The sequence below is a fragment of the Oncorhynchus clarkii genome, chromosome 33 (genome assembly GCF_045791955.1).
Source record: "Oncorhynchus clarkii lewisi isolate Uvic-CL-2024 chromosome 33, UVic_Ocla_1.0, whole genome shotgun sequence".
NCBI lineage: Eukaryota > Metazoa > Chordata > Actinopteri > Salmoniformes > Salmonidae > Oncorhynchus > Oncorhynchus clarkii.
In genome coordinates, this window is record NC_092179.1 from 36053195 (window position 1) to 36125283 (window position 72089).

The 72089-nt window shown below is 43.7% G+C and overlaps 1 protein-coding gene across 1 annotated transcript; it reads right to left on the reverse strand.

The window, feature by feature from the left end:
- Window positions 1-8875: 8875 nt before the first annotated feature.
- LOC139392849 (rho GTPase-activating protein 8-like) lies at window positions 8876-42229 on the reverse strand. The gene is made up of 13 exons (XM_071141156.1): window positions 42150-42229; window positions 37870-37942; window positions 28845-28988; window positions 25804-25891; window positions 23421-23552; window positions 23205-23291; window positions 22229-22327; window positions 18640-18750; window positions 18432-18505; window positions 17582-17659; window positions 15817-15945; window positions 13427-13530; window positions 8876-9122 (listed from the first exon to the last, which is right to left on the reverse strand). Exons 2-13 carry the CDS (start codon window positions 37907-37909, stop codon window positions 8925-8927), a joined length of 1284 nt encoding a protein of 427 aa, XP_070997257.1. The 5' UTR covers window positions 37910-37942; window positions 42150-42229; the 3' UTR covers window positions 8876-8924.
- Window positions 42230-72089: the final 29860 nt, after the last annotated feature.

Here is a 72089-nt window from a genome sequence, read left to right on the forward strand (position 1 = left end):
ATATTATATTTACATTTATATTTTATTTATATTTACATTATATTTATATTATATTTATATTTATATTATATTTATATTTATATTATATTTATATTATATTTATATTATATTTATATTATATTTATATTATATGTATATTATATTTATATTTATATTATATGTATATTATATTTATATTTATATTATATTTATATGTATATTATATTTATATTATATTTATATTTATATTATATTTATATTATATTTATATTTATATTATATTTATATGTATATTATATTTATATTTATATTTATTGTATATGTATATTATATTTTATTTATATTTATATTATATTTATATTATATGTATATTATATTTATATTTATATTTATATTTATATTATTTTTATATTTATATTTTATTTATATTTATATAAAGGACACATGGAGATCTACAGTAGACCCTAGGACACATGGAGATCTACAGTAGACCCTAGGACACATGGAGACCCACAGTAGACCCTAGGACACATGGACACATGGAGACCTACAGTAGACCCTAGGACACATGGAGACCTACAGTAGACCCTAGGACACATGGAGATCTACAGTAGACCCTAGGACACATGGAGACCCACAGTAGACCCTAGGACACATGGACACATGGAGACCTACAGTAAACCCTAGGACACATGGAGACCTACATTAGACCCTAGGACACGTGGAGACCTACAGTAGACCATAGGACACATGGAGACCTACAGTAGACCCTAGGACACATGGACACATGGAGACCTACAGTAAACTCTAGGACACATGGAGACCTACAGTAGACCCTAGGACACATGGAGACCTACAGTAGACCCTAGGACACATGGACACCTACAGTAGACCCTAGGACACATGGAGACCTACAGTAGTTGAGCCTGAACTAGTGTATCCAAACAGGACCGTGTCATTGTGCAGGGGAGATTTATTGCCTTACCTCCCTAATCTTACCTCATTTGCACACACTGTATATAGAGACTTTCTCTATTGTGTTATTGACTGTATGTTTGTTTATTCCATGTGTAAGTCTGTGTTGTTGTTTATTCTATGTGTAACTCTGTGTTGTTGTTTTTTGTGTCGAACTGCTTTGCTTTATCTTGGCCAGGTCGCAGTTGTAAATGAGAACTTGTTCTCAACTGGCCTAGCTGGTGAAATAAAGGTGAGAAAAAAAAAAATGAAGATAAATGTTACGTTGCTATGGCAACACCACGAAGGATGTTATTTTGAAGATGACAAACTGTTTTATTACTCCATTAGAGGACCAGAGGTGGTTTGTTTTGCCTCATAGTTTCCGCTCTTGGTACCAGCACGTGTTTTCAATAAGTAGTAATAAGACAATGGCATAATCAAGAAGCTGATTACTGATCATTACACAGGTGCACCTTGTGCTGGGGACATAAACAGCCCTCGGTGGGGTTATGGTATGGGCAGGTATGAGCTACGGACAACAAACACAATTGCATTTTATTGATGGTAATTTGAATGCACAGATCCTGAGGGCCATTGTTGTGTCATTCATCCTCCATCACCTCATGTTTCAGCATGATAATGCACGGCCCCAAGTCGCAAGGATCTGTACACAATTCCTGGAAGCTGAAAATGTCCCAGTTCTTCCATGGCCTGCATACTCACCAGACATGTCACCCCAATGAGCATGTTTGGGATGCTCTGGATCTACGTGTACGACAGCGTGTTCCTGTTTCCGCCAAATATCTAGCAACTTCGCACAGCCAATGAGAGGAGTGGGGACAACATTCCACAGGCCACAATCAAAAGCCTGATCAACTCTATGCGAAGGAGATGTGTCACGCTGCATGAGGCAAATGGCGGTCACACCAGATACTGACCGGGTTTTCTGATCCAAGCCCCTTCTTTTAAGTTGTGACCAACATATATAAAACATAAAACGCAACAATTAACGATTTTACTGAGTTACACTTCATATGAAGGAAATCAGTCCATTGAAATAAATTGATTAGGTCTTAATCTGTCGATTTCACATGACTGGGCAGGGGCACAAGCCATGGGTGGGCCTCGGGGGGGGGGGGGGGGGGGGGGCAAAGGACCACCCACTTGGCAGCCAGGGCCACCCACTGAAGAGCCCAGCCAATCAGAATGAGTTTTCCCCCCCACAAACATTACAGACAGAAATAATCAGTTTCATCAGCTGTCCGGTGGCTCATTAATTGCATTGTTGTTTCAAAATAATTAATCTTAAAAACTATAAATGTACTATATAAAAATACTATATAAAAATACTATATAAAAATACTATATAAAAATACTATATAAAAATACTATATAAATGTACTATATAAAAATACTATATAAATGTACTATATAAAAATACTATATAAATGTACTATATAAAAATACTATATAAAAATACTATATAAATGTACTATATAAAAATACTATATAAAAATACTATATAAATGTACTATATAAAAATACTATATAAAAATACTATATAAATGTACTATATAAAAATACTATATAAAAATACTATATAAAAATACTATATAAATGTACTATATAGAAATACTATATAGAAATACTATATAAAAATACTATATAAAAATACTATATAAAAATACTATATAAAAATACTTCATAACTGGAGTGTATTCATTTTGTGGGCTGCAAGGTGTCTACCGAGTTTATGTACCATGAAGTACTATGCTTCATTTAAACAGTAAAACATGATATTCCTGCTGAAGTTCAGATGTTATTTTATGTTATTTTATGAAATGTTAAAACATACAATCTACCTGCAGTGAAGCCGTTCAACATTTACATCACATTCAGCAAAAACCCTCCACTCCCCACCCCCTAACCACCACCACCCCACAACAAAATTAACAAATAGGGAAAAACAACAAATCTAAACAGCAAGGCGAGATGTTTTTTTCTTCTTTACCTTGTAAAGCTTTATGGACTTTTTCTAAGATAGAAATGAAAGAAAAATAAATCACTAGCTCAGATATAACGAGTATGAAATTGTAATTCCCCTAATGTAAGCCTTAAAAGCATCCCATATTACTGGGGGTTATCTTTTACCTCTATGTCTACATAATGGTAAAGTTGTTTTAGTTTTTAATACATGTAAGGGTCTTAAAGATGCCTTCTGTTCATTCTCCATATTCTGTCATTCTCCAAGTGTATTTTCTATTGGTGTAATTAAACATGATACTGGAGAATGATCTGATATCACCTGGAAATATATATTTTTTTGCCCAGTAAATTGTCGAATGCTTTTAAAATAAAAAATAAATTGTAAATTGTTGAATATATTTTATTTGAGAGAAATTGTAGTATTTTTGTAGTTGGGAATAGTCCATTTCTAGGTATCCTGTAGATTATTTGTAGAAATGAAAATATTTCACCTCTTTGGAGTTGCCTTGAATTTGCATTTTTTATTGCTACATCTGTCAATCTAACGTATGATGTGGCTCACCTGCCCTAATACTACTTCCTGTCTGGATTTCATCTAATGTATGATGTAGCTCACCTGCTGAAATACTACTTCCTGTCTGGATTTCATCTAATGTATGATGTGGCTCACCTGCCCTAATACTACTCCCTGTCTGGATTTCATCTAATGTATGATGTGGCTCACCTGCCCTAATACTACTTCCTGTCTGGATTTCATCTAATGTATGATGTGGCTCACCTGCCCTAATACTACTTCCTGTCTGGATTTCATCTAATGTATGATGTGGCTCACCTGCCCTAATACTACTTCCTGTCTGGATTTCATCTAATGTATGATGTGGCTCACCTGCCCTAATACTACTTCCTGTCTGGATTTCATCTAATGTATGATGTGGCTCACCTGCTGAAATACTACTTCCTGTCTGGATTTCATCTAATGTATGATGTGGCTCACCTGCCCTAATACTACTTCCTGTCTGGATTTCATCTAATGTATGATGTGGCTCACCTGCCCGAATACTACTTCCTGTCTGGATTTCATCTAATGTATGATGTGGCTCACCTGCCCTAATACTACTTCCTGTCTGGATTTCATCTAATGTATGATGTGGCTCACCTGCCCTAATACTACTTCCTGTCTGGATTTCATCTAATGTATGATGTGGCTCACCTGCTGAAATACTACTTCCTGTCTGGATTTCATCTAATGTATGATGTGGCTCACCTGCTGAAATACTACTTCCTGTCTGGATTTCATCTAATGTATGATGTGGCTCACCTGCCCTAATACTACTTCCTGTCTGTATTTCATCTAATGTATGATGTGGCTCACCTGCCCTAATACTACTTCCTGTCTGGATTTCATCTAATGTATGATGTGGCTCACCTGCCCTAATACTACTTCCTGTCTGGATTTCATCTAATGTATGATGTGGCTCACCTGCTGAAATACTACTTCCTGTCTGGATTTCATCTAATGTATGATGTGGCTCACCTGCCCTAATACTACTTCCTGTCTGGATTTCATCTAATGTATGATGTGGCTCACCTGCCCTAATACTACTTCCTGTCTGGATTTCATCTAATGTATGATGTGGCTCACCTGCCCTAATACTACTTCCTGTCTGGATTTCATCTAATGTATGATGTGGCTCACCTGCCCTAATACTACTTCCTGTCTGGATTTCATCTAATGTATGATGTGGCTCACCTGCTGAAATACTACTTCCTGTCTGGATTTCATCTAATGTATGATGTGGCTCACCTGCTGAAATACTACTTCCTGTCTGGATTTCATCTAATGTATGATGTGGCTCACCTGCCCTAATACTACTTCCTGTCTGTATTTCATCTAATGTATGATGTGGCTCACCTGCCCTAATACTACTTCCTGTCTGGATTTCATCTAATGTATGATGTGGCTCACCTGCCCTAATACTACTTCCTGTCTGGATTTCATCTAATGTATGATGTGGCTCACCTGCCCTAATACTACTTCCTGTCTGGATTTCATCTAATGTATGATGTGGCTCACCTGCTGAAATACTACTTCCTGTCTGGATTTCATCTAATGTATGATGTGGCTCACCTGCCCTAATACTACTTCATGTCTGGATTTCATCTAATGTATGATGTGGCTCACCTGCCCTAATACTACTTCCTGTCTGGATTTCATCTAATGTATGATGTGGCTCACCTGCCCTAATACTACTTCCTGTCTGGATTTCATCTAATGTATGATGTGGCTCACCTGCCCTAATACTACTTCCTGTCTGGATTTCATCTAATGTATGATGTGGCTCACCTGCCCTAATACTACTTCCTGTCTGGATTTCATCTAATGTATGATGTGGCTCACCTGCTGAAATACTACTTCCTGTCTGGATTTCATCTAATGTATGATGTGGCTCACCTGCCCTAATACTACTTCATGTCTGGATTTCATCTAATGTATGATGTGGCTCACCTGCCCTAATACTACTTCCTGTCTGGATTTCATCTAATGTATGATGTGGCTCACCTGCCCTAATACTACTTCCTGTCTGGATTTCATCTAATGTATGATGTGGCTCACCTGCCCTAATACTACTTCCTGTCTGGATTTCATCTAATGTATGATGTGGCTCACCTGCCCTAATACTACTTCCTGTCTGGATTTCATCTAATGTATGATGTGGCTCACCTGCCCTAATACTACTTCCTGTCTGGATTTCATCTAATGTATGATGTGGCTCACCTGCTGAAATACTACTTCCTGTCTGGATTTCATCTAATGTATGATGTGGCTCACCTGCCCTAATACTACTTCATGTCTGGATTTCATCTAATGTATGATGTGGCTCACCTGCCCTAATACTACTTCCTGTCTGGATTTAATCTAATGTATGATGTGGCTCACCTGCCCTAATACTACTTCCTGTCTGGATTTCATCTAATGTATGATGTGGCTCACCTGCCCTAATACTACTTCCTGTCTGGATTTCATCTAATGTATGATGTGGCTCACCTGCCCTAATACTACTTCCTGTCTGGATTTCATCTAATGTATGATGTGGCTCACCTGCTGAAATACTACTTCCTGTCTGGATTTCATCTAATGTATGATGTGGCTCACCTGCTGAAATACTACTTCCTGTCTGGATTTCATCTAATGTATGATGTGGCTCACCTGCCCTAATACTACTTCCTGTCTGGATTTCATCTAATGTATGATGTGGCTCACCTGCCCTAATACTACTTCCTGTCTGGATTTCATCTAATGTATGATGTGGCTCACCTGCTAAAATACTACTTCCTGTCTGGATTTCATCTAATGTATGATGTGGCTCACCTGCTGAAATACTACTTCCTGTCTGGATTTCATCTAATGTATGATGTAGCTCACCTGCTGAAATACTACTTCCTGTCTGGATTTCATCTAATGTATGATGTGGCTCACCTGCTGAAAGACTACTTCCTGTCTGGATTTAATCTAATATTGCTTGAATTCTAGCTAAAACCCACAGATCTGCCCCTGGTGTGATATATAATGAAATCAAGGTGTATTTTTCACCACGTAGGGTACAATTCAATATTAGAAAACATCCTTGGTCTGTGTGCTGGGATAAGGGAGTGCTATTATTTATCAGGATACCTACACCTCTGCTGTTCCTACAGTAGGGGGCAGTATAGACCTCTGCTGTTACTACAATAGGGGGCAGTATAGACCTCTGCTGTTACTACAATAGGGGGCAGTATAGACCTCTGCTGTTACTACAGTAGGGGGCACTATAGACCTCTGTTACTACAGTAGGGGGCAGTATAGACCTCTGCTGTTACTACAGTAGGGGGCAGTATAGACCGCTGCTGTTACTACAGTAGGGGGCAGTATAGACCTCTGTTACTACAGTAGGGGGCAGTATAGACCTGTTGTTACTACAGTATGGGGCAGTATAGACCTCTGTTACTACAGTAGGGGGCAGTATAGACCTCTGTTACTACAGTAGGGGGCAGTATAGACCTGTTGTTACTACAGTATGGGGCAGTATAGACCTCTGTTACTACAGTAGGGGGCAGTATAGACCTCTGCTGTTCCTACAGTAGGGGGCAGTATAGACCTCTGCTGTTACTACAGTAGGGGGCAGTATAGACATCTTACTACAGTAGGGGGCAGTATAGACTTCTGTTACTACAGTAGGGGGCAGTATAGACCTCTGTTACTACAGTAGGGGGCAGTATAGACCTCTGTTACTACAGTAGGGGGCAGTATAGACCTCTGTTACTACAGTAGGGGGCAGTATAGACCTCTGTTACTACCAGCAGGCTAATGTTCCTATAGACTCAGTAAGGCCAGCAGGCTAATGTTCCTATAGACTCAGTAAGGCCAGCAGGCTAATGTTCCTATAGACTCAGTAAGGCCAGCAGGCTAATGTTCCTATAGACTCAGTAAGGCCAGCAGGTTAATGTTCCTATAGACTCAGTAAGGCCAGCAGGCTAATGTTCCTATAGACTCAGTAAGGCCAGCAGGCTAATGTTCCTATAGACTCAGTAAGACCAGCAGGCTAATGTTCCTATAGACTCAGTAAGACCAGCAGGTTAATGTTCCTATAGACTCAGTAAGGTCAGCAGTCTAATGTTCCTATAGACTCAGTAAGACCAGCAGGCTAATGTTCCTATAGACTCAGTAAGACCAGCAGGCTAATGTTCCTATAGACTCAGTAAGGCCAGCAGTCTAATGTTCCTATAGACTCAGTAAGGCCAGCAGGCTAATGTTCCTATAGACTCAGTAAGGCCAGCAGGCTAATGTTCCTATAGACTCAGTAAGACCAGCAGGCTAATGTTCCTATAGACTCAGTAAGGCCAGCAGGCTAATGTTCCTATAGACTCAGTAAGGCCAGCAGGCTAATGTTCCTATAGACTCAGTAAGGCCAGCAGGTTAATGTTCCTATAGACTCAGTAAGACCAGCAGGCTAATGTTCCTATAGACTCAGTAAGGCCAGCAGGCTAATGTTCCTATAGACTCAGTAAGGCCAGCAGTCTAATGTTCCTATAGACTCAGTAAGGCGAGCAGGTTAATGTTCCTATCGACTCAGTAAGGCCAGCAGGTTAATGTTCCTATAGACCCAGTAAGGCCAGCAGGCTAATGTTCCTATAGACTCAGTAAGGCCAGCAGGCTAATGTTCCTATAGACTCAGTAAGACCAGCAGGTTAATGTTCCTATAGACCCAGTAAGGTCAGCAGTCTAATGTTCCTATAGACTCAGTAAGACCAGCAGGCTAATGTTCCTATAGACTCAGTAAGGCCAGCAGGCTAGTCTTTAAAAACATGTTTTTATTGGTATGTAACTGTTATGAAAGTTGTTTTGTCAATTTTGTTTTGTATTTAAACTTTAAATGTTTACATGACACTGTATCAACATGTCCCCATGGGGCCAATAAAGTCAGTAAGTTATGCACCAAAACAAACTGGATTATGTCACAGGAGAAAGAAAAGGAACAGATTCTGGGAGCCATCTTGTTTCAGCAGCAACAGGTGGTTGGGGACATTCTTCAAAAACAGGTCATCCCAGTAGACAATCACAGCGTGTCTGTTTTGTTGGGTTGAGTAGCTGGGTGTTGGGCTGTGCAGTGGAGCCTGTCCGTACGGTGGTGGGCTGGTATCGGGGCTGGTATCAGGTGGTACCGGGGCTGGTACCGGGGCTGGGACCGGGGCTGGTATCAGGTGGTACCGGGGCTGGTATCAGGTAGTACCGGGGCTGGTATCAGGTGGTACCGGGGCTGGTACCGGGGCTGGTATCAGGTGGTACCGGGGCTGGTACCGGGGCTGGTATCGGGGGCTGGTACCGGGAATGGTATCGGGTGGTACCGGGGCTGGTACCGGGGCTGGTATCGGGGCTGGTGTCGGGGCTGGTCCCGGGGCTGGTGTCGGGGCTGGTGTCGGGGCTGGTGTCGGGGCTGGTGTCGGGGCTGGTGTCGGGGCTGGTATCAGGGCAGTACCTCTGCTTGTGGGCAGCGGGAGCTGAAGACTGTATGGTAATGTTCTATAAGGATCTCAGTGAAGATGTTGAGCGGTGTTAGAGATGTCAGAGAGACAGAGCCCTGAGAAGGCCAGGACAGATTGACACCAAACACACAAGCCAGGTTGGAGGGAGACATCTTGTTGATGATACTCTGCTGAGAGACCTGGAGGAGGAGGAGGGAGGGGAAGAGGGAGAGAGAAAGTGTTTACACTTGATCCTGACTAAACAGACTGCCTGCTATTCAACCTGTCAGAGTACGATCCTGACTAAACAGACTGCCTGCTATTCAACCTGTCAGAGTACGATCCTGACTAAACAGACTGCCTGCTATTCAACCTGTCAGAGTACGATCCTGACTAAACAGACTGCCTGCTATTCAACCTGTCAGAGTACAATCCTGACTAAACAGACTGCCTGCTATTCAACCTGTCAGAGTACAATCCTGACCAAACAGACCGCCTGCTATTCAACCTGTCAGAGTACGATCCTGACCAAACAGACCGCCTGCTATTCAACCTGTCAGAAGGATCATAGAGTATGATCCTGACCTCGTCGGCCCGGTCCGATAACCCGTCGGCCCGGTCCGATAACCAGTCCCCCGGTCCGATAACCAGTCCCCCGGTCCGATAACCAGTCCCCCGGTCCGATAACCAGCCCCCTCTCGGCCCGGTCCGATAACCAGCCCCCTCTCGGCCCGGTCCGATAACCAGCCCCCTCTCGGCCCGGTCCGATAACCAGCCCCCTCTCGGCCCGGTCCGATAACCAGCCCCCTCTCGGCCCGGTCCGATAACCAGCCCCCTCTCGGCCCGGTCCGATAACCAGCCCACTCTCGGCCCGGTCCGATAACCAGCCCCCTCTCGGCCCGGTCCGATAACCAGCCCCCTCTCGGCCCGGTCCGATAACCAGCCCCCTCTCGGCCCGGTCCGATAACCAGCCCCCTCTCGGCCCGGTCCGATAACCAGCCCCCTCTCGGCCCGGTCCGATAACCAGCCCCCTCTCGGCCCGGTCCGATAACCAGCCCCCTCTCGGCCCGGTCCGATAACCAGTCCCCTCTCGGCCCGGTCTGATAACCAGTCCCCTCTTGGCTCGGTCTGATAACCAGTCCCCTGGTCTGATAACCAGTCCCCTCTCGGCCCAGTCTGATAACCAGTCCCCTGGTCTGATAACCAGTCCCCTCTCGGCCCAGTCTGATAACCAGTCCCCTCTCGGCCCGGTGTGATAATGTGTCTAACGGAACCCAGGAGAGATCGGACTAGATGATACAGTCTAATACAGTGTCACCATATGAACCTGCAACGTTCCAGACAAGCAGCATTATATTAACATCAGCATGGGAAGTGAATGTAAAGTCTCAGAGAGTGAAGCATTAGTCTGTCTCCTGGAGAACTTTAAACATAGCCCTGGGAGTCCTTACAATCTGGATCAGAGCAAGCCCTCATCCCAAATGGCTCCCCTATTCCCTATGGGGCCCTGGTCAAAGGCAGTGCACTATATAGGGGCCAGGGTTCTGTTAGGGACACATCTCCAGCCGTCCTGTCTGAGGCCTTGTGGGTTAGTTCTGGCTAAGGTTGGTTAGTTAAAGGTCAGTGTGAACGGAGAGAGAGGGGTTTTCTCTACATTGAAACCTATTGAAACCTCAGCATTTCACATGGGAGAAAAAGGGGGAAGTGGGTTTGATTTCTCTCAACAGTGGACTATTATTGTAGTGGTCTGTTTTTGTTGGTCAGGCCTTTTCTAAAATGTCTACACGGCATTCATATAGCTGTGCATTTGGTTTAACAGACAAAAACAAAACTGTCATTTTCAGCAATATTTATTCAGTGGGCTTTGAGATGTCTCATCTTAAGGACATTACATTGTGTAAAGAGTCTGTCTTCATATGAAGAACAAAGCCCTTTGAGATGTCTCATCTTAAGGACATTACATTGTGTAAAGAGTCTGTCTTCATATGAAGAACAAAGCCCTTTGAGATGTCTCATCTTACGGACATTACATTGTGTAAAGAGTCTGTCTTCATATGTAGAACAAAGCCATTTGAGAAGTTATTGTGTTGTGGTGTGGAGCCAGAACATCAGTTGTGTTGTGGTGTGGAGCCAGAACATCATTTGTGTTGTGGTGTGTTGTGGTGTAGAGCCAGAACATCAGTTGTGTTGTGGTGTGTTGTGGTGTAGAGCCAGAACATCAGTTGTGTTGTGGTGTGTTGTGGTGTAGAGCCAGAACATCAGTTGTGTTGTGGTGTGTTGTGGTGTGGAGCCAGAACATCAGTTGTGTTGTGGTGTTGTGGTGTAGAGCCAGAACATCAGTTGTGTTGTGGAGACAGAACATCAGCCGTACAGCCTGTTGAACATGATAGAAGGATAATGGTGTTTTAATGTGGTTCTGATCATGAGCAGGAAGCAGAGCGGTACTTCAGCACTATGTGGTTGTGTGTTGCCGTGCGGTGTTGTCGTGCGGTGTTGCGTCATGTTGTTGTGTGTTGCCGTGCGGTGTTCTGAGGGGTTGTGCGGTGTTGTGTCATGTGGTTGTGTGTTGCCGTGCGGTGTTGTCGTGCGTTGTTGCGTCATGTTGTTGTGTGTTGCCGTGCGGTGTTCTGAGGGGTTGTGCGGTGTTGTGTCATGTGGTTGTGTGTTGCCGTACGGTGTTGTATGTTGCCGTGCAGTGTTGTGTCATGTGGTTGTGTGTTGCCGTGCGGTGTTGCGTCATGTGGTTGTGTGTTGCCGTGCGGTGTTGTGTGTTGCCGTGCGGTGTTGTGTCATGTGGTTGTGTGTTGCCGTGCGGTGTTGTCGTGCGGTGTTGCGTCATGTTGTTGTGTGTTGCCGTGCGGTGTTCTGAGGGGTTGTGCGGTGTTGTGTCATGTGGTTGTGTGTTGCCGTGCGGTGTTGTCGTGCGGTGTTGCGTCATGTTGTTGTGTGTTGCCGTGCGGTGTTCTGAGGGGTTGTGCGGTGTTGTGTCATGTGGTTGTGTGTTGCCGTGCGGTGTTGTCGTGCGGTGTTGCGTCATGTTGTTGTGTGTTGCCGTGCGGTGTTCTGAGGGGTTGTGCGGTGTTGTGTCATGTGGTTGTGTGTTGCCGTGCGGTGTTGTATGTTGCCGTGCGGTGTTGTGTCATGTGGTTGTGTGTTGCCGTGCGGTGTTGCGTCATGTGGTTGTGTGTTGCCGTGCGGTGTTGTGTGTTGCCGTGCGGTGTTGTGTCATGTGGTTGTGTGTTGCCGTGCGGTGTTGTATGTTGTTGTGCGGTGTTGTGTCATGTTGTTGTGTGTTGCCGTGCGGTGTTGTGTGTTGCCGTGCGGTGTTGCGTCATGTGGTTGTGTGTTGCCGTGCGGTGTTGTGTGTTGCCGTGCGGTGTTGCGTCATGTGGTTGTGTGTTGCCGTGCGGTGTTGTGTGTTGCCGTGCGGTGTTGTGTGTTGCCGTGCGGTGTTGCGTCATGTTGTTGTGTGTTGCCGTGCGGTGTTGCGTCATGTTGTTGTGTGTTGCCGTGCGGTGTTGCGTCATGTGGTTGTGTGTTGCCGTGCGGTGTTGTCGTGCGGTGTTGCGTCATGTTGTTGTGTGTTGCCGTGCGGTGTTGTGTCATGTTCTTGTGTTTTGCCGTACGGTGTTGTCATGTTGTGTGTTGCCGTGCGGTGTTGCGTCATGTGGTTGTGTGTTGCCGTGCGGTGTTGTCGTGCGGTGTTGCGTCATGTTGTTGTGTGTTGCCGTGCGGTGTTGTGTCATGTTCTTGTGTTTTGCCGTACGGTGTTGTCATGTTGTTGTGTGTTGCCGTGCGGTGTTGTGTCATGTTGTTGTGTGTTGCCGTGCGGTGTTGTGTCATGTTGGTGTGTGTTGCCGTGCGGTGTGTTGCCGTGCGGTGTTGTGTCATGTTGTTGTGTGTTGCCGTGCGGTGTTGTGTCATGATGTTGTGTGTTGCCGTGCGGTGTTGTGTCATGTTGGTGTGAGTTGCCGTGCGGTGTTGTGTGTTGCCATGCGGTGTTGTGTCATGCTGGTGTGAGTTGCCGTGCGGTGTTGTGTGTTGCCGTGCGGTGTTGTGTCATGTTGTTGTGTGTTGCCGTGCGGTGTTGTGTGTTGCCGTGCGGTGTTGTGTCATGTTGTTGTGTGTTGCCGTGCGGTGTTGTGTCATGTTGTTGTGTGTTGCCGTGCGGTGTTGTGTCATGTTGGTGTGAGTTGATGTGCGGTGTTGTGTCATGTTGTTGTGTGTTGCCGTGCGGTGTTGTTTCATGTTGTTGTGTGTTGCCGTGCGGTGTTGTGTCATGTTGGTGTGAGTTGCCGTGCGGTGTTGTGTGTTGCCGTGCGGTGTTGTGTCATGTTGGTGTGAGTTGCCGTGCGGTGTTGTGTCATGTTGTTGTGTGTTGCCGTGCGGTGTTGTGTCATGTTGGTGTGAGTTGCCGTGCGGTGTTGTGTGTTGCCGTGCGGTGTTGTGTCATGTTGGTGTGTGTTGCCGTGTGGTGTTGTGTGTTGCCGTGCGGTGTTGTTACCATGTTCAGGAAGCAGAGCAGGTACTTCAACACCATGTAGTTGTGTTCTGGTAGTCTCTCTAGGATGTGTTTACAGGTGGTCACTCGTAGACTGCTCTCCACTCCTGGAACAACAAGCTGTACGTCACACATCACACGTTGAGGTTCTCTTTCTGATTCAGATACACCGGGTCACCACGGTCTGTTTCATATGTGACCCACTTCAGGAAGTTGGGCAATTGATACAGGTTCCTACTTCACAGTAGAGTCGTTAAATTAGTATATTGATACAGGTTCCTACTTCACAGTAGAGTCGTTAAATTAGTATATTGATACAGGTTCCTACTTCACAGTAGAGTCGTTAAATTAGTATATTGATACAGGTTCCTACTTCACAGTAGAGTCGTTAAATTAGTATATTGATGCAGGTTCCTACTTCACAGTAGAGCCGTTAAATGTGTATATTGATGCAGGTTCCTACTTCACAGTGGTCTTGGATCTGGAGATATGAATTCCAGTGTTACATAATGGAGCCCAGTTCAGCCAAGGAGACTGGTCTGGGATCTGGAGATATGAATTCCCGTGTTACATTATGGAGCCCAGTTCAGCCAAGGAGACTGGTCTGGGATCTGGAGATATGAATTCCAGTGTTACATAATGGAGCCCAGTTCAGCCAAGGAGACTGGTCTGGGATCTGGAGATATGAATTCCAGTGTTACATAATGGAGCCCAGTTCAGCCAAGGAGACTGGTCTGGGATCTGGAGATATGAATTCCAGTGTTACATAATGGAGCCCAGTTCAGCCAAGGAGACTGGTCTGGGATCTGGAGATATGAATTCCAGTGTTACATAATGGAGCCCAGTTCAGCCAAGGAGACTGGTCTGGGATCTGGAGATATGAATTCCAGTGTTACATAATGGAGCCCAGTTCAGCCAAGGAGACTGGTCTGGGATCTGGAGATATGAATTCCAGTGTTACATAATGGAGCCCAGTTCAGCCAAGGAGACTGGTCTGGGATCTGGAGATATGAATTCCAGTGTTACATAATGGAGCCCAGTTCAGCCAAGGAGACTGGTCTGGGATCTGGAGATATGAATTCCAGTGTTACATAATGGAGCCCAGTTCAGCCAAGGAGACTGGTCTGGGATCTGGAGATATGAATTCCAGTGTTACATAATGGAACCCAGTTCAGCCAAGGAGACTGGTCTGGGATCTGGAGATATGAATTCCAGTGTTACATAATGGAGCCCAGTTCAGCCAAGGAGACTGGTCTGGGATCTGGAGATATGAATTCCAGTGTTACATAATGGAGCCCAGTTCAGCCAAGGAGACTGGTCTGGGATCTGGAGATATGAATTCCAGTGTTACATAATGGAGCCCAGTTCAGCCAAGGAGAAAGCACTGAGTTATAAGGAAAAATACAGGATGCTCCATGGCTTTCCATGATTGGCTGAGATAAGGGATAATATGGGTACTGATGAACTGTTAACGTTCAAATGGTTGGAACCCCACGTCTCCATGGTTACATGGGGGAAGTCCATCTATAGACCCCCCTTTTCTATTATTCTATTGGTGCTGCTCTGTTTGAGGGAGGTGCTCTTGATTCAGCTGCCCTGCGTGCCGGCTAGACAGTGTTCCCATTTAGAACCATTTCACATGTCTGAAGGTACAAACTCCCGTCTACGACGAGAGAGCCGCCGCCGCCGCCGCCGAGAGAGAGCCGCCGCCGCCGACGACAGAGAGCCGCCGCCGCCGACGACAGAGAGCCGCCGCCGCCGACGACAGAGAGCCGCCGCCGACGACGAGAGAGAGCCGCCGACGACGACGAGAGAGAGCCGCCGACGACGACGAGAGAGAGCCGCCGACGACGACGAGAGAGAGCCGCCGACGACGACGAGAGAGAGCCGCCGACGACGACGAGAGAGAGCCGCCGACGACGACGAGAGAGAGCCGCCGACGACGACGAGAGAGAGCCGCCGACGACGACGAGAGAGAGCCGCCGACGACGACGAGAGAGAGCCGCCGACGACGACGAGAGAGAGCCGCCGACGACGACGAGAGAGAGCCGCCGACGACGACGAGAGAGAGCCGCCGACGACGACGAGAGAGAGCCGCCGACGACGACGAGAGAGAGCCGCCGACGACGACGAGAGAGAGCCGCCGACGACGACGAGAGAGAGCCGCCGACGACGACGAGAGAGAGCCGCCGACGACGAGAGAGAGCCGCCGACGACGAGAGAGAGCCGCCGTCATGTGACATTTTAAAGAGATGGGTGGAGCTAAGGCTTAAGAGGGCGTGTGAACGATGCCGACAGAGAACTCTGTAGGAAAAAGGCATTGTATTGGACCCGTGGCCTGTGTTTGGCCTGTGTTTAGCCTGCTGAGCTGAAGCCTCGGCACATGCACTTACGGACTACGTCCTGTATCTGGTGGTAGAGGGGGAAGGTGAGCAGAGGTTCAGGAAGCTCTCTGAGGAAGGTCTTCAGGATCACAGCAGGCACGTGGATGTCTCCGTACTGCTCGAACACCACTGGCTTCCCTGAGGAGGGGAGATAGACCTGATAACAGACTGAGCTTCCCTGAGGAGGAGGAGAGACAGAGACCTAAAAACCTGGACCACAGATTCATCCTCTGACTGATGGCGGCCATTGGACTTCTTTATCAATACTGAGCACAGCGGATGTCTGAGTCCAGAGTAAAACCATTCCGTGGACAACCCTGACGCAAACGCTACATTCAAACTATTGAAATGGAATCATAGATTGTTATAATTGTCATGTTTTCTACAAATCTCTCTCTGTACTGTATCTAGTGTGTGGTTGATTGATTCTACATGTTGTCAGACAGTACGTGGTTTGACTCATGGAAACTCAGTCTGTTGGCCTGCTGCAGTCAACAGACTCTACATGTTGTCAGACAGTACGTGGTTTGACTCATGGAAACTCAGTCTGCTGGCCTGCTGCAGTCAACAGACAGTACGTGGTTTAACTCATGGAAACTCAGTCTGCTGGCCTGCTGCAGTCAACAGATTCTACATGTTGTCAGACAGTACGTGGTTTGACTCAAGGAAACTCAGTCTGCTGGCCTGCTGCAGTCAACAGAAGTCTGGGGGGGACATGGGGCTGTGGTGTGATGTCATCTGAGACAGAGGAGATGGAGGTTGATCTGGATTATTATTGATCTCTGCTTCCTGGTAGTGAGAGATAAAAGCCCCGCCTCTGGCCCCGGGAGACCCCCGCCTCTGGCCCCGGGAGACCCGCGCCTCTGGCCCCGGGAGACCCCCGCCTCTGGCGGGGCTCAGAGTTCCAGCTCCTCTACCTCTGGTTAAAGGGCTTATAGGAGGTTATAGAGGTTATTATGGAGGTTATAGAGGTTCCATCTCAACCTGGTTGTAGAGCTTATAAAGGTTATTATGGAGGTTATAAAGGTTATTATGGAGGTTACAGGTTCCATCTCACCCTGGTTGTAGAGCTAAGAGGTTATAAAGGTTATTATGGAGGCTATAAAGGTTATTATGGAGGTTATAAAGGTTATTATGGAGGTTATAAAGGTTATTATGGCGGTTATAGAGGTTCCATCTCACCCTGGTTGTAGAGCTTATAAAGGTTATTATGGAGGTTATAAAGGTTGTTATGGAGGTTACAGGTTCCATCTCACCCTGGTTGTAGAGCTAAGAGGTTATAAAGGTTATTATGGAGGCTATAAAGGTTATTATGGAGGTTATAAAGGTTGTTATGGAGGTTACAGGTTCCATCTCACCCTGGTTGTAGAGCTAAGAGGTTATAAAGGTTATTATGGAGGCTATAAAGGTTATTATGGAGGTTATAAAGGTTATTATGGAGGTTATAGAGGTTCCATCTCACCCTGGTTGTAGAGCTTATACAGGTTATTATGGAGGTTATAAAGGTTATTATGGGGGTTATAGAGGTTCCATCTCACCCTGGTTGTAGAGCTAATAGGAGCTTATAAATGTTATTATGAAGAATATTATGGAGGTTATAAAAGTTAATAAGGAGGTTATAGAGGGTATTATGGAGGTTCTAAAGGTTATTATGGAGGTTATACAAGTTAATATGTAGGTTATAGAGGGTATTATGGAGGTTCTAAAGGTTATTATGGAGGTTATTATGGAGGTTATACAAGTTATTATGGAGGTTATAAAGGTTCCATCTCACCCTGGTTGTAGAGCTTCTGGACGTCCTTGATGAGCTGAACACGAGCGGACCTCCTGAAGATACCTTCTGTCTGGAGGCCTGAGGAGAGGTGGGAGGGAGTGAAAGGCTTCAACTACTATTACTGTAGAGGTCCTGTACCTGATCCAAGGTCCTTTCAGACAGCTCCTACCTCAACAACTATTACTGTAGAGGTCCTGTACCTGATCCAAGGTCCTATCAGACAGCTCCTACCTCAACAACTATTACTGTAGAGGTCCTGTACCTGATCCAAGGTCCTTTCAGACAGCTCCTACCTCAACAACTATTACTGTAGAGGTCCTGTACCTGATCCAAGGTCCTATCAGACAGCTCCTACCTCAACAACTATTACTGTAGAGGTCCTGTACCTGAGCCAAGGTCCTATCAGACAGCTCCTACCTCAACTATTACTGTAGAGGTCCTGTACCTGAGCCAAGGTCCTATCAGACAGCTCCTACCTCAACTACTATTACTGTAGAGGTCCTGTACCTGATCCAAGGTCCTATCAGACAGCTCCTACCTCAACTATTACTGTAGAGGTCCTGTACCTGAGCCAAGGTCCTATCAGACAGCTCCTACCTCAACAACTATGACTGTAGAGGTCTGGCACCTGATCCAAGGTCCTATCAGACAGCTCCTACCTCAACAACTATTACTGTAGAGGTCCTGTACCTGATCCAAGGTCCTATCAGACAGCTCCTACCTCAACTATTACTGTAGAGGTCCTGTACCTGATCTAAGGTCCTATCAGACAGCTCCTACCTCAACAACTATTACTGTAGAGGTCCTGTACCTGATCCAAGGTCCTATCAGACAGCTCCTATCTTCTTACCTTTGTCTTTGAGATAAGCCACAGTCTGGGACATCACAGGAGGGATCATAACTCCCTGGTTCTTCTCAGCAATACTGGGAAAAGAACACGTCTAGTTCAGTAGGCTTGCAGTATGGAACATCATATTAGTTGGCATAACCATGGTGGAAATATGGAGCGGCTAAGGGGGGGGGGGGACGATTAAAGGGGACTCAGTTAAAATACTCACTATTGCAGGCTGACTCCAAACTGCTGAGTGGGCAGAGGAGGTCTGGGGGGAGGAGTCTTAGATGAGGGGTGCAGACCTCCCTTCTGGGCCGCCTGCAGCCTCTCATCATGCCTGTAGTAAATACATGGTCATGTACAGTTGAAGTCAGAAGTTTACATACTCTTAGATTGGAGTCATTAACTCGTTTTTCAAACGCTCCACAAAGTTCTTGTTAACAAACTATAGTTTTGGCAAGTCTGTTAGGACATCTACCTTGTGCATGACAGAAGTAATTATTCCAACAATTGTTTACAGATTATATCACTTATAATTCACTGTATCACAAATCCAGTGGATCAGACATTTACATACACTAAGTTGATTGTGCCTTTTAAACAGCTTGGAAAATTCCAGAAAGTGATGTCATGGCTTTAGAAGCTTCTGATAGGCTAATTGACATTATTTGAGTCAATTGGAGGTGTACCTGTGGATGTATTTCAAGACCTACCTTCAAACTCTTTGCTTGACATCACGGGAAAATCAAAAGAAAATCAGCCAAGACCTCTGGAAAAAATGTTTTGCCCTCCACAAGTCTGGAAAATCCTTGGGAGCAATTTCCAAACGCCTGAAGGTACTGCGTTCATCTGTACATACAATAGTATGCAAGTATAAACACCATGGGACCATGCAGCCGTCATACCGCTCAGGAAGGAGATGCGTTCTGTCTCCAAGAGATGAACGTACTTTGGTGCGAAAAGTGCAAATCAATCCCAGAACAACAGCAAAGGACCTTGTGAAGATGCTGGAGGAAACAGGTACAAAATTATCTCCATCCACAGTAAAACGAGTCCTATATCGACATAACCTGAAAGGCCTCTCAGCAAGGAAGAAGCCACTGCTCCAAAACCTCTAGAAAAAAAAGCCAGACTACAGTTTGCAACTGCACATGGGGACAAAGACCGTACTTTTTGGAGAAATGTCCTCTGGTCTGATGAAACAAAAATAGAATGGTTTGGCCATAATGACCATCGTTATGTTTGGAGGAAAAGGGGGAGGCTTGCAAGCCGAAGAACACCATCCCAACCATGAAGCACGGGGATGGAAGCATCATGTTGTGGGGGAGCTTTGCTGCAGGAGAGACTGGTGCCCCTGACAAAATAGATGGCATCATGAGAGAGGAAAGTTATGTGGATATATTGAAGCAACATCTCAAGACATCAGTCGGGACGTTAAAGCTTGGTCGCAAATGGGTCTTCCAAATGACCCCAAGCATACTTCCAAAGTTGTGGCAAAATGGCTTACGGAAAACTAAGTCAAGGTATTGGAGTGGCCATCACAAAGCTCTGACCTCAATCCTGTGGAACATTTGTAGGAAGAACTGTAAAAGCATGTGCTAGCAAGGAGGCCTACAAACCTGACTCAGTTACACCAGCTCTGTCAAGAGGAACGGGCCAAAATTCACCCAACTTTTTGTGGGAAGCTTGTGGAAGGCTACCCAAAACATTTGACCCATGTTTAACAATTTAAAGGCAATGCAACCAAATACTAATTGAGTGTATGTAAACCACTAGGAATGTGATGAAAGAAATAAAAGCTGAAATAAAATCACTCCTATTTTTCTGTTATTTTCACATTCTTAAAATAAAGTGGTGATCCTATCCTAATTTTTACTAGGATTAAATGTTAGAATTTGTGAAAAACTGAGTTTAAATATATCAGCCACCTCCGGGGCTGGTTGGACACACCACCTCCGGGGCTGGTTGGACACAACACCTCCGGGGCTGGTTGGACACAACACCTCCGGGGCTGGTTGGACACAACACCTCCGGGGCTGGTTGGACACAACACCTCCGGGGCTGGTTGGACACAACACCTCCGGGGCTGGTTGGACACAACACCTCCGGGGCTGGTTGGACACACCACCTCCGGGGCTGGTTGGACACACCACCTCCGGGGCTGGTTAGACACACCACCTCCGGGGCTGGTTAGACACAACACCTCCGGGGCTGGTTAGACACAACACCTCCGGGGCTGGTTAGACACAACACCTCCGGGGCTGGTTAGACACAACACCTCCGGGGCTGGTTAGACACAACACCTCCGGGGCTGGTTAGACACAACACCTCCGGGGCTGGTTAGACACAACACCTCCGGGGCTGGTTAGACACAACACCTCCGGGGCTGGTTAGACACAACACCTCCGGGGCTGGTTAGACACAACACCTCCGGGGCTGGTTAGACACAACACCTCCGGGGCTGGTTAGACACAACACCTCCGGGGCTGGTTAGACACAACACCTCCGGGGCTGGTTGGACACAACACCTCCGGGGCTGGTTGGACACACCACCTCCGGGGCTGGTTGGACACACCACCTCCGGGGCTGGTTAGACACACCACCTCCGGGGCTGGTTAGACACAACACCTCCGGGGCTGGTTAGACACAACACCTCCGGGGCTGGTTAGACACAACACCTCCGGGGCTGGTTAGACACAACACCTCCGGGGCTGGTTAGACACAACACCTCCGGGGCTGGATGGACACAACACCTCCGGGGCTGGTTAGACACAACACCTCCGGGGCTGGTTAGACACAACACCTCCGGGGCTGGTTAGACACACCACCTCCGGGGCTGGTTAGACACACCACCTCCGGGGCTGGTTAGACACACCACCTCCGGGGCTGGTTAGACACACCACCTCCGGGGCTGGTTAGACACAACACCTCCGGGGCTGGTTAGACACAACACCTCCGGGGCTGGTTAGACACAACACCTCCGGGGCTGGTTGGACACAACACCTCCGGGGCTGGTTGGACACAACACCTCCGGGGCTGGTTAGACACACCACCTCTGGGGCTGGTTGGACACAACACCTCCGGGGCTGGTTAGACACAACACCTCCGGGGCTGGATGGACACAACACCTCCGGGGCTGGTTGGACACAACACCTCCGGGGCTGGATGGACACAACACCTCCGGGGCTGGTTGGATACATGAATACACTACCTCCGTGATTGGTTGGGTACATGAATACACTACCTCCGTGATTGGTTGGGTACATGAATACAGTACCTCCGTGATTGGTTGGGTACATGAATGCACTACCTCCGTGATTGGTTGGATACATGAATACAGTACCTCCGTGATTGGTTGGATACATGAATGCACTACCTCCGTGATTGGTTGGGTACATGAATACACTACCTCCATGATTGGTTGGATACATGAATACACTACCCCCGTGATTGGTTGGATACATGAATACACTACCTCCGTGATTGGTTGGATACATGAATACACTACCTCCGTGATTGGTTGGGTACATGAATACACTACCTCCGTGATTGGTTGGGTACATGAATACACTACCTCCGTGATTGGTTGGGTACATGAATACACTACCTCCATGATTGGTTGGATACATGAATACATGAAACTCTGCTGATATCAAGCTAATGAGCAGCTACAGGTCAGGGGTCAGTGTTAAGGTCAGGGAGTGGTATAGAGGTGTAACCTACCTGAAGACATCAGGTGGTCTCTGAGCTCAGCCAGGTAGTTAGGGTTAAGGTCAGGGGTCAGGGTAAGGTAGTGGTGTAGAGGTATAACCTACCTGAGGACATCAGGTGGGATGATGAGCTGATCCCAGCTCAGGTGATCTCTGAGCTCAGACAGGTAGTTTACATAGGTCAGCTTCTTACCAAACTTGTGACTAAACAGGAAGAACCGAGTGTTAGAAAGGTCAGTCAATATGCCAAAGGTCTTTCATAGTCATGAATACTGTTGTGGAGACCAGACTTAAACATGTACAGTACAGGCCTGGAATGGCATCTTTACTGTAGAAAGATGACTGGGCACCATACCTGATGAATGGTTGGAATATACTGTATTCTAGATTATTACTGTAGAAAGATGACTGGGCACCATACCTGATGAGTGGTTGGAATATACTGTATTCTAGATTATTACTGTAGAAAGATGACTGGGCACCATACCTGATGAGTGGTTGGAATATACTGTATTCTAGATTATTACTGTAGAAAGATGACTGGGCACCATACCTGATGAGTGGTTGGAATATACTGTATTCTAGATTATTACTGTAGAAAGATGACTGGGCACCATACCTGATGAATGGTTGGAATATACTGTATTCTAGATTATTACTGTAGAAAGATGACTGGGCACCATACCTGATGAGTGGTTGGAATATACTGTATTCTAGATTATTACTGTAGAAAGATGACTGGGCACCATACCTGATGAGTGGTTGGAATATACTGTATTCTAGATTATTACTGTAGAAAGATGACTGGGCACCATACCTGATGAGTGGTTGGAATATACTGTATTCTAGATTATTACTGTAGAAAGATGACTGGGCACCATACCTGATGAGTGGTTGGAATATACTGTATTCTAGATTATTACTGTAGAAAGATGACTGGGCACCATACCTGATGAGTGGTTGGAATATACTGTATTCTAGATTATTACTGTAGAAAGATGACTGGGCACCATACCTGATGAGTGGTTGGAATATACTGTATTCTAGATTATTACTGTAGAAAGATGACTGGGCACCATACCTGATGAGTGGTTGGAATATATTCCAGATGATTCTGATAAAGTTAGTAGGATGGACGACATAGAGGGCTTTCAGGTTCTTCTTGTACCTATCAGGAAATACATTGACACACACACACACACACACTAAACATTATTCTGGAAAAACTGGCTCATCGAGTTATATTTTGATTGAGAGGGCTTGAAAAGTCGTAGGTTAGAGGTCAGGGGGGACTTACTTCCTGTCAAATTCTCTGTAGGCGTTTCGTAGCCAGTGTAGCGAGGGCTTGTTGCAGCTGCGGAGACCATGGTGGAAGTACACTACCGTATAGTCACTCTCTACATACTGGTCCAGCGTATACATCAGATACCTACAGCCAGGGAGAGGAGAGAACAGAGCCAGGGTATACATCAGATACCTACAGCCAGGGAGAGGAGAGAACAGAGCCAGGGTATACATCAGATACCTGCAGCCAGGGAGAGGAGAGAACAGAGCACTCGGGTAACAGTCCAAACATAATGGAAAAACTCTTGACTAAATGAGGGGATAACAAAGTAGAGTGAAAGCATGTGCTTCCACACAGGTGTGATTCCTGAGTTCATTAAGCAATTAACATTCCATCATGCTTTAGGGTCTTGTATAAAAATGCAGGGCAGGCCATTATTTTGGGTACCATGGATATGGCCCCATAAGATGACAATGCCCCCATCCACAAGGCAGGAGGAGGGGTCACGGAATGGTCTGATGAGCAGGAAAACCCATTCCATGGCCGTCTCAGTCACCAGATCTCAACTCTTACGGGAGGTTCTGGAGCGGCGACAAATTGATTCAATATGTTTTTAGATTTACTTTTTACAAATGAATAAAAAAATGCTAAACTGAAATGTATTGAGTCAATAGGTATTCATCCTCTTTGTTATGGTAAGAAGCCTAAATAAGTTCAGGAGTAAAAATGTGCTTAACAAGTCACAATAATAAACTGTATGGACTCACTCTGTGTGCAATAATAGTGTTCAACATGATTTATGAATGACTACCTCATCTCTGTACCCCCACACATACAGATAATTGTAAGGTCCCTCAGTCGACGGTTCAACCACAAAGACCAGGGAGGTTTTCCAATGCACCGAGTGGTAGATGTTTTTGTTTTTTAAAGCAGACATTGAATATCCCTTTGAGCATGGTGAAGTTATTAAACACACTTTGGATGGACTATCATAACACCCAGTCACTACAAAGATACAGGCTTCCTCCCGAACTCAGTTGCCGGAGAGGAAGGAAACCACTCCGCGATTTCACCACGAGGCCAATGTTGACTTTAAAACAGTTACAGAGTTTAATGTCTGTGATAGGAGAAAACTGAGGATGGATCAACAACATTGTAGTTACTCCACAATACTAACCTAAATGACAGAGTGAAAAGTAGGAAGCCTGCACAAAATACACATTTTCCAAAACATGCTTCCTGTTTACAACAAGACACTAAAGTAGAACTGCAAAACATGTGTCAAAGCAGTTCACTTTATGTCTTGAATACAAAGTGTTATGTTTGGGGCAAATCCAACACAACACATGACTGAGTACCACTCTCCATATTTTCAAGCATAGCGGTGGCTGCATCATGTTATGGGTATGCTTGTAATCGTTAAAGGACTGGGGAGTTTTTCAGGATCAAAAAGAAACAACAGAGCTAAGCACAGGGAAAAAGAGAAGGAAAGCCTGGTTCAGTCTGCTTTCCAACAGACTCTGGGAGACAAATGTTCCCTACAGCAGGACAATAACCTAAAACACAAGGCCAAATATACACTGGAGGTGCTTACCAAGAAGACATTGAATGTTCCTGAGGGGCCTAGTTACAGTTTTGACTTAAATCGTCTTGAAAATCTAGGGCAAGACTTGGAAATGTCTGTCTAGCAAATGATCAACAACCAAGTTGACAGAGCCTGAAGATTTTTTTTTAACTACGCAAAAATATTGTATAAAAGGTGAACAAAGCTCTTAAAGAGCGACTGCCTTTAAAAAGAAACGAATCCCATTGAAAATGGCCTGTGTGACATTAATATGATTCAGAAACAGTTAATCTAGTCTACAGTTGTGGCCAAAGGTTTTTTAGAATTACACAAATATTAATTTTCACAGTCTGCTGTCTCAGTTTGTGTGATGGCAATTTGCATATACTCCAGAATGTTATGAAGAGTGATCAGATGAATTGCAATTAACTGCCAAGTCCCTCTTTGCCATGCAGATGAATGGAATCCCCCAAAAAACATTTCCACTGCATTTCAGCCCTGCCACAAAAGGACCAGCTGACGTCATGTCAGTGATTCTCTCGTTAACACAGGTGTGAGTGTTGACGAGGACAAGGTTGGCGATCACTCTGTCATGCTGATTGAGTTGAGGACGTTCCACAGTGGTAGATATGGACTACATAGAGCAGAACAGACCATAGAGGTAGATATGGACTACATAGAGCAGAACAGACCATAGAGGGAGATATGGACTACATAGAGCAGAACAGACCATAGAGGACGTTCCACAGAGGTAGATATGGACTACATAGAGCTACATAGGGTCAAGTGTACATAAACAACACATATCGTATGATGGTTGTCCTGACTCACTGCAGTAGGTGGTGGTGGTTGAGCTGATGGGAGGGGGGCATCAGGCAGCTACTGAAGATCACTAGCTTCCTGCCATAGTTATCATCACCTGGAGAGAACAGGAGGAGAGAACAGAGAGAACAGGAGGAGAGAACAGAGAACAGGAGGAGAGAGAGAACAGGAGGAGAGAGAGCACATTAATCTGCTTTAAAAACGGTGTAGAGCCTAACTGGAATACATATACATTGTGTCAGTTTACAGTTTTTTGGGAAGATCATTTTTCACCTTTATAAGACAGCATTACACGCAGGATCACTTTTGAGAATGGTGTTTTCCCCGCTAATTAATTGCATTTTGGAACATTGGTGCTCATAGCCTCCTGCCGGGGGCATTGCTGCCATTTAGGAACATCGTGCTCATAGCCTCCTGCCAGGGGCATGGCTGCCATTTAGGAACATCGTGCTCATAGCCTCCTGCCAGGGGCATGGCTGCCATTTAGGAACATCGTGCTCATAGCCTCCTGCCAGGGGCATGGCTGCCATTTAGGAACATCGTGCTCATAGCCTCCTGCCAGGGGCATGGCTGCCATTTAGGAACATCGTGCTCATAGCCTCCTGCCGGGGGCATGGCTGCCATTTAGGAACATCGTGCTCATAGCCTCCTGCCAGGGGCATTGCTGCCATTTAGGAACATCATGCTCATAGCCTCCTGCCAGGGGCATTGCTGCCATTTAGGAACATCATGCTCATAGCCTCCTGCCAGGGGCATTGCTGCCATTTAGGAACATCGTGCTCATAGCCTCCTGCCAGGGGCATTGCTGCCATTTAGGAACATCATGCTCATAGCCTCCTGCCAGGGGCATTGCTGCCATTTAGGAACATCGTGCTCATAGCCTCCTGCCAGGGGCATGGCTGCCATTTAGGAACATCGTGCTCATAGCCTCCTGCCGGGGGCATTGCTGCCATTTAGGAACATCGTGCTCATAGCCTCCTGCCAGGGGCATGGCTGCCATTTAGGAACATTGGTGCTCATAGCCTCCTGCCAGGGGCATGGCTGCCATTTAGGAACATCGTGCTCATAGCCTCCTGCCAGGGGCATGGCTGCCATTTAGGAACATCGTGCTCATAGCCTCCTGCCAGGTGCATTGCTGCCATTTAGGAACATTGGTGCTCATAGCCTCCTGCCGGGGGCATTGCTGCCATTTAGGAACATCGTGCTCATAGCCTCCTGCCGGGGGCATTGCTGCCATTTAGGAACATCGTGCTCATAGCCTCCTGCCGGGGGCATTGCTGCCATTTAGGAACATCGTGCTCATAGCCTCCTGCCGGGGGCATTGCTGCCATTTAGGAACATCGTGCTCATAGCCTCCTGCCAGGGGCATTGCTGCCATTTAGGAACATTGGTGCTCATAGCCTCCTGCCAGGGGCATTGCTGCCATTTAGGAACATCGTGCTCATAGCCTCCTGCCAGGGGCATTGCTGCCATTTAGGAACATCGTGCTCATAGCCTCCTGCCAGGTGCATTGCTGCCATTTAGGAACATCGTGCTCATAGCCTCCTGCCAGGGGCATGGCTGCCATTCTGATCTGGTGCATCAGCTTCATTGATTTTAATAGGGGTTTTGATTGGAGTGGTTGTGTTCATTTGGGATCGCATCCCACAACTGTCCCAGACGATGTCTGGAATATTTCTCTCGCACCTTTAGGACAAGTTGGCCCAACAGGATACAGGGCATTCAGGAAGTATTCAGACCCTTTCACCTTTTCCCACATGTTGTTACGTTACAGCCTTTTTCTAAAATCAATTAAATACATATTTTCCTCACCATAAAATGCCAAATCAAAAATAGATTTTTTTGAAAATCTATAAAAATAAAGAACACACATACCTTATTTACAGAAGTATTCAGACCCTTTTCTATGAGACTGTAAGTTGATCTCAGGTGCATCCTGTTTCCATTGATCATCCTTGAGATGTTTCTACAACTTGATTGGAGTCCACTTGTGGTAAATTCAATTGATTGGACATGATTTGGAAAGGCACACACCTGTCTATATAAGGTCCCACAGTTGACAGTGCATGTCAGAGCAAAAACCAAACCATGAGGTCGAAATAATTGTGTGGAGGCACAGATCTGGGGAAGGGTACCAACAAAATGTCTGCAGCATTGAATGGCAACAAGAACACAGTGGCCTCCATCATTGTTAAATGGAAGAAGTCTGGAACCACCAAGACTCTTCCTAGTTCTGGTCGCCCAGCCAAACTGAGCAATCTGGGGAGAAGGGCAAGACAACGCAGGAGTGGCTTCGGGACAAGTCTCTGAATGTCCTTGAGTGGCCCAGCCAGAGCCCGGACTTGAAACCGATCAAACATGTCTGGAGAGACCTGAAAATAGCTGTGCAGCAACGCTCCCCATCCAACCTGACAGAGCTTGAGGATCTGCAGAGAAGAACTGGAGAAACTCCCCAAATACAGGTATGTCAAGGGTTAGGAGGCGTGACCTGTCGGATCCCCGTGACCTGGCGTATCCCCGTGACCTGTCGGATCCCCGTGACCTGTCGGATCCCCGTGACCTGTCGGATCCCCGTGACCTGTCGGATCCCCGTGACCTGTCGGATCCCCGTGATCTGTAGGATCCCTGTGACCTGTGATCCCGTGTCGAGCCACATTGTAGTAGGAGGTGAGAGGAGTCCTGGTTACCTGTAGGATCCCGTGTCGAGCCACATCGTAGTAGGAGGTGAGAGGAGTCTTGGTTACCTGTAGGATCCCGTGTCGAGCCACATTGTAGTAGGAGGTGAGAGGTGTCCTGGTTACCTGTGACCTGTAGGATCCCGTGTCGAGCCACATCGTAGTAGGAGGTGAGAGGTGTCCTGGTTACCTGTAGGATCCCGTGTCGAGCCACATTGTAGTAGGAGGTGAGAGGTGTCCTGGTTACCTGTGACCTGTAGGATCCCGTGTCGAGCCACATCGTAGTAGGAGGTGAGAGGTGTCCTGGTTACCTGTGACCTGTAGGATCCCGTGTCGAGCCACATCGTAGTAGGAGGTGAGAGGTGTCCTGGTTACCTGTGACCTGTAGGATCCCGTGTCGAGCCACATCGTAGTAGGGGTGAGAGGTGTCCTGGCTGAAGCTGACTCTACGTGGGGCTGGAGGGCGATCCGGACGGTACCCATGACGACCCTGTTCCTCATCTTCCTCCTTCTGCAGCTCTGAAGAGACAAATAGAGGGTCGCCATGTTACACCAAAACTGTTAATGTTGCAGTTCCAGTGTCAGGCCCGCCCGCTCGCCCCCGGTGTCTGTCAGGCCCGCCCGCTCGCCCCCGGTGTCTGTCAGGCCCGCCCGCTCGCCCCCGGTGTCTGTCAGGCCCGCCCGCTCGCCCCCGGTGTCTGTCAGGCCCGCCCGCTCGACCCCGGTGTCTGTCAGGCCCGCCCGCTCGACCCCGGTGTCTGTCAGGCCCGTCCGCTCGCCCCCAGTGTCAGGCACCCTCCCCCCCAGTGTCAGGCCCACTCGCCCCCAGTGTCAGGCCCACTCGCCCCCAGTGTCAGGCCCACTCGCCCCCAGTGTCAGGCCCACCCCAGTGTCAGGCCCACCCCAGTGTCAGGCCCACCCCAGTGTCAGGCCCACCCCAGTGTCAGGCCCACCCCAGTGTCAGGCCCACTCGCCCCCAGTGTCAGGCCCACTCGCCCCCAGTGTCAGGCCCACTCGCCCCCAGTGTCAGGCCCACTCGCCCCCAGTGTTAGGCCTACTCTGTAGACTACTGCGGTTGATGGGATCCTACTGAGGTGCTGACTTGCTGCACCCTCAACAACCACTGTGATCATTATTATTTGACCATGCTGGTCATCTATGAACATTTGAACATCTTGGCCATGTTCTGTTATAATCTCCACACGGCACGCCAGAAGAGGACTGGCCACCCCACATAGCCTGGTTCCTCTCTAGGTTTATAATCTCAACCCGGCACAGCCAGAAGAGGACTGGCCACCCCTCATAGCCTGGTTCCTCTCTAGGTTTATAATCTCCACCCGGCACAGCCAGAAGAGGACTGGTCCACCCCTCATAGCCTGGTTCCTCTCTAGGTTTATAATCTCAACCCGGCACAGCCAGAAGAGGACTGGCCACCCCTCATAGCCTGGTTCCTCTCTAGGTTTATAATCTCCACCCGGCACAGCCAGAAGAGGACTGGCCACCCCTCATAGCCTGGTTCCTCTCTAGGTTTATAATCTCAACCCGGCACAGCCAGAAGAGGACTGGCCACCCCTCATAGCCTGGTTCCTCTCTAGGTTTATAATCTCCACCCGGCACAGCCAGAAGAGGACTGGCCACCCCTCATAGCCTGGTTCCTCTCTAGGTTTATAATCTCAACCCGGCACAGCCAGAAGAGGACTGGCCACCCCTCATAGCCTGGTTCCTCTCTAGGTTTATAATCTCCACCCGGCACAGCCAGAAGAGGACTGGCCATCCCTCATAGCCTGGTTCCTCAGTAGTTCTGTAACAGACTACTACTACTACTGACTAGGTTATGTGCCCATAACTAGTCCTGTAACAGACTACTACTACTGACTAGGTTATGACACATAACTAGTCCTGTAACAGACTACTACTACTGACTAGGTTATGGGCCCATAACTAGTCCTGTAACAGACTACTACTACTGACTAGGTTATGGGCCCATTCCCTTCTAAACATGTTGATAATTGAGAATAACTGAACATCTCCTCTATAAATTCACATCCATTTCCTGGTTCGTGTCGGGACTTCCTGTCCGTTGCTGTTTCCGCCCCAAAAACCTGATAATCCACAGAAAACAACAGGGATAAAAAACAGGGACTGGAAACTGTGTCCTAATCTAGATCAGTATTTACCCTGCTCTGCCCTGTCCAGAGGGAAGGAAACCAGAAATACTGTGTCCCAAATGACTCCCTATTCCCTATAGAGTAGACTACTTAGAGCCTTAACAGCCCTTGTCAAGTGTAGTGCACTATATAGGGAGCCGGTTGGGAGGAACCCAGACATAGTGGAGAAACAAAAGCTACCCAGAGGAATCTGTTGTTTATTCTGGGGGACAATGAGAACATTTACCCTTCTAGTTTCTACTGCCTCTCTCATAATGTCTACTGGGATAGTTCCAACACTACTGCCTCTCTCATAATGTCTACTGGGATAGTTCCAACACTACTGCCTCTCTCAGTCAAACTCATGGACTAACTGTGGAATGGGGACACTACTGCTCAGTCAGACTAATGGACTAACTGTGGAATGGGGACACTACTGCTCAGTCAAACTAATGGACTAACTGTGGAATGGGGACACTACCGCTCAGTCAAACTAATGGACTAACTGTGGAATGGGGACACTACCGCTCAGTCAAACTAATGGACTAACTGTGGAATGGGGACACTACTGCTCAGTCAAACTAATGGACTAACTGTGGAATGGGGACACTACTGCTCAGTCACACTAATGGACTAACTGTGGAATGGGGACACTACTGCTCAGTCAGACTAATGGACTAACTGTGGAATGGGGACACTACTGCTCAGTCACACTAATGGACTAACTGTGGAATGGGGACACTACTGCTCAGTCACACTAATGGACTAACTGTGGAATGGGGACACTACTGCTCAGTCACACTAATGGACTAACAGTGGAATGGGGACACTACCGCTCAGTCACACTAATGGACTAACTGTGGAATGGGGACACTACTGGTCAGTCACACTAATGGACTAACTGTGGAATGGGGACACTACTGCTCAGTCAGACTAATGGACTAACTGTGGAATGGGGACACTACTGCTCAGTCACACTAATGGACTAACTGTGGAATGGGGACACTACTGCTCAGTCAAACTAATGGACTAACTGTGGAATGGGGACACTACTGCTCAGTCACACTAATGGACTAACTGTGGAATGGGGACACTACTGCTCAGTCAAACTAATGGACTAACTGTGGAATGGGGACACTACTGCTCAGTCACACTAATGGACTAACTGTGGAATGGGGACACTACCGCTCAGTCAAACTAATGGACTAACTGTGGAATGGGGACACTACTGCTCAGTCAAACTAATGGACTAACTGTGGAATGGGGACACTACCGCTCAGTCAAACCAATGGACTAAATGTGGAATGGGGACACTACCGCTCAGTCAGACTAATGGACTAACTGTGGAATGGGGACACTACTGCTCAGTCACACTAATGGACTAACTGTGGAATGGGGACACTACTGCTCAGTCAAACTAATGGACTAACTGTGGAATGGGGACACTACTGGTCAGTCACACTAATGGACTAACTGTGGAATGGGGACACTACTGCTCAGTCACACTAATGGACTAACTGTGGAATGGGGACACTACTGCTGTGTGTGGAATGAGGAAGGATATTTTTACGATCCTCCTTCCAGGAAAAGCCATTGGAAGGAGAACACAGTCAGCTGTGGTCACAAAAACAAAGACCTGTTGATATTCTAGGTACTTTCCAGCTGCGTGGTTTTCCTTGAAGTGGTGTGACGGAAGGTTGAGCGGATGACCTCCCAGTCCTTGGCTTGTCAGAGAGGAGGATGAAGGCAGAGAGGAGGATGAAGGGAGAGAGGATGTAGAGAGGAGGATGAAGGCAGAGAGGAGGATGAAGGCAGAGAGGAGGATGAAGGCAGAGAGGAGGTAGAAGGGAGAGAGGAGGATGAAGGGAGAGAGGAGGTAGAAGGGAGAGAGGAGGTAGAAGGGAGAGAGGAGGTAGAAGGGAGAGAGGAGGTAGAAGGGAGAGAGGAGGTAGAAGGGAGAGAGGAGGTAGAAGGGAGAGAGGAGGTAGAAGGGAGAGAGGAGAAGGGAGAGAGGAGGATGAAGGGAGAGAGGAGGATGAAGGCAGAGAGGAGGATGAAGGCAGAGAGGAGGTAGAAGGGAGAGAGGAGCTGGCACTAAGACTGACTCAGAGCAGAGGGAATGTGGGCCCTGCCCAGATATGTTAATTTCTAGCTCCCCTCCCTCCCCAAGCCCCTCCAGATATAATTATGAGCTGGGCCTCTTATCAGCAAGATGACCCGTCCTCCTCCTCCACATCCCTCTCCTCCTTCTTCTAAGATTGCATACAAAGCTATTTTTAGAACGGGCAACGTGTAATCTAACATGTGGTTGGGAGGAAACTAAGCCTGTTTGTGTTTGGGTCCCCTGACTGAATCATATCCTCTGTTCTGAGACCAGTCAGTAGGAGGGGGGAGGGGGGGGGGGGGCAGATCTTAGCTACATGGTCAATGACAGCCTGAGTGTTTGTGGGCAGTCATGGTGAGAGATTAGTCACTCTTCTGTCAGATCTAGGGCATTGATCATTTCCAGTACGCTTTAGAGAGAACATCACTGACCCAGTATGCTTTAGAGAGAACATCACTGACCCAGTACGCTTTAGAGAGAACATCACTGACCCAGTACGCTTTAGAGAGATCACTGAACCAGTATGCTTTAGAGAAAACATCACTGACCCAGTACGCTTTAGAGAGAACATCTAACACCACTGACCCAGTACGCTTTAGAGAGAACATCACTGACCCAGTATGCTTTAGAGAGAACATCACTGACCCAGTACGCTTTAGAGAGAACATCTAAAACCACTGACCAAGTACGCTTTAGAGAGAACATCACTGACCCAGTACGCTTTAGAGAGAACATCACTGAACCAGTATGCTTTAGAGAGAACACCACTGACCCAGTACGCTTTAGAGAGAACATTAACATCACTGACCCAGTACAATTTAGAGAACATTAACACCACTGACCCAGTACTCTTTAGAGAGAACATCTAACACCACTGACCCAGTACGCTTTAGAGAGAACACCACTGGCCCAGTATGCTTTAGAGAGAACATCCCTGACCCAGTATGCTTTAGAGAGAACATCTAACACCACTGACCCAGTACGCTTTAGAGAGAACATCACTGACCCAGTACGCTTTAGAGAGAACATCTAAAACCACTGACCCAGTACGCTTTAGAGAGAACATCACTGACCCAGTACGCTTTAGAGAGAACATCACTGAACCAGTATGCTTTAGAGAGAACACCACTGACCCAGTACGCTTTAGATAGAACATTAACATCACTGACCCAGTACAATTTAGAGAGAACATCTAACACCACTGACCCAGTACGCTTTAGAGAGAACACCACTGGCCCAGTATGCTTTAGAGAGAACATCCCTGACCCAGTATGCTTTAGAGAGAACATCTAACACCACTGACCCAGTACGCTTTAGAGAGAACACCACTGACCCAGTACGCTTTAGAGAGAACACCACTGACCCAGTACGCTTTAGAGAGAACATCACTGACCCAGTACGCTTTAGAGAGAACATCACTGACCCAGTACGCTTTAGAGAGAACATCTAAAACCACTGACCCAGTACACTTTAGAGAGAACATCTAAAACCACTGACCCAGTACGCTTTAGAGAGAACATCTAAAACCACTGACCCAGTACTCTTTAGAGAAAACATCTAACACCACTGACCCAGTACGTTTTAGAGAGAACATCTAACACCACTGACCCAGTACTCTTTAGAGAGAACACCACTGACCCAGTATGCTTTAGAGAGAACACCACTGACCCAGTACTCTTTAGAGAGAACACCACTGACCCAGTACGCTTTAGAGAGAACACCACTGACCCAGTACGCTTTAGAGAGAACACCACTGACCCAGTACGCTTTAGAGAGAACACCACTCACCCAGTACGCTTTAGAGAGAACACCACTGACCCAGTACGCTTTAGAGAGAACACCACTGACCCAGTACACTTTAGAGAGAACATCTAAAACCACTGACCCAGTACTCTTTAGAGAAAACATCTAACACCACTGACCCAGTACGCTTTAGAGAGAACATCTAAAACCACTGACCCAGTACTCTTTAGAGAAAACATCTAACACCACTGACCCAGTACGTTTTAGAGAGAACATCTAACACCACTGACCCAGTACTCTTTAGAGAGAACACCACTGACCCAGTACACTTTAGAGAGAACACCACTGACCCAGTACACTTTAGAGAGAACACCACTGACCCAGTATGCTTTAGAGAGAACATCTAACACCACTGACCCAGTACGCTTTAGAGAGAACATCTAAAACCACTGACCCAGTACTCTTTAGAGAAAACATCTAACACCACTGACCCAGTACGTTTTAGAGAGAACATCTAACACCACTGACCCAGTACGCTTTAGAGAGAACATCTAACACCACTAACCCAGTACGCTTTAGAGAGAACATCTAAAACCACTGACCCAGTACTCTTTAGAGAAAACATCTAACACCACTGACCCAGTACTCTTTAGAGAGAACACCACTGACCCAGTACGCTTTAGAGAGAACACCACTGACCCAGTACTCTTTAGAGAGAACACCACTGACCCAGTACGCTTTAGAGAGGACACCACTGACCCAGTACTCTTTAGAGAGAACATCTAAAACCACTGACCCAGTACTCTTTAGAGAGAACACCACTGACCCAGTACTCTTTAGAGAGAACACCACTGACCCAGTATGCTTTAGAGAGAACACCACTGACCCAGTACTCTTTAGAGAGAACACCACTGACCCAGTACGCTTTAGAGAGAACACCACTGACCCAGTACGCTTTAGAGAGAACACCACTGACCCAGTACGCTTTAGAGAGAACACCACTGACCCAGTACGCTTTAGAGAGAACACCACTGACCCAGTATGCTTTAGAGAGAACACCACTGACCCAGTACGCTTTAGAGAGAACACCACTGACCCAGTACGCTTTAGAGAGAACACCACTGACCCAGTACTCTTTAGAGAGAACACCACTGACCCAGTACTCTTTAGAGAGAACACCACTGACCCAGTATGCTTTAGAGAGAACACCACTGACCCAGTACTCTTTAGAGAGAACACCACTGACCCAGTACGCTTTAGAGAGAACACCACTGACCCAGTACTCTTTAGAGAGAACACCACTGACCCAGTACTCTTTAGAGAGAACACCACTGACCCAGTACTCTTTAGAGAGAACACCACTGACCCAGTACTCTTTAGAGAGAACACCACTGACCCAGTACTCTTTAGAGAGAACACCACTGACCCAGTACTCTTTAGAGAGAACACCACTGACCCAGTACGCTTTAGAGAGAACACCACTGACCCAGTACTCTTTAGAGAGAACACCACTGACCCAGTATGCTTTAGAGAGAACACCACTGACCCAGTATGCTTTAGAGAGAACACCACTGACCCAGTACTCTTTAGAGAGAACACCACTGACCCAGTACGCTTTAGAGAGAACACCACTGACCCAGTACGCTTTAGAGAGAACACCACTGACCCAGTACGCTTTAGAGAGAACACCACTGACCCAGTACGCTTTAGAGAGAACACCACTGACCCAGTACGCTTTAGAGAGAACACCACTGACCCAGTACGCTTTAGAGAGAACACCACTGACCCAGTACTCTTTAGAGAGAACACCACTGACCCAGTATGCTTTAGAGAGAACACCACTGACCCAGTACTCTTTAGAGAGAACACCACTGACCCAGTATGCTTTAGAGAGAACACCACTGACCCAGTACGCTTTAGAGAGAACACCACTGACCCAGTACTCTTTAGAGAGAACAACACTGACCCAGTACTCTTTAGAGAGAACACCACTGACCCAGTACGCTTTAGAGAGAACACCACTGACCCAGTACTCTTTAGAGAGAACACCACTGACCCAGTACGCTTTAGAGAGAACACCACTGACCCAGTACTCTTTAGAGAGAACACCACTGACCCAGTACTCTTTAGAGAGAACACCACTGACCCAGTACTCTTTAGAGAGAACACCACTGACCCAGTACTCTTTAGAGAGAACACCACTGACCCAGTATGCTTTAGAGAGAACACCACTGACCCAGTACTCTTTAGAGAGAACACCACTGACCCAGTACTCTTTAGAGAGAACACCACTGACCCAGTACGCTTTAGAGAGAACACCACTGACCCAGTACTCTTTAGAGAGAACACCACTGACCCAGTACTCTTTAGAGAGAACACCACTGACCCAGTACTCTTTAGAGAGAACACCACTGACCCAGTACTCTTTAGAGAGAACACCACTGACCCAGTACGCTTTAGAGAGAACACCACTGACCCAGTACTCTTTAGAGAGAACACCACTGACCCAGTACTCTTTAGAGAGAACACCACTGACCCAGTACTCTTTAGAGAGAACACCACTGACCCAGTACGCTTTAGAGAGAACACCACTGACCCAGTACTCTTTAGAGAGAACACCACTGACCCAGTACTCTTTAGAGAGAACACCACTGACCCAGTACTCTTTAGAGAGAACACCACTGACCCAGTATGCTTTAGAGAGAACACCACTGACCCAGTACTCTTTAGAGAGAACACCACTGACCCAGTACGCTTTAGAGAGAACACCACTGACCCAGTACTCTTTAGAGAGAACACCACTGACCCAGTACTCTTTAGAGAGAACACCACTGACCCAGTACTCTTTAGAGAGAACACCACTGACCCAGTACTCTTTAGAGAGAACACCACTGACCCAGTACGCTTTAGAGGAAGAGAAGGGAGAAAGACCATGTACATTTCATGTGTTTCATGGATGAATAGTGTTACAATCTCACCTATTAAATAGTAGTGTGTGTGTGTGTGTGTGTGTGTGTCTCACTTATTAAATAGTAGTGTGTGTGTGTGTGTCTCACCTATTAAATAGTAGTGTGTGTGTGTGTGTGTGTCACTTATTAAATAGTAGTGTGTGTGTGTGTGTCTCACTTATTAAATAGTAGTGTGTGTGTGTGTGTCTCACCTATTAAATAGTAGTGTGTGTGTGTGTGTCACCTATTAAATAGTAGTGTGTGTGTGTGTGTCTCACTTATTAAATAGTAGTGTGTGTGTGTGTGTCTCACTTATTAAATAGTAGTGTGTGTGTGTGTGTGTGTCTCACCTATTAAATAGTAGTGTGTGTGTGTGTGTGTCTCACCTATTATATAGTTGTGTGTGTGTGTGTCTCACCTATTATATAGTTGTGTGTGTGTGTGTGTGTGTGTCTCACCTATTTCAGCCAGCTGCTCCAGATCAGTAGATGAGATCATCGCTGTTTTCACTTTCAACTTCCACTGTCAACACTGAAAACACAGATTACGTTATTATGTAAACACTGGCTCTGAACCACTGTTCACCCTGTCCCGTTACCACTAGCTCTGAAACCCTGTCTCGTTACCACTAGCTCTGAACCACTGTCTCATTACCACTAGCTCTGAAACCCTGTCCCGTTACTACTAGCTCTGAAACCCTGTCTCATTACCACTAGCTCTGAACCCCTGTCTCATTACCACTAGCTCTGAACCCCTGTCTCATTACCACTAGCTCTGAACCACTGTTCACCCTGTCCCGTTACCACTAGCTCTGCAACCCTGTCCCGTTACCACTAGCTCTGCAACCCTGTCCCGTTACCACTAGCTCTGAAACCCTGTCCCGTTACCACTAGCTCTGAAACACTGTAGACCCTGTCTCATTACCACTAGCTCTGAAACACTGTCTCGTTACCACTAGCTCTGAACCCCTGTCTCATTACCACTAGCTCTGAAACCCTGTCCCGTTACCACTAGCTCTGAAACCCTGTCTCATTACCACTAGCTCTGAACCCCTGTCTCATTACCACTAGCTCTGAACCCCTGTCTCATTACCACTAGCTCTGAACCACTGTTCACCCTGTCCCGTTACCACTAGCTCTGAAACCCTGTCCCGTTACCACTAGCTCTGAAACCCTGTCCCGTTACCACTAGCTCTGAAACACTGTAGACCCTGTCTCATTACCACTAGCTCTGAAACACTGTCTCGTTACCACTAGCTCTGAAACCCTGTCTCATTACCACTAGCTCTGAAACACTGTCTCGTTACCACTAGCTCTGAACCCCTGTCTCATTACCACTAGCTCTGAAACCCTGTCCCGTTACCACTAGCTCTGAAACCCTGTCTCATTACCACTAGCTCTGAAACCCTGTCTCATTACCACTAGCTCTGAAACCCTGTCTCGTTACCACTAGCTCTGAAACCCTGTCTCGTTACCACTAGCTCTGAAACCCTGTCCCGTTACCACTAGCTCTGAACCCCTGTCTCGTTACCACTAGCTCTGAAACCCTGTCTCGTTACCACTAGCTCTGAACCCCTGTCTCATTACCACTAGCTCTGAAACCCTGTCTCGTTACCACTAGCTCTGAACCCCTGTCTCATTACCACTAGCTCTGAAACACTGTAGACCCTGTCTCATTACCACTAGCTCTGAAACACTGTCTCATTACCACTAGCTCTGAAACACTGTAGACCCTGTCTCATTACCACTAGCTCTGAAACACTGTAGACCCTGTCTCATTACCACTAGCTCTGAAACACTGTAGACCCTGTCTCGTTACCACTAGCTCTGAACCCCTGTCTCGTTACCACTAGCTCTGAAACCCTGTCTCGTTACCACTAGCTCTGAAACCCTGTCTCGTTACCACTAGCTCTGAAACCCTGTCTCGTTACCACTAGCTCTGAAACCCTGTCTCGTTACCACTAGCTCTGAAACCCTGTCTCGTTACCACTAGCTCTGAAACCCTGTCTCGTTACCACTAGCTCTGAAACCCTGTCTCGTTACCACTAGCTCTGAAACCCTGTCTCGTTACCACTAGCTCTGAAACCCTGTCTCGTTACCACTAGCTCTGAAACCCTGTCTCGTTACCACTAGCTCTGAAACCCTGTCTCGTTACCACTAGCTCTGAAACACTGTAGACCCTGTCTCATTACCACTAGCTCTGAAACACTGTCTGATTACCACTAGCTCTGAAACACTGTCTGATTACCACTAGCTCTGAAACACTGTAGACCCTGTCTCATTACCACTAGCTCTGAAACACTGTAGACCCTGTCTCATTACCACTAGCTCTGAAACACTGTAGACCCTGTCTCATTACCACTAGCTCTGAAACACTGTAGACCCTGTCTCATTACCACTAGCTCTGAAACACTGTAGACCCTGTCTCATTACCACTAGCTCTGAAACACTGTAGACCCTGTCTCATTACCAGTTAACACATTAGTGATGCTATATTGTACCTTTTCTGAAGTACAGACCAATAGAACACCTGGTTGATGGAAACAATTTCCCCGTATGAAATTAAGAATATGGCCAGGAGGGGAATTCAGTTTTCCATAACAATACCAATACCAATAATCATTAATACCAAAGCATACCAATAATCATTAATACCAAAGCATACCAATAATCATTAATACCAAAGCAGAACAATACCAATAATCATTAATACCAAAGCAGAACAATACCAATAATCATTAATACCGAAGCAGAACAATACCAATAATCATTAATACCAAAGCAGAACAATACCAATAATCATTAATACCAAAGCAGAACAATACCAATAATCATTAATACCGAAGCATAACAATTAAAGCATACTGATTAGCCAATGAAAACAATGCACATATACACCCTGCCCTATAGGAGGGTATCTCTCCAGGGACAGGGTTGAGGAGCCCTGCCCTTTAGGAGGGTATCTCTCCAGGAACAGGGTTGGAGTTAAAAACCTCCACGAGGGTATCTCTCCAGGAACAGGGTTGAGGAGCCCTGCCCTATAGGAGGGTATCTCTCCAGGAACAGGGTTGGAGTTAAAAACCTCAAGGAGGGTATCTCTCCAGGAACAGGGTTGAGGAGCCCTGCCCTACAGGAGGGTATCTCTCCAGGAACAGGGTTGAGGAGCCCTGCCCTATAGGATGGTATCTCTACAGGAACAGGGTTGGAGTTAAAACCTACAGGAGGGTATCTCTCCAGGAACAGGGTTGGAGTTAAAACCTACAGGAGGGTATCTCTCCGGGAACAGGGTTGGAGTTAAAACCTGCAGGAGGGTATCTCTCCAGGAACAGGGTTCGAGTTAAAACCTGCAGGAGGGTATCTCTCCAGGAACAGGGTTGAGGAGCCCTGCCCTATAGGAGGGTATCTCTCCAGGAACAGGGTTGAGGAGCCCTGCCCTATAGGAGGGTATCTCTCCAGGAAGAGGGTTGAGGAGCCCTGCCCTATAGGAGGGTATCTCTCCAGGAACAGGTTTGAGGAGCCATGCCCTATAGGAGGGTATCTCTCCAGGAACAGGTTTGAGGAGCCATGCCCTATAGGAGGGTGTCTCTCCAGGAACAGGGCTGGAGTTAAAACCTCCAGGAGGGTGTCTCTCCGGGAACAGGGCTGGAGTTAAAACCTCCAGGAGGGTGTCTCTCCGGGAACAGGGCTGGAGTTAAAACCTCCAGGAGGGTGTCTCTCCGGGAACAGGGCTGGAGTTAAAACTTCCAGGAGGGTGTCTCTCCGGGAACAGGGTTAAAACCTGCATTTATTTGCAATAGCTTTAAAACTAATGTTCATTTCAAGTGCAATTTGTTCTATAGGAAATTAGACAATGTTTACATAAAATTGTACAACGTTTACCATCTTAAATTGTATGCCAAATCAATGCTTGTATTTTTAGTGCAACAGTTCTGCATTTTAAAGTAGTTACAAGGCACAACGATAATGTATTTATAAGTCTCTAATTTAACAGCAAAGAGGCCCCTTTCCCAATCATTTTCTATGTTGGCTTTGTTTGAAGTCCTTCGTTGTCATCCGCAGCTAAATGGAACCATCTCTGTGACAAACAGCCAATTAGTTATTGATTTATACCGCTTTAAAATGGCATTTTATAGATTGATTTTCTATCAAGTCAAAACTGGAATTTCTACTTAGAACAAAAAAAAGTTATAAAAGTATGCTAGACATTTATCAAATAAATCCTATCTAGCTTGATGATTCTGTGACTAAAGGTGAATTAGTTATTGATTTTTACATTTTGAAATGAAATGGCTTTTCGGCGAATGTCTGATGAATGTGAGAATAGAAAACCAACTTTACCTCGGTGCCAAAGTCTTCCAATGTTTTCTCATAACACAGAATAACTACACGTGACCTAAGCAGCACACGCAGATCATATTTTACCTCTGCTACTGTTCTTTCAGTTTAGTTTAACACCCCCAGTCTACTACAGGTTGTTAATCATTTAGAAAACTACACGGGTCCAGGACTGGAACTGAAGCGTCCTTTAGTAAATCCGGTCAAACGGACGAGACGACGGACAGGCGTGAAGGACGGCAACATTCCGCGCGATTGATTCTCAACTCACCTGGACACAATTCCTTGATAGCTGATAAAATAACGTTCGTTTGAGTTAGAGACTGTTTTATAACTTATTTTGACCGAAACACAACACGAACAATGACATGATCCTACTACGAACAATGAAATATGAACCTTACCATGTGTAGAAACGTTCCCGTAGTGGTTTGAATAAGAGACCATTTACGCTCAGGTGCCTCTGGCACAAAACTTCCTCAACTCCATGCTGACAGGGTACTGCGCATGCTCAAACAGAGTCCTCCTGCGGCATTCAATCAAATCAGTAGTCCGACATGAAAAAAAAATGTAGGAATTAAAATAGTAAGAAAACGAAAGTAAGTGCTCTGTCATATCCTTCTTCTCCCCTGATTACAAGGAAGTGAATGTGTAAAAGACAGAACATATTTCAATCTATACTTGGGAACAAGAAGTGGTCATTTAGATGGCTATCTGAAATCTCCATGTGTTGCAGTTATATGCTGTCTCAAGGGACAACTTGCTCAGCATGACTTCAGGTTTCCTGAATGATTATATTTGTGCTAAAAGAGGTTGGTGATGAAAGCAGGAAGTGTTCTATGACTAATGATGAGTAGGCCCTCAATAGGCTGCACTCCAGTGCATTTCATGATGACATTTTTTTTTCTTTTTTTTTCTCTATTGTGACTGTACGTCTGTTTATGTGTAACTCTGTGTTGATGTTTGTGTCACACTGCTTTGCTTTATCTTGGCCAGGTCACAGTTGTCAATGAGAACCTGTTCTCAACTAGCCTACCTGGTTAAATAAAGGTGTTCTCAACTGGCCTACCTGGTTAAATAAAGGTGTTCTCAACTAGCCTACCTGGTTAAATAAAGGTGTTCTCAACTGGCCTACCTGGTTAAATAAAGGTGTTCTCAACTGGCCTACCTGGTTAAATAAAGGTGTTCTCAACTGGTCTACCTGGTTAAATAAAGGTGAAATAAATGAATAAAAATGACATGATGATCACTCAAGGAGATGGAGCCTCATTCAGCATATACCATTAATTGCCCTGTAGCCTATAGATACATACTGGTCCTGTAGCCTATAGATACATACTGGTCCTGTAGTCTATAGATACATACTGGTCCTGTAGCCTATAGATACATACTGGTCCTGTAGTCTATAGATACATACTGGTCCTGTAGCCTATAGATACATACTGGTCCTGTAGTCTATAGATACATACTGGTCCTGTAGTCTATAGATACATACTGGTCCTGTAGTCTATAGATACATACTGGTCCTGTAGTCTATATATACATACTGGTCCTGTAGTCTATAGATACATACTGGTCCTGTAGTCTATAGATACATACTGGTCCTGTAGTCTATATATACATACTGGTCCTGTAGTCTATAGATACATACTGGTCCTGTAGTCTATAGATACATACTGGTCCTGTAGTCTATATATACATACTGGTCCTGTAGTCTATAGATACATACTGGTCCTGTAGTCTATAGATACATACTGGTCCTGTAGCTGGTCCTGTAGCCTATAGATACATACTGGTCCTGTAGTCTATATATACATACTGGTCCTATAGTCTATATATACATACTGGTCCTGTAGTCTATAGATACATACTGGTCCTGTAGTCTATATATACATACTGGTCCTGTAGTCTATAGATACATACTGGTCCTGTAGTCTATATATACATACTGGTCCTGTAGTCTATAGATACATACTGGTCCTGTAGTCTATAGATACATACTGGTCCTGTAGCCTATAGATACATACTGGTCCTGTAGTCTATAGATACATACTGGTCCTGTAGTCTATAGATACATACTGGTCCTGTAGTCTATAGATACATACTGGTCCTGTAGCCTATAGATACATACTGGTCCTGTAGTCTATAGATACATACTGGTCCTGTAGTCTATAGATACATACTGGTCCTGTAGCCTATATATACATACTGGTCCTGTAGTCTATAGATACATACTGGTCCTGTAGTCTATAGATACATACTGGTCCTGTAGTCTATAGATACATACTGGTCCTGTAGTCTATAGATACATACTGGTCCTGTAGCCTATAGATACATACTGGTCCTGTAGCCTATAGATACATACTGGTCCTGTAGTCTATAGATACATACTGGTCCTGTAGTCTATAGATACATACTGGTCCTGTAGTCTATAGATACATACTGGTCCTGTGGTCTATATAAACATACTGGTCCTGTAGCCTATAGATACATACTGGTCCTGTAGCCTATAGAAACATACTGGTCCTGTAGTCTATAGATACATACTGGTCCTGTAGCTGGTCCTGTAGTCTATATATACATACTGGTCCTGTAGTCTATATATACATACTGGTCCTGTAGTCTATAGATACATACTGGTCCTGTAGCTGGTCCTGTAGCCTATAGATACATACTGGTCCTGTAGTCTATATATACATACTGGTCCTGTAGTCTATAGATACATACTGGTCCTGTAGCCTATAGAAACATACTGGTCCTGTAGTCTATAGATACATACTGGTCCTGTAGCCTATAGAACATACTGGTCCTGTAGTCTATATATACATACTGGTCCTGTAGTCTATAGATACATACTGGTCCTGTAGTCTATAGATACATACTGGTCCTGTAGTCTATAGATACATACTGGTCCTGTAGTCTATAGAAACATACTGGTCCTGTAGCTGGTCCTGTAGCCTATAGATACATACTGGTCCTGTAGCCTATAGATACATACTGGTCCTGTAGTCTATAGATACATACTGGTCCTGTAGCCTATAGAAACATACTGGTCCTGTAGCCTAGAGAAACATACTGGTCCTGTAGTCTATAGATACATACTGGTCCTGTAGTCTATATATACATACTGGTCCTGTAGCCTATAGATACATACTGGTCCTGTAGCCTATAGATACATACTGGTCCTGTAGTCTATAGATACATACTGGTCCTGTAGTCTATATATACATACTGGTCCTGTAGCCTATAGATACATACTGGTCCTGTAGCCTATAGATACATACTGGTCCTGTAGTCTATATATACATACTGGTCCTGTAGTCTATAGATACATACTGGTCCTGTAGTCTATATATACATACTGGTCCTGTAGTCTATAGATACATACTGGTCCTGTAGTCTATATATACATACTGGTCCTGTAGTCTATAGATACATACTGGTCCTGTAGTCTATAGATACATACTGGTCCTGTAGTCTATATATACATACTGGTCCTGTAGTCTATAGATACATACTGGTCCTGTAGTTTATATATACATACTGGTCCTGTAGTCTATATATACATACTGGTCCTGTAGTCTATATATACATACTGGTCCTGTAGTCTATAGATACATACTGGTCCTGTAGTCTATATATACATACTGGTCCTGTAGTCTATAGATACATACTGGTCCTGTAGTCTATATATACATACTGGTCCTGTAGTCTATAGATACATACTGGTCCTGTAGTCTATAGATACATACTGGTCCTGTAGCCTATAGATACATACTGGTCCTGTAGTCTATAGATACATACTGGTCCTGTAGTCTATAGATACATACTGGTCCTGTAGTCTATAGATACATACTGGTCCTGTAGTCTATAGATACATACTGGTCCTGTAGTCTATAGATACATACTGGTCCTGTAGTCTATAGATACATACTGGTCCTGTAGCTGGTCCTGTAGCCTATAGAGACATACTGGTCCTGTAGTCTATATATACATACTGGTCCTGTAGTCTATAGATACATACTGGTCCTGTAGTCTATAGATACATACTGGTCCTGTAGCTGGTCCTGTAGTCTATAGATACATACTGGTCCTGTAGTCTATAGATACATACTGGTCCTGTAGCCTATAGATACATACTGGTCCTGTAGTCTATAGATACATACTGGTCCTGTAGTCTATAGATACATACTGGTCCTGTAGTCTATAGATACATACTGGTCCTGTAGTCTATAGATACATACTGGTCCTGTAGCCTATAGATACATACTGGTCCTGTAGCTGGTCCTGTAGTCTATAGATATATACTGGTCCTGTAGTCTATAGATACATACTGGTCCTGTAGTCTATAGATACATACTGGTCCTGTAGTCTATAGATACATACTGGTCCTGTAGTCTATAGATACATACTGGTCCTGTAGCCTATAGATACATACTGGTCCTGTAGTCTATAGATACATACTGGTCCTGTAGCCTATAGATACATACTGGTCCTGTAGTCTATAGATACATACTGGTCCTGTAGTCTATAGATACATACTAGTCCTGTAGTCTATAGATACATACTGGTCCTGTAGTCTATAGATACATACTGGTCCTGTAGTCTATAGATACATACTGGTCCTGTAGCCTATAGATACATACTGGTCCTGTAGTCTATATATACATACTGGTCCTGTAGTCTATAAATACATACTGGTCCTGTAGCCTATAGATACATACTGGTCCTGTAGTCTATAGATACATACTGGTCCTGTAGTCTGTAGATACATACTGGTCCTGTAGCCTATAGATACATACTGGTCCTGTAGTCTATAGATACATACTGGTCCTGTAGTCTATAGATACATACTGGTCCTGTAGCCTATAGATACATACTGGTCCTGTAGTCTATAGATACATACTGGTCCTGTAGCTGGTCCTGTAGTCTATAGATACATACTGGTCCTGTAGCCTATATATACATACTGGTCCTGTAGCCTATAGATACATACTGGTCCTGTAGTCTATAGATACATACTGGTCCTGTAGTCTATAGATACATACTGGTCCTGTAGTCTATAGATACATACTGGTCCTGTAGCTGGTCCTGTAGTCTATAGATACATACTGGTCCTGTAGTCTATAGATACATACTGGTCCTGTAGCCTATAGATACATACTGGTCCTGTAGTCTATAGATACATACTGGTCCTGTAGTCTATAGATACATACTGGTCCTGTAGTCTATAGATACATACTGGTCCTGTAGTCTATAGATACATACTGGTCCTGTAGCCTATAGATACATACTGGTCCTGTAGCTGGTCCTGTAGTCTATAGATATATACTGGTCCTGTAGTCTATAGATACATACTGGTCCTGTAGTCTATAGATACATACTGGTCCTGTAGTCTATAGATACATACTGGTCCTGTAGTCTATAGATACATACTGGTCCTGTAGCCTATAGATACATACTGGTCCTGTAGTCTATAGATACATACTGGTCCTGTAGCCTATAGATACATACTGGTCCTGTAGTCTATAGATACATACTGGTCCTGTAGTCTATAGATACATACTAGTCCTGTAGTCTATAGATACATACTGGTCCTGTAGTCTATAGATACATACTGGTCCTGTAGTCTATAGATACATACTGGTCCTGTAGCCTATAGATACATACTGGTCCTGTAGTCTATATATACATACTGGTCCTGTAGTCTATAAATACATACTGGTCCTGTAGCCTATAGATTCATACTGGTCCTGTAGTCTATAGATACATACTGGTCCTGTAGTCTGTAGATACATACTGGTCCTGTAGCCTATAGATACATACTGGTCCTGTAGTCTATAGATACATACTGGTCCTGTAGTCTATAGATACATACTGGTCCTGTAGCCTATAGATACATACTGGTCCTGTAGTCTATAGATACATACTGGTCCTGTAGCTGGTCCTGTAGTCTATAGATACATACTGGTCCTGTAGCCTATATATACATACTGGTCCTGTAGCCTATAGATACATACTGGTCCTGTAGTCTATAGATACATACTGGTCCTGTAGTCTATAGATACATACTGGTCCTGTAGTCTATAGATACATACTGGTCCTGTAGTTGGTCCTGTAGTCTATAGATACATACTGGTCCTGTAGCTGGTCCTGTAGTCTATAGATACATACTGGTCCTGTAGTCTATAGATACATACTGGTCCTGTAGTCTATAGATACATACTGGTCCTGTAGTCTATAGATACATACTGGTCCTGTAGTCTATAGATACATACTGGTCCTGTAGTCTATATATACATACTGGTCCTGTAGCCTATAGATACATACTGGTCCTGTAGCCTATAGATACATACTGGTCCTGTAGCCTATAGAAACATACTGGTCCTGTAGTCTATAGATACATACTGGTCCTGTAGCCTATAGATACATACTGGTCCTGTAGTCTATAGATACATACTGGTCCTGTAGCCTATAGATACATACTGGTCCTGTGGTCTATAGATACATACTGGTCCTGTAGTCTATAGATATATACTGGTCCTGTAGTCTATAGATACATACTGGTCCTGTAGTCTATAGATACATACTGGTCCTGTAGCCTATAGATACATACTGGTCCTGTAGCCTATAGATACATACTGGTCCTGTGGTCTATAGATACATACTGGTCCTGTAGTCTATAGATATATACTGGTCCTGTAGCCTATAGATACATACTGGTCCTGTAGCCTATAGATACATACTGGTCCTGTAGCCTATAGATACATACTGGTCCTGTAGTCTATAGATACATACTGGTCCTGTAGTCTATAGATACATACTGGTCCTGTAGTCTATAGATACATACTGGTCCTGTAGCTGGTCCTGTAGCCTATAGATACATACTGGTCCTGTAGCCTATAGATACATACTGGTCCTGTAGCCTATAGAAACATACTGGTCCTGTAGCCTATAGATACATACTGGTCCTGTAGTCTATAGATACATACTGGTCCTGTAGTCTATAGATACATACTGGTCCTGTAGCCTATAGATACATACTGGTCCTGTAGTCTATAGATACATACTGGTCCTGTAGCTGGTCCTGTAGTCTATATATACATACTGGTCCTGTAGCCTATATATACATACTGGTCCTGTAGCCTATAGATACATACTGGTCCTGTAGCTGGTCCTGTAGTCTATAGATACATACTGGTCCTGTAGTCTATAGAAACATACTGGTCCTGTAGTCTATAGATACATACTGGTCCTGTAGCCTATAGATACATACTGGTCCTGTAGTCTATAGATACATACTGGTCCTGTAGCTGGTCCTGTAATCTATAGATACATACTGGTCCTGTAGTCTATAGATACATACTGGTCCTGTAGTGTATAGATACATACTGGTCCTGTAGTCTATAGATACATACTGGTCCTGTAGCCTATAGAAACATACTGGTCCTGTAGTCTATAGATACATACTGGTCCTGTAGCTGGTCCTGTAGTCTATAGATACATACTGGTCCTGTAGCCTATAGAAACATACTTTTCCTGTAGTCTATAGATACATACTGGTCCTGTAGTCTATAGATACATACTGGTCCTGTAGCCTATAGAAACATACTTTTCCTGTAGCCTATAGAAACATACTGGTCCTGTAGCCTATAGATACATACTGGTCCTGTAGCCTATAGATACATACTGGTCCTGTAGCCTATAGATACATACTGGTCCTGTAGTCTATAGATATATACTGGTCCTGTAGCTGGTCCTGTAGCCTATAGATACATACTGGTCCTGTAGCTGGTCCTGTAGCCTATAGATACATACTGGTCCTGTAGCCTATAGATACATACTGGTCCTGTAGTCTATAGATACATACTGGTCCTGTAGTCTATAGATACATACTGGTCCTGTAGCCTTTAGAAACATACTTTTCCTGTAGTCTATAGATACATACTGGTCCTGTAGCCTATAGATACATACTGGTCCTGTAGTCTATAGATACATACTGGTCCTGTAGTCTATAGATACATACTGGTCCTGTAGTCTATAGATACTTACTGGTCCTGTAGCCTATAGAAACATACTGGTCCTGTAGCCTATAGATACATATTGGTCCTGTAGCCTATAGATACATACTGGTCCTGTAGCCTATAGATACATACTGGTCCTGTAGCCTATAGATACATACTGGTCCTGTAGTCTATAGATATATACTGGTCCTGTAGCTGGTCCTGTAGCCTATAGATACATACTGGTCCTGTAGCTGGTCCTGTAGCCTATAGATACATACTGGTCCTGTAGTCTATAGATACATACTGGTCCTGTAGTCTATAGATACATACTGGTCCTGTAGCTGGTCCTGTAGCCTATAGATACATACTGGTCCTGTAGTCTATAGACACATACTGGTCCTGTAGTCTATAGATACATACTGGTCCTGTAGTCTATAGATACATGCTGGTCCTGTAGCCTATAGATACATACTGGTCCTGTAGTCTATAGATACATACTGGTCCTGTAGTCTATAGATACATACTGGTCCTGTAGTCTATAGATTCATACTGGTCCTGTAGCCTATAGATACATACTGGTCCTGTAGTCTATAGATACATACTGGTCCTGTAGTCTATAGATACATACTGGTCCTGTAGTCTATAGATACATACTGGTCCTGTAGTCTATATATACATACTGGTCCTGTAGTCTATAGATACATACTGGTCCTGTAGTCTATAGATACATACTGGTCCTGTAGTCTATAGATACATACTGGTCCTGTAGTCTATAGATACATACTGGTCCTGTAGTCTATAGATACATACTGGTCCTGTAGTCTATAGATACATACTGGTCCTGTAGTCTATAGATACATACTGGTCCTGTAGTCTATAGATACATACTGGTCCTGTAGTCTATAGATACATACTGGTCCTGTAGTCTATAGATACATACTGGTCCTGTAGTCTATAGATACATACTGGTCCTGTAGTCTATAGATACATACTGGTCCTGTAGCCTATAGATACATACTGGTCCTGTAGTCTATAGATACATACTGGTCCTGTAGTCTATAGATACATACTGGTCCTGTAGCCTATAGAAACATACTGGTCCTGTAGTCTATAGATACATACTGGTCCTGTAGTCTATATATACATACTGGTCCTGTAGCCTATAGATACATACTGGTCCTGTAGCTGGTCCTGTAGCCTATAGATACATACTGGTCCTGTAGTCTATAGATACATACTGGTCCTGTAGTCTATAGATACATACTGGTCCTGTAGTCTATAGATACATACTGGTCCTGTAGTCTATAGATACATACTGGTCCTGTAGTCTATAGATACATACTGGTCCTGTAGTCTATAGATACATACTGGTCCTGTAGTCTATAGATACATACTGGTCCTGTAGTCTATAGATACATACTGGTCCTGTAGTCTATAGATACATACTGGTCCTGTAGTCTATAGATACATACTGGTCCTGTAGTCTATAGATACATACTGGTCCTGTAGCCTATAGATACATACTGGTCCTGTAGTCTATAGATACATACTGGTCCTGTAGTCTATAGATACATACTGGTCCTGTAGCCTATAGAAACATACTGGTCCTGTAGTCTATAGATACATACTGGTCCTGTAGTCTATATATACATACTGGTCCTGTAGCCTATAGATACATACTGGTCCTGTAGCTGGTCCTGTAGCCTATAGATACATACTGGTCCTGTAGCCTATATATACATACTGGTCCTGTAGTCTATAGATACATACTGGTCCTGTAGTCTATATATACATACTGGTCCTGTAGCCTATAGATACATACTGGTCCTGTAGCCTATATATACATACTGGTCCTGTAGTCTATAGATACATACTGGTCCTGTAGTCTATAGATACATACTGGTCCTGTAGTCTATAGATACATACTGGTCCTGTAGTCTATAGATACATACTGGTCCTGTAGTCTATAGATACATACTGGTCCTGTAGCCTATAGATACATACTGGTCCTGTAGCCTATAGATACATACTGGTCCTGTAGTCTATATATACATACTGGTCCTGTAGTCTATATATACATACTGGTCCTGTAGTCTATATATACATACTGGTCCTGTAGTCTATAGATACATACTGGTCCTGTAGTCTATAGATACATACTGGTCCTGTAGCCTATAGATACATACTGGTCCTGTAGTCTATATATACATACTGGTCCTGTAGCCTATAGATACATACTGGTCCTATAGTCTATATATACATACTGGTCCTGTAGTCTATATATACATACTGGTCCTGTAGTCTATAGATACATACTGGTCCTGTAGTCTATAGATACATACTGGTCCTGTAGTCTATATATACATACTGGTCCTGTAGTCTATAGATACATACTGGTCCTGTAGCCTATAGATACATACTGGTCCTGTAGTCTATAGATACATACTGGTCCTGTAGCTGGTCCTGTAGTCTATATATACATACTGGTCCTGTAGCCTATAGATACATACTGGTCCTGTAGCCTATAGAAACATACTGGTCTTGTAGTCTATATATACATACTGGTCCTGTAGTCTATAGATACATACTGGTCCTGTAGTCTATAGATACATACTGGTCCTGTAGTCTATAGATACATACTGGTCCTGTAGTCTATAGATACATACTGGTCCTGTAGTCTATAGATACATACTGGTCCTGTAGTCTATAGATACATACTGGTCCTGTAGTTGGTCCTGTAGTCTATATATACATACTGGTCCTGTAGCCTATAGATACATACTGGTCCTGTAGTCTATAGATACATACTGGTCCTGTAGTCTATAGATACATACTGGTCCTGTGGTCTATATATACATACTGGTCCTGTAGTCTATAGATACATACTGGTCCTGTAGTCTATAGATACATACTGGTCCTGTAGTCTATAGATACATACTGGTCCTGTAGTCTATATATACATACTGGTCCTGTAGCCTATATATACATACTGGTCCTGTAGTCTATAGATACATACTGGTCCTGTAGCCTATAGATACATACTGGTCCTGTAGTCTATAGATACATACTGGTCCTGTAGTCTATAGATACATACTGGTCCTGTAGTCTATAGATACATACTGGTCCTGTAGTCTATATATACATACTGGTCCTGTAGTCTATAGATACATACTGGTCCTGTAGTCTATAGATACATACTGGTCCTGTAGTCTATAGATACATACTGGTCCTGTAGTCTATAGATACATACTGGTCCTGTAGTCTATAGATACATACTGGTCCTGTAGCCTATAGATACATACTGGTCCTGTAGCCTATAGATACATACTGGTCCTGTAGTCTATAGATACATACTGGTCCTGTAGTCTATAGATACATACTGGTCCTGTAGTCTATAGATACATACTGGTCCTGTAGCCTATAGATACATACTGGTCCTGTAGCCTATAGATACATACTGGTCCTGTAGCCTATAGATACATACTGGTCCTGTAGCCTATAGATACATACTGGTCCTGTAGCCTATAGATACATACTGGTCCTGTAGTCTATAGATACATACTGGTCCTGTAGTCTATAGATACATACTGGTCCTGTGGTCTATATATACATACTGGTCCTGTAGTCTATAGATACATACTGGTCCTGTAGTCTATATATACATACTGGTCCTGTAGTCTATAGATACATACTGGTCCTGTAGTCTATAGATACATACTGGTCCTGTAGTCTATATATACATACTGGTCCTGTAGCCTATATATACATACTGGTCCTGTAGTCTATAGATACATACTGGTCCTGTAGCCTATAGATACATACTGGTCCTGTAGTCTATAGATACATACTGGTCCTGTAGTCTATAGATACATACTGGTCCTGTAGTCTATAGATACATACTGGTCCTGTAGTCTATATATACATACTGGTCCTGTAGTCTATAGATACATACTGGTCCTGTAGTCTATAGATACATACTGGTCCTGTAGTCTATAGATACATACTGGTCCTGTAGTCTATAGATACATACTGGTCCTGTAGTCTATAGATACATACTGGTCCTGTAGCCTATAGATACATACTGGTCCTGTAGCCTATATATACATACTGGTCCTGTAGTCTATAGATACATACTGGTCCTGTAGTCTATAGATACATACTGGTCCTGTAGTCTATAGATACATACTGGTCCTGTAGCCTATAGATACATACTGGTCCTGTAGCCTATAGATACATACTGGTCCTGTAGCCTATAGATACATACTGGTCCTGTAGCCTATAGATACATACTGGTCCTGTAGTCTATAGATACATACTGGTCCTGTAGTCTATAGATACATACTGGTCCTGTAGTCTATAGATACATACTGGTCCTGTAGCCTATAGATACATACTGGTCCTGTAGTCTATATATACATACTGGTCCTGTAGTCTATAGATACATACTGGTCCTGTAGACTATAGATACATACTGGTCCTGTAGTCTATAGATACATACTGGTCCTGTAGTCTATAGATACATACTGGTCCTGTAGTCTATAGATACATACTGGTCCTGTAGTCTATAGATACATACTGGTCCTGTAGTCTATAGATACATACTGGTCCTGTAGTCTATAGATACATACTGGTCCTGTAGTCTATAGATACATACTGGTCCTGTAGTCTATAGAAACATACTGGTCCTGTAGTCTATAGATACATACTGGTCCTGTAGCTGGTCCTGTAGCCTATATATACATACTGGTCCTGTAGCCTATAGATACATACTGGTCCTGTAGTCTATAGATACATACTGGTCCTGTAGTCTATAGATACATACTGGTCCTGTAGTCTATAGATACATACTGGTCCTGTAGTCTATAGATACATACTGGTCCTGTAGCCTATATATACATACTGGTCCTGTAGTCTATAGATACATACTGGTCCTGTAGCCTATAGATACATACTGGTCCTGTAGTCTATATATACATACTGGTCCTGTAGTCTATAGATACATACTGGTCCTGTAGCCTATAGATACATACTGGTCCTGTAGTCTATAGATACATACTGGTCCTGTAGCCTATAGATACATACTGGTCCTGTAGCCTATAGATACATACTGGTCCTGTAGCCTATAGATACATACTGGTCCTGTAGTCTATAGATACATACTGGTCCTGTAGTCTATAGATACATACTGGTCCTGTAGCCTATAGATACATACTGGTCCTGTAGTCTATAGATACATACTGGTCCTGTAGTCTATAGATACATACTGGTCCTGTAGTCTATAGATACATACTGGTCCTGTAGCCTATAGATACATACTGGTCCTGTAGTCTATATATACATACTGGTCCTGTAGTCTATAGATACATACTGGTCCTGTAGCCTATAGATACATACTGGTCCTGTAGTCTATAGATACATACTGGTCCTGTAGTCTATAGATACATACTGGTCCTGTAGTCTATAGATACATACTGGTCCTGTAGTCTATAGATACATACTGGTCCTGTAGTCTATAGATACATACTGGTCCTGTAGTCTATAGATACATACTGGTCCTGTAGTCTATAGATACATACTGGTCCTGTAGTCTATAGAAACATACTGGTCCTGTAGTCTATAGATACATACTGGTCCTGTAGCTGGTCCTGTAGCCTATATATACATACTGGTCCTGTAGCCTATAGATACATACTGGTCCTGTAGTCTATAGATACATACTGGTCCTGTAGTCTATAGATACATACTGGTCCTGTAGTCTATAGATACATACTGGTCCTGTAGTCTATAGATACATACTGGTCCTGTAGCCTATATATACATACTGGTCCTGTAGTCTATAGATACATACTGGTCCTGTAGCCTATAGATACATACTGGTCCTGTAGTCTATATATACATACTGGTCCTGTAGTCTATAGATACATACTGGTCCTGTAGCCTATAGATACATACTGGTCCTGTAGTCTATAGATACATACTGGTCCTGTAGCCTATAGATACATACTGGTCCTGTAGCCTATAGATACATACTGGTCCTGTAGCCTATAGATACATACTGGTCCTGTAGTCTATAGATACATACTGGTCCTGTAGTCTATAGATACATACTGGTCCTGTAGCCTATAGATACATACTGGTCCTGTAGTCTATAGATACATACTGGTCCTGTAGTCTATAGATACATACTGGTCCTGTAGTCTATAGATACATACTGGTCCTGTAGTCTATATATACATACTGGTCCTGTAGTCTATAGATACATACTGGTCCTGTAGCCTATATATACATACTGGTCCTGTAGTCTATAGATACATACTGGTCCTGTAGCCTATAGAAACATACTGGTCCTGTAGTCTATAGATACATACTGGTCCTGTAGTCTATAGATACATACTGGTCCTGTAGTCTATAGATACATACTGGTCCTGTAGTCTATAGATACATACTGGTCCTGTAGTCTATAGATACATACTGGTCCTGTAGTCTATATATACATACTGGTCCTGTAGCTGGTCCTGTAGCCTATAGAGACATACTGGTCCTGTAGTCTATATATACATACTGGTCCTGTAGTCTATAGATACATACTGGTCCTGTAGTCTATAGATACATACTGGTCCTGTAGCTGGTCCTGTAGTCTATAGATACATACTGGTCCTGTAGTCTATAGATACATACTGGTCCTGTAGCCTATAGATACATACTGGTCCTGTAGTCTATAGATACATACTGGTCCTGTAGTCTATAGATACATACTGGTCCTGTAGTCTATAGATACATACTGGTCCTGTAGTCTATAGATACATACTGGTCCTGTAGCCTATAGATACATACTGGTCCTGTAGCTGGTCCTGTAGTCTATAGATATATACTGGTCCTGTAGTCTATAGATACATACTGGTCCTGTAGTCTATAGATACATACTGGTCCTGTAGTCTATATATACATACTGGTCCTGTAGCCTATATATACATACTGGTCCTGTAGTCTATAGATACATACTGGTCCTGTAGCCTATAGATACATACTGGTCCTGTAGTCTATAGATACATACTGGTCCTGTAGTCTATAGATACATACTGGTCCTGTAGTCTATATATACATACTGGTCCTGTAGTCTATAGATACATACTGGTCCTGTAGTCTATAGATACATACTGGTCCTGTAGTCTATAGATACATACTGGTCCTGTAGTCTATAGATACATACTGGTCCTGTAGTCTATAGATACATACTGGTCCTGTAGCCTATAGATACATACTGGTCCTGTAGCCTATATATACATACTGGTCCTGTAGTCTATAGATACATACTGGTCCTGTAGTCTATAGATACATACTGGTCCTGTAGTCTATAGATACATACTGGTCCTGTAGCCTATAGATACATACTGGTCCTGTAGCCTATAGATACATACTGGTCCTGTAGCCTATAGATACATACTGGTCCTGTAGCCTATAGATACATACTGGTCCTGTAGTCTATAGATACATACTGGTCCTGTAGTCTATAGATACATACTGGTCCTGTAGTCTATAGATACATACTGGTCCTGTAGCCTATAGATACATACTGGTCCTGTAGTCTATATATACATACTGGTCCTGTAGTCTATAGATACATACTGGTCCTGTAGCCTATAGATACATACTGGTCCTGTAGTCTATAGATACATACTGGTCCTGTAGTCTATAGATACATACTGGTCCTGTAGTCTATAGATACATACTGGTCCTGTAGTCTATAGATACATACTGGTCCTGTAGTCTATAGATACATACTGGTCCTGTAGTCTATAGATACATACTGGTCCTGTAGTCTATAGATACATACTGGTCCTGTAGTCTATAGAAACATACTGGTCCTGTAGTCTATAGATACATACTGGTCCTGTAGCTGGTCCTGTAGCCTATATATACATACTGGTCCTGTAGCCTATAGATACATACTGGTCCTGTAGTCTATAGATACATACTGGTCCTGTAGTCTATAGATACATACTGGTCCTGTAGTCTATAGATACATACTGGTCCTGTAGTCTATAGATACATACTGGTCCTGTAGCCTATATATACATACTGGTCCTGTAGTCTATAGATACATACTGGTCCTGTAGCCTATAGATACATACTGGTCCTGTAGTCTATATATACATACTGGTCCTGTAGTCTATAGATACATACTGGTCCTGTAGCCTATAGATACATACTGGTCCTGTAGTCTATAGATACATACTGGTCCTGTAGCCTATAGATACATACTGGTCCTGTAGCCTATAGATACATACTGGTCCTGTAGCCTATAGATACATACTGGTCCTGTAGTCTATAGATACATACTGGTCCTGTAGTCTATAGATACATACTGGTCCTGTAGCCTATAGATACATACTGGTCCTGTAGTCTATAGATACATACTGGTCCTGTAGTCTATAGATACATACTGGTCCTGTAGTCTATAGATACATACTGGTCCTGTAGCCTATAGATACATACTGGTCCTGTAGTCTATATATACATACTGGTCCTGTAGTCTATAGATACATACTGGTCCTGTAGCCTATAGATACATACTGGTCCTGTAGTCTATAGATACATACTGGTCCTGTAGTCTATAGATACATACTGGTCCTGTAGTCTATAGATACATACTGGTCCTGTAGTCTATAGATACATACTGGTCCTGTAGTCTATAGATACATACTGGTCCTGTAGTCTATAGATACATACTGGTCCTGTAGTCTATAGATACATACTGGTCCTGTAGTCTATAGAAACATACTGGTCCTGTAGTCTATAGATACATACTGGTCCTGTAGCTGGTCCTGTAGCCTATATATACATACTGGTCCTGTAGCCTATAGATACATACTGGTCCTGTAGTCTATAGATACATACTGGTCCTGTAGTCTATAGATACATACTGGTCCTGTAGTCTATAGATACATACTGGTCCTGTAGTCTATAGATACATACTGGTCCTGTAGCCTATATATACATACTGGTCCTGTAGTCTATAGATACATACTGGTCCTGTAGCCTATAGATACATACTGGTCCTGTAGTCTATATATACATACTGGTCCTGTAGTCTATAGATACATACTGGTCCTGTAGCCTATAGATACATACTGGTCCTGTAGTCTATAGATACATACTGGTCCTGTAGCCTATAGATACATACTGGTCCTGTAGCCTATAGATACATACTGGTCCTGTAGCCTATAGATACATACTGGTCCTGTAGTCTATAGATACATACTGGTCCTGTAGTCTATAGATACATACTGGTCCTGTAGCCTATAGATACATACTGGTCCTGTAGTCTATAGATACATACTGGTCCTGTAGTCTATAGATCCATACTGGTCCTGTAGTCTATAGATACATACTGGTCCTGTAGTCTATATATACATACTGGTCCTGTAGTCTATAGATACATACTGGTCCTGTAGCCTATATATACATACTGGTCCTGTAGTCTATAGATACATACTGGTCCTGTAGCCTATAGAAACATACTGGTCCTGTAGTCTATAGATACATACTGGTCCTGTAGTCTATAGATACATACTGGTCCTGTAGTCTATAGATACATACTGGTCCTGTAGTCTATAGATACATACTGGTCCTGTAGTCTATAGATACATACTGGTCCTGTAGTCTATATATACATACTGGTCCTGTAGCTGGTCCTGTAGCCTATAGAGACATACTGGTCCTGTAGTCTATATATACATACTGGTCCTGTAGTCTATAGATACATACTGGTCCTGTAGTCTATAGATACATACTGGTCCTGTAGCTGGTCCTGTAGTCTATAGATACATACTGGTCCTGTAGTCTATAGATACATACTGGTCCTGTAGCCTATAGATACATACTGGTCCTGTAGTCTATAGATACATACTGGTCCTGTAGTCTATAGATACATACTGGTCCTGTAGTCTATAGATACATACTGGTCCTGTAGTCTATAGATACATACTGGTCCTGTAGCCTATAGATACATACTGGTCCTGTAGCTGGTCCTGTAGTCTATAGATATATACTGGTCCTGTAGTCTATAGATACATACTGGTCCTGTAGTCTATAGATACATACTGGTCCTGTAGTCTATAGATACATACTGGTCCTGTAGTCTATAGATACATACTGGTCCTGTAGCCTATAGATACATACTGGTCCTGTAGTCTATAGATACATACTGGTCCTGTAGTCTATAGATACATACTAGTCCTGTAGTCTATAGATACATACTGGTCCTGTAGTCTATAGATACATACTGGTCCTGTAGTCTATAGATACATACTGGTCCTGTAGCCTATAGATACATACTGGTCCTGTAGTCTATATATACATACTGGTCCTGTAGTCTATAAATACATACTGGTCCTGTAGCCTATAGATACATACTGGTCCTGTAGTCTATAGATACATACTGGTCCTGTAGTCTGTAGATACATACTGGTCCTGTAGCCTATAGATACATACTGGTCCTGTAGTCTATAGATACATACTGGTCCTGTAGTCTATAGATACATACTGGTCCTGTAGCCTATAGATACATACTGGTCCTGTAGTCTATAGATACATACTGGTCCTGTAGCTGGTCCTGTAGTCTATAGATACATACTGGTCCTGTAGCCTATATATACATACTGGTCCTGTAGCCTATAGATACATACTGGTCCTGTAGTCTATAGATACATACTGGTCCTGTAGTCTATAGATACATACTGGTCCTGTAGTCTATAGATACATACTGGTCCTGTAGCTGGTCCTGTAGTCTATAGATACATACTGGTCCTGTAGTCTATAGATACATACTGGTCCTGTAGCCAATAGATACATACTGGTCCTGTAGTCTATAGATACATACTGGTCCTGTAGTCTATAGATACATACTGGTCCTGTAGTCTATAGATACATACTGGTCCTGTAGTCTATAGATACATACTGGTCCTGTAGCCTATAGATACATACTGGTCCTGTAGCTGGTCCTGTAGTCTATAGATATATACTGGTCCTGTAGTCTATAGATACATACTGGTCCTGTAGTCTATAGATACATACTGGTCCTGTAGTCTATAGATACATACTGGTCCTGTAGTCTATAGATACATACTGGTCCTGTAGCCTATAGATACATACTGGTCCTGTAGTCTATAGATACATACTGGTCCTGTAGCCTATAGATACATACTGGTCCTGTAGTCTATAGATACATACTGGTCCTGTAGTCTATAGATACATACTAGTCCTGTAGTCTATAGATACATACTGGTCCTGTAGTCTATAGATACATACTGGTCCTGTAGTCTATAGATACATACTGGTCCTGTAGCCTATAGATACATACTGGTCCTGTAGTCTATATATACATACTGGTCCTGTAGTCTATAAATACATACTGGTCCTGTAGCCTATAGATACATACTGGTCCTGTAGTCTATAGATACATACTGGTCCTGTAGTCTGTAGATACATACTGGTCCTGTAGCCTATAGATACATACTGGTCCTGTAGTCTATAGATACATACTGGTCCTGTAGTCTATAGATACATACTGGTCCTGTAGCCTATAGATACATACTGGTCCTGTAGTCTATAGATACATACTGGTCCTGTAGCTGGTCCTGTAGTCTATAGATACATACTGGTCCTGTAGCCTATATATACATACTGGTCCTGTAGCCTATAGATACATACTGGTCCTGTAGTCTATAGATACATACTGGTCCTGTAGTCTATAGATACATACTGGTCCTGTAGTCTATAGATACATACTGGTCCTGTAGTCTATATATACATACTGGTCCTGTAGTCTATAGATACATACTGGTCCTGTAGTCTATAGATACATACTGGTCCTGTAGTCTATAGATACATACTGGTCCTGTAGTCTATAGATACATACTGGTCCTGTAGCTGGTCCTGTAGCCTATATATACATACTGGTCCTGTAGCCTATAGATACATACTGGTCCTGTAGTCTATAGATACATACTGGTCCTGTAGTCTATAGATACATACTGGTCCTGTAGTCTATAGATACATACTGGTCCTGTAGTCTATAGATACATACTGGTTCTGTAGCCTATATATACATACTGGTCCTGTAGTCTATAGATACATACTGGTCCTGTAGCCTATAGATACATACTGGTCCTGTAGTCTATATATACATACTGGTCCTGTAGTCTATAGATACATACTGGTCCTGTAGCCTATAGATACATACTGGTCCTGTAGTCTATAGATACATACTGGTCCTGTAGCCTATAGATACATACTGGTCCTGTAGCCTATAGATACATACTGGTCCTGTAGCCTATAGATACATACTGGTCCTGTAGTCTATAGATACATACTGGTCCTGTAGTCTATAGATACATACTGGTCCTGTAGCCTATAGATACATACTGGTCTTGTAGTCTATAGATACATACTGGTCCTGTAGTCTATAGATACATACTGGTCCTGTAGTCTATAGATACATACTGGTCCTGTAGTCTATATATACATACTGGTCCTGTAGTCTATAGATACATACTGGTCCTGTAGCCTATATATACATACTGGTCCTGTAGTCTATAGATACATACTGGTCCTGTAGCCTATAGAAACATACTGGTCCTGTAGTCTATAGATACATACTGGTCCTGTAGTCTATAGATACATACTGGTCCTGTAGTCTATAGATACATACTGGTCCTGTAGTCTATAGATACATACTGGTCCTGTAGTCTATAGATACATACTGGTCCTGTAGTCTATAGATACATACTGGTCCTGTAGCTGGTCCTGTAGCCTATAGAGACATACTGGTCCTGTAGTCTATATATACATACTGGTCCTGTAGTCTATAGATACATACTGGTCCTGTAGTCTATAGATACATACTGGTCCTGTAGCTGGTCCTGTAGTCTATAGATACATACTGGTCCTGTAGTCTATAGATACATACTGGTCCTGTAGCCTATAGATACATACTGGTCCTGTAGTCTATAGATACATACTGGTCCTGTAGTCTATAGATACATACTGGTCCTGTAGTCTATAGATACATACTGGTCCTGTAGTCTATAGATACATACTGGTCCTGTAGCCTATAGATACATACTGGTCCTGTAGCTGGTCCTGTAGTCTATAGATATATACTGGTCCTGTAGTCTATAGATACATACTGGTCCTGTAGTCTATAGATACATACTGGTCCTGTAGTCTATAGATACATACTGGTCCTGTAGTCTATAGATACATACTGGTCCTGTAGCCTATAGATACATACTGGTCCTGTAGTCTATAGATACATACTGGTCCTGTAGCCTATAGATACATACTGGTCCTGTAGTCTATAGATACATACTGGTCCTGTAGTCTATAGATACATACTAGTCCTGTAGTCTATAGATACATACTGGTCCTGTAGTCTATAGATACATACTGGTCCTGTAGTCTATAGATACATACTGGTCCTGTAGCCTATAGATACATACTGGTCCTGTAGTCTATATATACATACTGGTCCTGTAGTCTATAAATACATACTGGTCCTGTAGCCTATAGATACATACTGGTCCTGTAGTCTATAGATACATACTGGTCCTGTAGTCTGTAGATACATACTGGTCCTGTAGCCTATAGATACATACTGGTCCTGTAGTCTATAGATACATACTGGTCCTGTAGTCTATAGATACATACTGGTCCTGTAGCCTATAGATACATACTGGTCCTGTAGTCTATAGATACATACTGGTCCTGTAGCTGGTCCTGTAGTCTATAGATACATACTGGTCCTGTAGCCTATATATACATACTGGTCCTGTAGCCTATAGATACATACTGGTCCTGTAGTCTATAGATACATACTGGTCCTGTAGTCTATAGATACATACTGGTCCTGTAGTCTATAGATACATACTGGTCCTGTAGCTGGTCCTGTAGTCTATAGATACATACTGGTCCTGTAGTCTATAGATACATACTGGTCCTGTAGCCAATAGATACATACTGGTCCTGTAGTCTATAGATACATACTGGTCCTGTAGTCTATAGATACATACTGGTCCTGTAGTCTATAGATACATACTGGTCCTGTAGTCTATAGATACATACTGGTCCTGTAGCCTATAGATACATACTGGTCCTGTAGCTGGTCCTGTAGTCTATAGATATATACTGGTCCTGTAGTCTATAGATACATACTGGTCCTGTAGTCTATAGATACATACTGGTCCTGTAGTCTATAGATACATACTGGTCCTGTAGTCTATAGATACATACTGGTCCTGTAGCCTATAGATACATACTGGTCCTGTAGTCTATAGATACATACTGGTCCTGTAGCCTATAGATACATACTGGTCCTGTAGTCTATAGATACATACTGGTCCTGTAGTCTATAGATACATACTAGTCCTGTAGTCTATAGATACATACTGGTCCTGTAGTCTATAGATACATACTGGTCCTGTAGTCTATAGATACATACTGGTCCTGTAGCCTACAGATACATACTGGTCCTGTAGTCTATATATACATACTGGTCCTGTAGTCTATAAATACATACTGGTCCTGTAGCCTATAGATACATACTGGTCCTGTAGTCTATAGATACATACTGGTCCTGTAGTCTGTAGATACATACTGGTCCTGTAGCCTATAGATACATACTGGTCCTGTAGTCTATAGATACATACTGGTCCTGTAGTCTATAGATACATACTGGTCCTGTAGCCTATAGATACATACTGGTCCTGTAGTCTATAGATACATACTGGTCCTGTAGCTGGTCCTGTAGTCTATAGATACATACTGGTCCTGTAGCCTATATATACATACTGGTCCTGTAGCCTATAGATACATACTGGTCCTGTAGTCTATAGATACATACTGGTCCTGTAGTCTATAGATACATACTGGTCCTGTAGTCTATAGATACATACTGGTCATGTAGTTGGTCCTGTAGTCTATAGATACATACTGGTCCTGTAGTCTATAGATACATACTGGTCCTGTAGCCTATAGATACATACTGGTCCTGTAGCCTATAGATACATACTGGTCCTGTAGTCTATAGATACATACTGGTCCTGTAGCTGGTCCTGTAGTCTATAGATACATACTGGTCCTGTAGTCTATAGATACATACTGGTCCTGTAGTCTATAGATACATACTGGTCCTGTAGTCTATAGATACATACTGGTCCTGTAGTCTATAGATACATACTGGTCCTGTAGTCTATATATACATACTGGTCCTGTAGCCTATAGATACATACTGGTCCTGTAGCCTATAGATACATACTGGTCCTGTAGCCTATAGAAACATACTGGTCCTGTAGTCTATAGATACATACTGGTCCTGTAGCCTATAGATACATACTGGTCCTGTAGTCTATAGATACATACTGGTCCTGTAGCCTATAGATACATACTGGTCCTGTGGTCTATAGATACATAGTGGTCCTGTAGTCTATAGATATATACTGGTCCTGTAGTCTATAGATACATACTGGTCCTGTAGTCTATAGATACATACTGGTCCTGTAGCCTATAGATACATACTGGTCCTGTAGCCTATAGATACATACTGGTCCTGTGGTCTATAGATACATACTGGTCCTGTAGTCTATAGATATATACTGGTCCTGTAGCCTATAGATACATACTGGTCCTGTAGCCTATAGATACATACTGGTCCTGTAGCCTATAGATACATACTGGTCCTGTAGTCTATAGATACATACTGGTCCTGTAGTCTATAGATACATACTGGTCCTGTAGTCTATAGATACATACTGGTCCTGTAGCTGGTCCTGTAGCCTATAGATACATACTGGTCCTGTAGCCTATAGATACATACTGGTCCTGTAGCCTATAGAAACATACTGGTCCTGTAGCCTATAGATACATACTGGTCCTGTAGTCTATAGATACATACTGGTCCTGTAGTCTATAGATACATACTGGTCCTGTAGCCTATAGATACATACTGGTCCTGTAGTCTATAGATACATACTGGTCCTGTAGCTGGTCCTGTAGTCTATATATACATACTGGTCCTGTAGCCTATAGATACATACTGGTCCTGTAGCCTATAGATACATACTGGTCCTGTAGCTGGTCCTGTAGTCTATAGATACATACTGGTCCTGTAGCCTATAGATACATACTGGTCCTGTAGCTGGTCCTGTAGTCTATAGATACATACTGGTCCTGTAGTCTATAGAAACATACTGGTCCTGTAGTCTATAGATACATACTGGTCCTGTAGCCTATAGATACATACTGGTCCTGTAGTCTATAGATACATACTGGTCCTGTAGCTGGTCCTGTAGTCTATAGATACATACTGGTCCTGTAGTCTATAGATACATACTGGTCCTGTAGTCTATAGATACATACTGGTCCTGTAGTCTATAGATACATACTGGTCCTGTAGTCTATAGATACATACTGGTCCTGTAGCCTATAGAAACATACTGGTCCTGTAGTCTATAGATACATACTGGTCCTGTAGCCTATAGATACATACTGGTCCTGTAGCCTATAGATACATACTGGTCCTGTAGTCTATAGATATATACTGGTCCTGTAGCTGGTCCTGTAGCCTATAGATACATACTGGTCCTGTAGTCTATAGATACATACTGGTCCTGTAGCCTATAGAAACATACTTTTCCTGTAGTCTATAGATACATACTGGTCCTGTAGCCTATAGATACATACTGGTCCTGTAGTCTATAGATACATACTGGTCCTGTAATCTATAGATACATACTGGTCCTGTAGCCTATAGAAACATACTGGTCCTGTAGCCTATAGATACATACTGGTCCTGTAGCCTATAGATACATACTGGTCCTGTAGCCTATAGATACATACTGGTCCTGTAGCCTATAGATACATACTGGTCCTGTAGTCTATAGATATATACTGGTCCTGTAGCTGGTCCTGTAGCCTATAGATACATACTGGTCCTGTAGCTGGTCCTGTAGCCTATAGATACATACTGGTCCTGTAGTCTATAGATACATACTGGTCCTGTAGTCTATAGATACATACTGGTCCTGTAGCTGGTCCTGTAGCCTATAGATACATACTGGTCCTGTAGTCTATAGACACATACTGGTCCTGTAGTCTATAGATACATACTGGTCCTGTAGTCTATAGATACATACTGGTCCTGTAGCTGGTCCTGTAGCCTATAGATACATACTGGTCCTGTAGTCTATAGATACATACTGGTCCTGTAGTCTATAGATACATACTGGTCCTGTAGTCTATAGATTCATACTGGTCCTGTAGCCTATAGATACATACTGGTCCTGTAGTCTATAGATACATACTGGTCCTGTAGTCTATAGATACATACTGGTCCTGTAGTCTATAGATACATACTGGTCCTTTAGTCTATATATACATACTGGTCCTGTAGTCTATAGATACATACTGGTCCTGTAGTCTATAGATACATACTGGTCCTGTAGTCTATAGATACATACTGGTCCTGTAGTCTATAGATACATACTGGTCCTGTAGTCTATAGATACATACTGGTCCTGTAGTCTATAGATACATACTGGTCCTGTAGTCTATAGATACATACTGGTCCTGTAGTCTATAGATACATACTGGTCCTGTAGTCTATAGATACATACTGGTCCTGTAGTCTATAGATACATACTGGTCCTGTAGTCTATAGATACATACTGGTCCTGTAGTCTATAGATACATACTGGTCCTGTAGTCTATAGATACATACTGGTCCTGTAGCCTATAGATACATACTGGTCCTGTAGTCTATAGATACATACTGGTCCTGTAGTCTATAGATACATACTGGTCCTGTAGCCTATAGAAACATACTGGTCCTGTAGTCTATAGATACATACTGGTCCTGTAGTCTATATATACATACTGGTCCTGTAGCCTATAGATACATACTGGTCCTGTAGCTGGTCCTGTAGCCTATAGATACATACTGGTCCTGTAGCCTATATATACATACTGGTCCTGTAGTCTATAGATACATACTGGTCCTGTAGTCTATATATACATACTGGTCCTGTAGCCTATAGATACGTACTGGTCCTGTAGCCTATATATACATACTGGTCCTGTAGTCTATAGATACATACTGGTCCTGTAGTCTATAGATACATACTGGTCCTGTAGTCTATAGATACATACTGGTCCTGTAGTCTATAGATACATACTGGTCCTGTAGTCTATAGATACATACTGGTCCTGTAGCCTATAGATACATACTGGTCCTGTAGCCTATAGATACATACTGGTCCTGTAGTCTATATATACATACTGGTCCTGTAGTCTATATATACATACTGGTCCTGTAGTCTATATATACATACTGGTCCTGTAGTCTATAGATACATACTGGTCCTGTAGTCTATAGATACATACTGGTCCTGTAGCCTATAGATACATACTGGTCCTGTAGTCTATAGATACATACTGGTCCTGTAGTCTATATATACATACTGGTCCTGTAGCCTATAGATACATACTGGTCCTATAGTCTATATATACATACTGGTCCTGTAGTCTATATATACATACTGGTCCTGTAGTCTATAGATACATACTGGTCCTGTAGTCTATAGATACATACTGGTCCTGTAGTCTATATATACATACTGGTCCTGTAGTCTATAGATACATACTGGTCCTGTAGCCTATAGATACATACTGGTCCTGTAGTCTATAGATACATACTGGTCCTGTAGCTGGTCCTGTAGTCTATATATACATACTGGTCCTGTAGCCTATAGATACATACTGGTCCTGTAGCCTATAGAAACATACTGGTCCTGTAGTCTATATATACATACTGGTCCTGTAGTCTATAGATACATACTGGTCCTGTAGTCTATAGATACATACTGGTCCTGTAGTCTATAGATACATACTGGTCCTGTAGTCTATAGATACATACTGGTCCTGTAGTCTATAGATACATACTGGTCCTGTAGTCTATAGATACATACTGGTCCTGTAGTTGGTCCTGTAGTCTATATATACATACTGGTCCTGTAGCCTATAGATACATACTGGTCCTGTAGTCTATAGATACATACTGGTCCTGTAGTCTATAGAAACATACTGGTCCTGTGGTCTATATATACATACTGGTCCTGTAGTCTATAGATACATACTGGTCCTGTAGTCTATATATACATACTGGTCCTGTAGTCTATAGATACATACTGGTCCTGTAGTCTATAGATACATACTGGTCCTGTAGTCTATATATACATACTGGTCCTGTAGCCTATATATACATACTGGTCCTGTAGTCTATAGATACATACTGGTCCTGTAGCCTATAGATACATACTGGTCCTGTAGTCTATAGATACATACTGGTCCTGTAGTCTATAGATACATACTGGTCCTGTAGTCTATAGATACATACTGGTCCTGTAGTCTATATATACATACTGGTCCTGTAGTCTATAGATACATACTGGTCCTGTAGTCTATAGATACATACTGGTCCTGTAGTCTATAGATACATACTGGTCCTGTAGTCTATAGATACATACTGGTCCTGTAGTCTATAGATACATACTGGTCCTGTAGCCTATAGATACATACTGGTCCTGTAGCCTATATATACATACTGGTCCTGTAGTCTATAGATACATACTGGTCCTGTAGTCTATAGATACATACTGGTCCTGTAGTCTATAGAAACTTCCTGGTCCTGTAGTCTATAGATACATACTGGTCCTGTAGTCTATAGATACATACTGGTCCTGTAGTCTATAGATACATACTGGTCCTGTAGTCTATAGATACATACTGGTCCTGTAGTCTATAGATACATACTGGTCCTGTAGTCTATAGATACATACTGGTCCTGTAGCCTATATATACATACTGGTCCTGTAGTCTATAGATACATACTGGTCCTGTAGCCTATAGATACATACTGGTCCTGTAGTCTATATATACATACTGGTCCTGTAGTCTATAGATACATACTGGTCCTGTAGCCTATATGTACATACTGGTCCTGTGGTCTATATATACATACTGGTCCTGTAGTCTATAGATACATACTGGTCCTGTAGTCTATATATACATACTGGTCCTGTAGTCTATAGATACATACTGGTCCTGTAGTCTATAGATACATACTGGTCCTGTAGTCTATATATACATACTGGTCCTGTAGCCTATATATACATACTGGTCCTGTAGTCTATAGATACATACTGGTCCTGTAGCCTATAGATACATACTGGTCCTGTAGTCTATAGATACATACTGGTCCTGTAGTCTATAGATACATACTGGTCCTGTAGTCTATAGATACATACTGGTCCTGTAGTCTATATATACATACTGGTCCTGTAGTCTATAGATACATACTGGTCCTGTAGTCTATAGATACATACTGGTCCTGTAGTCTATAGATACATACTGGTCCTGTAGTCTATAGATACATACTGGTCCTGTAGTCTATAGATACATACTGGTCCTGTAGCCTATAGATACATACTGGTCCTGTAGCCTATATATACATACTGGTCCTGTAGTCTATAGATACATACTGGTCCTGTAGTCTATAGATACATACTGGTCCTGTAGTCTATAGATACATACTGGTCCTGTAGCCTATAGATACATACTGGTCCTGTAGCCTATAGATACATACTGGTCCTGTAGCCTATAGATACATACTGGTCCTGTAGCCTATAGATACATACTGGTCCTGTAGCCTATAGATACATACTGGTCCTGTAGTCTATAGATACATACTGGTCCTGTAGTCTATAGATACATACTGGTCCTGTGGTCTATATATACATACTGGTCCTGTAGTCTATAGATACATACTGGTCCTGTAGTCTATATATACATCCTGGTCCTTTAGTCTATAGATACATACTGGTCCTGTAGTCTATAGATACATACTGGTCCTGTAGTCTATATATACATACTGGTCCTGTAGCCTATATATACATACTGGTCCTGTAGTCTATAGATACATACTGGTCCTGTAGCCTATAGATACATACTGGTCCTGTAGTCTATAGATACATACTGGTCCTGTAGTCTATAGATACATACTGGTCCTGTAGTCTATAGATACATACTGGTCCTGTAGTCTATATATACATACTGGTCCTGTAGTCTATAGATACATACTGGTCCTGTAGTCTATAGATACATACTGGTCCTGTAGTCTATAGATACATACTGGTCCTGTAGTCTATAGATACATACTGGTCCTGTAGTCTATAGATACATACTGGTCCTGTAGCCTATAGATACATACTGGTCCTGTAGCCTATATATACATACTGGTCCTGTAGTCTATAGATACATACTGGTCCTGTAGTCTATAGATACATACTGGTCCTGTAGTCTATAGATACATACTGGTCCTGTAGCCTATAGATACATACTGGTCCTGTAGCCTATAGATACATACTGGTCCTGTAGCCTATAGATACATACTGGTCCTGTAGCCTATAGATACATACTGGTCCTGTAGTCTATAGATACATACTGGTCCTGTAGTCTATAGATACATACTGGTCCTGTAGTCTATAGATACATACTGGTCCTGTAGCCTATAGATACATACTGGTCCTGTAGTCTATATATACATACTGGTCCTGTAGTCTATAGATACATACTGGTCCTGTAGCCTATAGATACATACTGGTCCTGTAGTCTATAGATACATACTGGTCCTGTAGTCTATAGATACATACTGGTCCTGTAGTCTATAGATACATACTGGTCCTGTAGTCTATAGATACATACTGGTCCTGTAGTCTATAGATACATACTGGTCCTGTAGTCTATAGATACATACTGGTCCTGTAGTCTATAGAAACATACTGGTCCTGTAGTCTATAGATACATACTGGTCCTGTAGCTGGTCCTGTAGCCTATATATACATACTGGTCCTGTAGTCTATAGATACATACTGGTCCTGTAGTCTATAGATACATACTGGTCCTGTAGTCTATAGATACATACTGGTCCTGTAGTCTATAGAAACATACTGGTCCTGTAGTCTATAGATACATACTGGTCCTGTAGCTGGTCCTGTAGCCTATATATACATACTGGTCCTGTAGTCTATAGATACATACTGGTCCTGTAGTCTATAGATACATACTGGTCCTGTAGTCTATAGAAACATACTGGTCCTGTAGTCTATAGATACATACTGGTCCTGTAGCTGGTCCTGTAGCCTATATATACATACTGGTCCTGTAGTCTATAGATACATACTGGTCCTGTAGTCTATAGATACATACTGGTCCTGTAGTCTATAG

What these genes read in the sequence shown, in the direction of transcription:
- LOC139392849 (XM_071141156.1), bottom strand. Translation starts at nt 37,909, where the DNA reads ATGATCTCATCTACTGATCTGGAGCAGCTGGCTGAAATAG. An exon ending in ATCCCACCTGATGTCCTCAG is followed by an intron (nt 18,751 to 22,228) that starts GTAGGTTATACC and finishes TATTTACTACAG; the next exon opens with GCATGATGAGAGGCTGCAGG. An exon ending in GGCTTATCTCAAAGACAAAG is followed by an intron (nt 17,660 to 18,431) that starts GTAAGAAGATAG and finishes ACCTCTCCTCAG; the next exon opens with GCCTCCAGACAGAAGGTATC.